The sequence below is a fragment of the Papaver somniferum genome, unplaced genomic scaffold (genome assembly GCF_003573695.1).
Source record: "Papaver somniferum cultivar HN1 unplaced genomic scaffold, ASM357369v1 unplaced-scaffold_150, whole genome shotgun sequence".
In the NCBI taxonomy this organism is placed as follows: Eukaryota; Viridiplantae; Streptophyta; class Magnoliopsida; order Ranunculales; family Papaveraceae; genus Papaver; species Papaver somniferum.
In genome coordinates, this window is record NW_020624377.1 from 2,546,555 (window position 1) to 2,618,643 (window position 72,089).

Consider the following 72,089-nt stretch of genomic DNA (forward strand, 5'->3'; position numbering starts at 1 on the left):
TTGTTTTACTTGAGGACAAGTAAAATTCAGGTTTGGGGGTATTTGATGAGTGCTAAAAAGTGCATATTTCTATATCTTTTTGTTGGCATTTAACTCATCTTTTGTGCATTAATTCTACATTTTATCCCATATTCTGTATTTTCTTTGTTTTCAAGAATAAATATTTTTATTAACTAATTTTGCATTTTTAGGTAATAAATAAAGTTTGGATGAATAGCGGAGCGAAAAGAGCAGAAAAGTAGTGAAAAGCCGGGAGGAATTACACAAGGAAGCCGCGAAGAATGTTGTGCACAAGACCAAAAGGCTAGAAGTGGGCTTGAAGAGGAAGAATTGTTCTTAAAGAAGATATGGGCTTGGCATACCCAATGCCCAAAACCCTCACCCAAGTCCATTTCCTATATCCATACCCGTTTCTCATGTAGCCGTCAGATTGGATCCATATCATCATCCAACGGTCGCCTCCTCTTCGTGCATCAAAGTCTGAAATTCCTGACCAACACTACAGCACCTAACTCCATCTCACGCCGTTAGTTTCGTTGTATCTCTTCATCCGACGGTCGCTGAAGGCTATGTTCCATCTTATCGTTGGATGCATTTCAGATGTATCGATCCAACGCCTATCACTCGCCTAACATCGAAATCTGATGAGCCCGCCTCACACTCGAACAACCTAACCCTATACCCTTCAGACAAACACACCCCTAATCCCATCGACCTTCTCTTTCTTCTTCCCCCTTCTTCTCTTCTGCAACTCGATGTCCAGCGCCACCAACTCCACTGCCCCGCTCAACCACCACCTCAACCACCACCATCTCCTCTCAAATCAACCAAACCCCAACACCCATCACTCCCCCTATTCCTCTAGCTATCTATTTTATAGTTTTCTCAACTCTCTGAAACCCTAGATGAGAAAACAATAAGATAGGTCGAGCTAGAGCAACAGCACAGACCAGCATAGCAGAAGAGGAAGGACGAGCATGGGTCGAAGCAGAAATCACAGTTGGTGTGGGGAGCAGGAGAATACGAATAGGAAGCATGGGTGAAGAGTTATAATTGCTATCAGTGATTAGGTAAAACCTAATTTTAATTTTCACCAAACCCTAATTTCACTGTTTTGGGGTTTTTGATTGTTTGTATAAATAGATGATATGGGTGTGTGTTAGAACTCGTTCTTGGGATAGCCAAGTTAACCCCCAATTTGGGTCTGAGTAGGTTTAATTTTAATTTCAGTTTCAATTTCTATTTCAATTTCAATTACTCTTTCTGTTTACCATGTTTTAGTTCATCACTAGGAAGCAGATGAAGCCTCTATGCCACAGTGAAGTAAATGATTTAGTTTTGTTCTTGATGAGCTTGAATTAGAACCATGGAGAATTGATTACTCAGTGATGATAGTAACCTGTGATTGGTGGTGCTGTAAGAAGACCACCAATGCTAGGGGTGAACAGGATTAACTAGGTGAGCAATTTTCTTTAGATATAGGATAGTTAGTCAATTAGTGATCAAGTCCATCTGTGATTGATGGTGCTGTAAGAAGACCATCAATTCTAGGGATGCATTAGTGAACTAGGTGAATAGCTTATCCTAGATGAAAGCCCAGAACACAAGGCAGGCCTGAACCTTCACCTTGTTTACTAAGGCCAAAAACAAGACTTGCACTGGACATGATATAGCTGAGGATTTAGGTGGATTCAATATCCTAGTTTTCCCCAATTCCCTGTTTAGGTTAGATTTTACTTAGAAAACAACAATAGCTCCCTCCAAGTCCCTGTGGACAAACCCTTTCTTCCCATCACTAGCTACAACTGACCCTGTGCACTTGCAGGTCAATTTGTAGGTTGTTTATAAAACCCACCAAGTTTTTGGCGCCGTTGCCGGGGACTTGGTGTCGTGTAGTTGGAGTTTTTGCATTTAGTGTAATCATCTTAGTGTAAGCATTTTGCATTTAGTGTATTCCTTTCATCTTACTCTTTTTTTTCTGTTGTTCAGTGCTCCCAGCTTGGGTTGTGCTTATCTTTTTTTTCTTTGCTTTTCTTCCTTGCTGTCTGCTGCTGCTGCTGCCAAGGCAAGTGCTGGTGAAGCTGCTGCTGTGCCTGAGAGCCTCTTGCTGCTGAGGCTGCCCCTGAGTTGCTGCTGAACTGCCCCTCCTGAGACCTGCTAGCCTGAACTGCTGCTGTGGAGCTGGTGCTGCACTATTGTTGCTAGAACTTGTGCTCCTGCTGGTGCTCCTGCTGGTGCCAGGCCAAGTCTGCTGCAACCCCTGCTGCCTGGTGCTAAATTGAGCCATCAAAGCCCAACAGGGCTGATTCCAAGCAGCTGAAAAAGAACAAAGCCCAACTGGGCTTTGCAACTGAAATATCCAACTGGGTTTCAACAAAATCTTAGGATGATCCAAAGCCCAACTGGGCTTTTGCAACCAAACTGAGCAGCTGGGCTGTGCTTAAGCAAGTAAGCCTAAACCCATTAAGAGAACCCAACCTGTGGGCTTCCATTTTTAATTTGTGGGCTTGTAATAATTTTTTCCATTTTTCTGTTGGGTTTGTAATTAATTTCTTGTGCGCTTGTTTGTTTAATTGCTTGTGGGCTTGTGGTGTTACATTGATTTGGGTCTGTAGTTTTAAATTAGAAAAACTGAACTTTTAAAAGCCCAACTGGGCCGCAGACCAAACAAGCAACAATTGGGCTATCTCAAAAGCTACATTGGGCTTCAGTTTGCATACACATTGTGGGCTTGTTCACCTTCCCTTGGCAAAGCAATTTCTCCCACCAATGTGGGCTTGCTCCCAATACTAAAACCAAAATTTTTGCTCCCAATTAAAAAAACCAAATTTTTCCCAAAAATCCAAACCCATTAAAAACCAAATTTTGGGCTTTGTAACATAGTTACTTAGCTTTTGAGCCGAATCATGTCTAGATCTTGGTCTACAGTTGGGGAATACAACAAATCCCTTAGAGAACTTGCGTATGGACATACTCCACGTTATGAACCTCCCATAGACCATGATGTCAATAGTTATAGGAATTATTATGGACATTTTCAAAGTCCCGAGCCTCAATACATGAACCCTAATAACTATTCATACATGCATCATTCACCACAACGTGAAAATGAACATTTTGCTAGTGCCTCACTCACACAATCATCACTGATCGATCAATTAGAAGCTCGAATCGCAGCTTTAGAAATGCAATCACATGAGGAATCTGTCACATCTAATTTTCTTAGGCAACCTGAAATCTATGCATGTCCCGCATGTGGTAGTTTAGACCACCCTGTTGAGAATTGTCATAGTTTGCATAATTTTAGGCAATCTAGAGAAAATCCAAGGTATGAAATGCCCATAAATTGTGAGAATGGTAGTCATTGGGACCATAATCAACCTTTCGAAGGTTGTGATCAATATTTTGTAAACCCTAATGACCATGCACACATGTACCATTCACCACAATTTGAACATGAAGAATTTTGTACTCCCATGAATTTAGACTCCACCGTAGAAGCTCTCAGACTCGGTGAGCAAAATTCTGATAGAACTATGTCACGCATTCAGGCGAAGTTAGATCAGATTTTGCTTCAACTACAAAAGGAGGAAATTCATGAGAAAATGCATGTTGTCCCTAATAAAGTGTCCAGTCCCATTCATCTAAATGATATTGAATATGAACCTGATTTAGAGGAACATGAATCGACTAAGGACACCACCACTTTTAATGAGGATCAATATGCATGTTACCATGATGATGATTATGATGATAATGATATGTTAGAAGAACATGTTTTTGCTGAAAATATTGTGGAACCTTTTGGTTCAATAACATATGGCTTCTCAGCCTCAACCTTCATGAATGTTGTTTCTTCTGATACTCATTGTAATTCATATGATTTTGATTCTAATATGGGGCTTGTACAATTCTTCTGTGAAGATGAACATGACATAGGAATAGTTGAATCTTCTGTAGACACTAATTTTATTATGCATAAGGACGAATTTGATGTGTCTGATTCCTTGCCTAAGTCACAAAATGTTATTTCTTCCGGTGATGATTTGAGTACTTCGAACAATCATGATACTGATTTAGGTCTTGATGTTTTGTTCGATGAATGTGAGCATGTTTTACCTGTTTCTGATTTAGGAAAAGTATGTGTTGGTACTATTGATCGTACCCATGAAAATAATTTAGATGTACCCACTTTCTTACCTAAATCTCAAATCGAGATTATTCCACCCAACCTAGATTTGGTTTGCAACAAAAATTTTAAACCAACTTTTCTGAAAATTCCCAATCTAGGATTGGAACTGTGTGCCTCCCAAGTCCTCTTGGACTATTTTGCTTCAAAATATAACACTTTTAAAGAGCCACAGTTGGAATGCATTTCTTTGTCCATCCCGAAAACAGTCCATTATGAGTTAGACCTTTTGAATCCTGAACCCCTAAAATTAAAAGATTTTGTGCTTAAAAGTAAATCTGTTGAACAATTTAGGTTTAGGGGTGATTCATTCGGTTTTTCACTCTCACTCCCATTTAAGTCCAATTTTAGTGTTTTGAAACTTTCTTTGTTTCTACACTTCGTCTTTTGGGTTGATCCTCAACTCTTTAGATTGTTAGTGTATGGTGAATTTTTTGTATATAATCCAGTAGATAAAATTTCTTAAAAACCTTTTTGTTCCTTTTGTATATATTTTGCTAATCCAATATGATCTCGGCTGACATATGTTGGATTCTTGCCTTGAATAACGGAGTTCTAATATTGCTTTCGCCGAAATCGGGTATTCTCTTTCCTTTTTCTCTACTCAACATGATCCTCTTCATATGTTGTATTATAATTTTGTTCATATTTTGAAACATTGAGGACAATGTTTAGTTTAGGTTTGGGGGTGAAAAGTAGATACTTTGATAATATGCCATAATTGAAAACAAGAACTCCTTCTTTTTGAAAAAAATGAAAAATGAAAATAAAAAATGAAAAATTGAAAAAACAAAACATAAAAATCGAGCTCATTTACCTTGAAATGTTGACTCTTGTGCAAATATGTAATTATTAGGAGTCTTAGTCTAGATATTTAGGCACCCCTGATTCTAGCACAATTCACATAGTGATAAGAAATTTGCACGCGCACGATCTACCAATACATGTATAGCCTCGATCTTCAAGGTGTTTGATAGGAAGTCACGATTGCCAATCACTTTAGAATACTGAACGAAACTTGACTAGCTTGTTCTTTGGTTGGTTGGGATAGAAGGTGGAGGTTACATTAAGAAAGACAACCATCGAATTTAACTGGGTGCATCAAAAAGGGCTACCTCTTGCAAAGTGTCATGTAATCTTTTGTTTCCTTTTGTATATGTATCAAAAGTGTTTCTTCTTCAAAAAAAAAAAAAAAATGAAAAAATCAATCAAGTATTTGTCAATTCCATCCTCTCTTGTTCCAAAAATAAAAGAGAGTAGTCAATGTAAATAAGAGTCATGTAAAGAGTCATCTTTTGTGTTTTATTGTAATAAGCAAGGAAGGGTGTATGCCATTGATGTACAACGCGAGTAATTGTGAAATACCTCCAACTCATTCACAATTCTCGTAAAGTCCGGACAGCTAGCTAGATTTCGACCTTGGTTCTTAGCCTGAGAAACTATCTCTTGGTGATTAGTAGTCATAACATCCGATCTTTCTTTACACATGTGTAGATACACTTTACACTCTTATCACATGTCTTTATTTGTTATCAGTGCTAGGATTGTGCCTTTGATAGCTAGATTGACATCTCCATTTTGCTGTGAGCTTAAACTGTCTTGCACATGTCACATTTGATGGAATATGAGCTTATATTTTGACCTAGAACTTTGTAGGTACGTTCTAAGCAAACCTTCACGAGACTTCACTCGTCCACTAGGGACACTTAGTGGTTTAAAAGGCTTAGTGCATACGCTAAATGCATTCGAGAGACCAGCGACAGTGGTATAGGTAGGATTTCCTTAGTTTTGTTTTACTTGAGGATAAGTAAAATTCAGGTTTGGGGGTATTTGATGAGTCCTAAAAAGTACATATTTCTATATCTTTTTGTTGGCATTTAACTCATCTTTTGTGCATTAATTCTACATTTTATCCCATATTCTGTATTTTCTTTGTTTCCAAGAATAAATATTTTTATTAACTAATTTTGCATTTTTAGGTAATAAATAAAGTTTGGATGAATTGCGGAGCGAAAAGAGCAGAAAAGTAGTGAAAAGCCGGAAGAAATTACGCAAGGAAGCCGCGAAGAATGGTGCGCATAAACCCAAAAGACTAGAAATGGGCTCAAGAAGGAAGATTTGTTCTTAAAGAAGAAGTGGGCTCAAGATTTCCCAAGCCCAAACTCATTTCTTAAACCCATATTCTATACCCAAAAGCCTAAAACCCAAATCCATATCCGCTTGCGTTTTCAGCCGTCAAAACAGTTCTCAGAAGCATCCTACGGTCGCTCCCTTGCTATGCATCAAAGTTTGATATCTCCGCTTTACACTACAGTACCTAACTCCACCAAGTGCCGTTCGTTTCGTTGTATCCCTTCATCCGACGGTCGCTCATCGCTTGCCTCCGCATCGCCGTCAGATCTACCTACCATCTTCTCATCCTACGGCGCAGATCGCATAACATCTTCCCTCGCTGAAACCGCTCAACACCATAACATCCGAGCCATATACCCCTACCAAACATCCCCTTCCCCTTCTTCCATCGACCTCTCCTCCTCCATACCCTGTGCAGAACCACCTCCATCTTCTCCACCTGCTCTGACCTCGCCACCACCACTCCCTACGCCACCAAACCAACCCTAAACCTAAACCCATCACTACCATCATCACCCCCTCTTTCTAGCCCCCTATTTGATTGATATTTCTTCTCACCTTTCTCTGAAACCCTAGAAGAAAAATCAATCGATTAGGCGAGTCTAGAGTAGCAATTGACACATGGGAATGGAGCAGGAGAGTCAGAGGAAGAATGGGTCGACGCATGGGGGAGAGATTGTGCCATCAAATTAGGTAAAGTCGAACCCTAATCTCAACTGCCAATTTGGGGGAAAATTGTAAACCCTAAAAATTTGGGTATAAATAGGATGTATGTTGTGTTGTAGAGGGCATGCTGGACTAGCCAGTGTCAAAATTGGGAGAATTGGACTAGCCAGTTCCCCAACTGTGTAGTTTTTTTATGTTCAGTTCTTTGTTTCACTTTAAATTCCAAGTTCAATTACTGCCTAATTCAATCTATTGCTATCTTCAAATGTTATTTATGTTCTAAATCCACCACTAGGGTGAGAGGACCCTTGAACCATGATGGTTAGCCATTAGGATAGTTTTTGTTGAACTCAAAATAGCTTAGGCTAGTTAGATTCCTAAAAGCCCAACTGACTTGTGACTAGTGGTGCTGTAAGAAGACCACTAATGCTAGGGGTCAGTGGTGGTTCTAAGGGGTTAATCAGCTATATTAGTTAGTAATCCACTGCCTAGTTGACCTGTGATTGCCTGTGCCTTAAACAGACAGCCAATACTAGGGGTTAGCTAAGGCTGTAAGGTTAGTTAACTAGCCATATGACAAAAACTTAACCTAGGTGAACTAGCTAGGTGAAGGGGAAATCTTAACCCTAGAATCACACCTTCATTCCCACTGTCACTTAGTTTAGGAAATTAGTTAGGAAATTTAGGAAAACAACAATAGCTCCCTCCAAGTCCCTGTGGACAAACCCCTGCTTATTCACTTTCTACTTTAGATCCTGTGCACTTGCAGGTTAGGATAAAACGTAGTTTTAGGACATATTCCTTTTGCTATCAATAGCACAACTGCCCATAGAGTCAGATCGCTACAACACATAATTGTAAGGTCTTGAACGTGTTTTCCTGCTCTGATACCAATTGAAAAAGCGGGGGTTTAACAAAACCATCCAATATTTCTCTTAGCAATCTGTATGGACTAACTCCGAAATGCTTTCTAGAGAATCAACTAGACAGTCAGACTCAATCTAGGTAAAAGTATCTCAAGGAGTTAATATCTCTCTCTTGTTTTGATTTCCTCAAGATAATAGAAATTAACGAGTCCTAATCAAATACAAGGAATAACTCGGATGGTACCAAAACCAATATTCGAGGATCAATCAATGACAATCAACAATCAAAGGTTGGATTACTCTAATTGATGATCTAACACACAACCTGTATTGTTTCAATTATAAAGATAAAACAATATAATGCGGAAACTGAAATAACGCACACACCAGAAATTTTGTTAACGAGGAAACCGCAAATGCAAAAAAATCCCGGGACCTAGTCCAGATTGAACACACACTTTATTAAGCCGCTACAGACACTAGCCTACTCCAAGCTAACTTCGGATTGGACTGTAGTTGAACCCCAATCGGTCTCCCACTGATCCAAGGTACAATTGTACTCCCTACGCCTCTGATCCCAGCAGGATACTGCGCACTTGATTCCCTTACCTGATATCACCCACAACTAAGAGTTTCTACAACCCAAAGTCGAAGACTTGATGACAAACAAATATGTCTCACACAGACAAGTCTATCGAAGGATTAATCTGTCTCCCACAGATAAACCCTAAAAGGTTTTGTTCCGTCTTTTGATAGTAATCAAGGTGAACAGGAATCAATTGATAATCCGGTCTTATATTCACGAAGAACATCCTAGAGTTATCAATCACCTCACAACAATCTTAATCGTATGGTAGCGAAAAAAGATGGTGTGGAATCACAAACGATAAGACGAAGATGTTTGTGATTACTTTTTATATCCTTCCAATCGGAGATATCAATCTCAAGCCAATCAACATGATTGTACTCGTACGATAGAAGATGCAAGATCAGATCACACAACTACGATAAAATAGTATCGGTATGGCTTCACAATCCCAATGAAGTCTTTAAGTCGTTAACCTGGTTTTAGAAGAAGAAAACCAAAGGTTAAAGGAGAACCGACTCTAGCACGCAAACTAGTATCACGCGTAAGGTGTGGGGATTAGTTTTGCATTGATGCTAGATGTCCCCTTATATATTCTTTCAAATCAGGGTTTTCCATTAAGTTACCTTGGTAACAAAGCAATCAATATTCATCGTTAGATGAAAACCTGGTTTAGATTCAAGATAATATTTCTCAATCGTTAGATAAAAAACTTAGATTGTTACACACAATTGAAATACACGCTTCTAGGTTTGTTAACCGTACCCAAACGTATGCACTTGTTGGTTCAATAATAGTTAACCAAAAGGTTATCCATATGAGCATTTCATATAAACCATGTTCTTCTTCACCATAACTAGTTCATATGACTGAAATAAACTAGTTAGAGAGTTGTTCAATTGTAACGAATTCTTGTGTAACTACACAAGACACAATTGAAGCAAAGATGATTTGATTCACTCGAATCGGTTCATGAACTTTTATAGCCACGGTTTGCAAACTACATTCCTTAGTCTTTTTAAGTTTATGTTCAGAAATCATCTTCAGATATATAACCTTCTTAAGTTCGCAGACTTGGTTCGCGGACTTAAGTTACCGGGCAGAGTTTAAAAACTCCAACAGAAATTCTCGGGATGAGAACTTCTCCGGTTCGCGGACTGGGTTCGCATACTTAGATTCACGCACTATTTTGTCAACTAGAAATTCTCGGGTTTGAGAACTTCGGCAGTTCGCAGACTTAGCTCAACGCCATTCTTTCGGTTCTTTTGATCAACAAAGTTCGCAAACTTTGGTTCAAGGAATAGGACTTATACATAAATGTGTTTCCACAACAATGCTTATGTCCACCATTGGTTATGTAATCCAGACTCTCATTCCAATCATTGAAACATTCTTTGTCAAAGAAATTTTCAAAGTGATTGAAACATATCATGACTTTCGTCACTAGGTAAAGATAAACTTGGCCGAAGCGAAAAGCTTACCAACACATATTTCGAGATATAGATAGGCGAGGTATACTCGGATCGAAATACCAACCGTGTATAATCAAAGTCTATATATAGCATACGACTTTTTGTCTCAAGAAGTAGGAGATAGAATAAATAAACTTTTGAGTGATAGATAAGTTCAAGTCTTCACATACCTTTTTGTCGAGAAGTTCCACCGGTTCCTTGAGTAGTTCTTCTTTTTGTATGATGAATCGCCAGTCCGAGACTTAGCTATAGTAGACTAGAAATCAAGACTTACAATTTGGATCACTAACATTGACAAACATGATTGAGATAGCAACGCATGCGAGTTCGACCGAGCAATGCTCTAATAGGGTTAAGGTTAGGGTTGATGTGAAGGGTATCTTAGTATTTTCTATTCGTTTTGGTAGCCCCCGATACTCAATCAAGGTGGGAAAAAATTATAGTAGGATTCAAGTTCGCCAAGTGAGTTTTGTCTGAGAGAACAAACATGAAAAATGAACATAGTCATAAAATTTAAATAACAATGGACCATAAAAAAACTAGCATATTTACCAATAATTACTCGGTCTCATAGTTTCCCAAAATAAAAGATGGTTGTTGCAGTGGCGGATTTTAAAAAGACATTTAAATTACATTTGAATACCGTCAAGAGTAGAAAGAATTAGATAATCCATTCCATCTGGTCCGAAGTCTCAACCTTGTTGTGGGTCCCAAATCCAATGCACAAAAAAATATAAAATCCCACATTATCCCGCATCAACCGATAGGCAGATTTATATAGCATGTTCAAATTTCAGAAGCAAAAGTCAGATGCAAAAGTCATAAGAAAAACTATTTTTCTTCACAAAAAGTTAACTATTCGATTTATAAAAGCCATTTTGAAATCTGATCCCTAAACTGACTTCTGGATTTTCTACTTCTAGAAGTCAAACAAAAAATTCTCATGTGCTATCCAAAAGGGAAATTAGTATTGGCATTTGACAAAGTGGGGGTACAACAACCACACCCAATATTTCGCTTAGCAATCTGTATGGACAAACTCCAATATACTTTCTAGATAATCAACTAGACAGATTCAATTTAGATAAAACTTATATCAAAGAGTTTATATCTCAATCTTTCGATTTGATATATACTCAAGCAAATAGAAATCTGCGAGTCTTTATCAAATATTAGAGAGATAACTTGGATGGTACCAAACACCAATATCCAAGTGTCAATCAATTTAAATCAACAACCAAAAGGTCGGATATTCTAATTGATTGAACAACGCACAACCTGTGATATTTCAATTATATAACAATATATAATGCGGAAAACAAATAACACAGACACCAGAATTTTGTTAACGAGGAAACCGCAAATGCAAAAAACCCCCGGGACCTAGTCCAGATTGAACACACACTGTATTAAGCCGCTACAGACACTAGCCTACTCCAAATTAAGTTCAGTATGGACTGTAGTTCAACCCCAACCAATCTCACACTGATCCAAGGTACAGTTATGCTCCTACGTCTCTGATCCCAGCAGGATACTACGCACTTGATTCCCTTAGCTGATCTCACCCACAACTAAGAGTTGCTACGACCCAAAGTCGAAGACTTTAATAAACAAATCTGTATCACACAGAAAAGACTTCGGTAATAGATAAATACGTCTCCCACGAATATACCTACGAGTTTTGTTCCGTCTTGTGATAAATCAAGGTGAACAGGAACCAATTGATAAACCAGACTTATATTCCCGAAGAACAGCCTAGTATTATCAATTACCTCACAATTATCTTAATCGACGCAGCGAAAAAAATATTGCGGAATCACAAACGATGAGACGAAGTGTTTGTGATTTCTTTTATATCTTGCCTATCAGAGATATCAATCTCAAGCCAATTATTACAATTGTACTCGTATAATAGAAACAGCAAAATCAGATCACACAACTACAAGAAAGTAGTATCGGCCTGGCTTCACAATCCCAATGAAGTCTTTAAGTCGTTAACCTAGTTTAGAACAAGAAACCAAAGGTTAAAGGAGAATCGACTCTAGCTTAGCACAACTAGTATCACACAGAAGGTGTGGGGATTAGGTTTGCCAGTTGCTAGAGTTCTCCCTTATATAGTCTTTCAAATCAGGCTTTGCAATCAATGTTAGCTTGGTAACAAAGCATTCAATATTCACCGTTAGATGAAAATTCGATTAGATTCAAGCTAATATATTTCAACCGTTAGATCGAAAACTAGCTTGTTACACACAAATGAAAAGCACGTTTCTAGGCCTGTGTAACCGTACCCAAACTTGTACATTTGTTGGTTCAACAATAGTCAACCAAATAGTTAGCCATATGATCACTTTCATATCAACCATATTCTTCTTCACCATAACTAGTTCAAGTGACTCAAATGAACTAGTTAGAGAGTTGTTCAATTGCAAGGAAATCTTATGTAACTACACAAGATACAATTGAAGCAAAAACGATTTGATTCACTCGAATCGGTTCATAAACTATATAGCCACGGTTTGCAATTTGCATTCCTTAGTTTATATAAGGATAAGTTCACAAACATCGTTTTCAGATATAACCTACTCAAGTTCGCAGACTGGATTAGCGGACTTAAGTTCCCGGACGGAGTTCACAAACTCCAAAATAATTTCTCGGGATGAGAACTTCCACTAGTTCGCGGAATGAGTTCGCGGACTTGGCTCACACCACCATTCCGGTTCTCTTGATCAACAAAGTTCGCAAACTTTGGTTCAAGGAATAAGGACTTATACATATATGTGTTTCCACAACAATGCTTATATCCTCCAATGGTTATATAATCTAAACTCTCATTTCAATCATTGAAACATTCTTAGAGGACGTTGATATTCTATAGTTGTTATTCACAAACTATTTTTCGTCAAAGTAAACAATTTTCAAAGTGATTGAAACTTGTCATGACTTTCATCACTAGGTAAAGATGAACTTGGCTAAAGCGAAAGCTTACCAACACATATTTCAAGAAATAGATAGGCGAGATAAACTCAGCTCGAAATAGCAAATGTGTATAATCTAAGTCTATATATCAAAACGACTTTTGTCTCAAGATAGGAGATAAATAGACTTTTGAGTGATAGATAAGTTCAAGTCTCCACATACCTTTTAGTCGATGAAGATCCACCGGTTCCTTGAGTAGTCCTTCGTCTTGTATGATGATTTCTATGGAGTTCTTGAGCCCAACTACACTTTCTATCCTAGTCCGAGACCTTAGCTATAGTAGACTAGAAATCAAGACTTATAGTTTTGATCACTAACATTGACAAACATGCTTGAGATAGCAACCCATGCGAGTTCGACCGAGCAATGCTCTAACAACATTAAAATGTATACCAGAATGGAACCCACTCTTATTAACGATCCAATTAGTAGAAACAACAAAAGGATCATCAATTCGTTGAATACAGAATACCTATATATTAAGATAAAATCTTTTTCAGAGCAAAACATTAAATATCTCATACCAAGATTGCAAAGTCGCATATAAAAGTGCACACAAGGGTAGAGACCTAGTATAACGCTCTTAGACATTGAACAGACCTTGCGAAAATCACCTTCAATATTAAGATTTATTATAAAAATTATAGATTAACCCAATAGAGTAATCTGCATAGATTGAGAGAAGGTGTAATTTCACAAACTTTTAGCACAAATCTTCAATCTTTTGTAGAATATCAAATTTTGGCAAAACCGATCTACCTTTAAGCATTCAAATTCTTTTAGCCTTCTTCTATAGAAGCTTTAATGGATGTACTTGAAATTTCTGATACGAGGTTTAGCAGTTAAAAAAATAAAACCTCAACATGAATCGCCATCGTCACCGACTGATTATTTTGGATCACATCAGTTACACATATTGATGAAAGGCTGAATTTGTGATCAAATAAGAAAAAAAATCCCTTCCAACTTTTCAAAATGCAATGAGGAAACTTCAAATCTATAAATTGGCTATCTTGAAAAAGTAGAACTACCATGTAAACCTGTTAACAAGAAAACTTAAGGATCTCTACCAACGTAAGACACTTTTCAACAAGTAAAATGAACTTGTCATTACTTTATTTATTTCCTTAAAGAGGGAGGATCCCCCTACAAGTTTATTCTCACATTATCTCACACATTATATATCATTTTTGTGAATAAATTAAATAATAACGGTTAGAAACTAATACTTTTGGATATATTCCTCTGGCGATTCTCTATGTTCCTACATAAAATGAGCGTATTCCGAAACACTAAACCTCACCATCTACCAATCGTAATTTCAATGGTTAAAAAGTTGTTGATTTTCAATGACTCATTTTCAAAGTAGTAAATGGTGGTGTTATACTTCTCGGAAAGCACTCATTTTTGGAATATATATAGAGCTTTGGAAGAGGAATATATTCCAGAATATTACCTTCAAATTCGATACCATTTGATTTTTATTCACAAAAAACAAGTCTAAAATGTGAGAATAAAAGTGTGAAGAGATCCTCCCTCTTCCTTAAATACGCATTTTTCTCTCCTTGTTCGATAAGATGATGTACTTGGGAACGATGATGTTGATCCAACTGTAAGTATACTTCATTAGCCGAGTTCGAAAGTATTTATAAGGTCCAAATACAAAAGTCAATTCTGAAGCTCATAATTTCAGAGGAAATTTGGAAACTGTTGGTGCTGAGGGTACGTAATTCAGAAGGTGATGTTCAAGATGATGGTATTGATCTGGCTCAACATACTTCATTAATCGATTTTATAAATAGCTTGCAATGTGTTCTTATGGTAATCAAGAAAAGACGGAAGCATGCAAATATGAGTACGTAGGATTATAGGTCATGGAACATGTATCATTTCATTTAACTTTAAAAATTCAATATCATACCATGGAGGATCAGGATCTTAGTAAAATTTTATTCCACCTTCTGTAGTTTTTTTTCAAATCGAGGATCTTACTAATATTAATATTTTCATTACTTTTTATTTTATTTTGAAAAAAATTGATCAATCTAACCTCGAATAAACACACGTTACGACGTTTTCACGCGTTAAATAAGTATTAGTTAAATTTTTACACTTCTAAAAATCCAGCACTTGTAAAAATGGTACATTAGTAAGTTTCACGCGCTTAAAAAAATACTAGTTAAGTCTACCATGACATAAGGTAAACTCCTATGATATGTACGTATAAACATCAACATCTCAAAGATAATCCCTGTAGGGAGGATCAAAGACTTGTAGATATTTTTTCCACTTTGGAAAATCTAGATAGATATCCACAAATCCGGACAAATATTTTTTTTCTCTATTTTTATTATACTAATATCAAATTACTTTTAAAAAACCATACAAAGCTTTTGGTTGGTAACCTAGCTACAAACTGGGCTCCAACTCCTTTTTGAATAGCAATGCTTAATTTATGAAAATTATTAAAAAAAAGTAAAAAAAAATTTCATTGTTAGGGAATAACCGAATATTTTTTTAATTTTTTTTTAAAAGGTTGTTACATTTGGACATCGAGTGACCGGACAAAGAATAAAACAAATAAAAAAGAAATTCATCCGAACACTATATGACCTTATATCTTATCTGACCATTCGATATTCCGAATGGATACTCCATATTGTACTCTTCAAATATGTGGAGTACCTATTGGACCTTATTGGTCTGTGGATTGTTTTTCTTTCCATAGTAGCATTTTTTTTTCCATATCATATGGACCATCACGGACTTGTGGATGAAATTTTGTTCTATAAGAGTTGCCCTGATAACAAGTATGAATTGAACCTAGTCATAAATTTTTCAAAACAATGGACCATAAGATAACATATGTACATCCAATGACTTGGTTCCGTAGCTACCATCCAATGATACCTACAATATAACTTCTGTAAACTAATACTTGATAATATAATATTTTCGTTAAAATAATAAAATTTCATGTTTCTGGCTCGGGCCCTTAGTGCTAATATAATAAATTCGATAAAATCATAAAATAATACATTTAAAAAGTTCCCGTTAAGCATTAATAGGTCCCAAATAATGTATAAAATAATAATGCTATTAAATTTTCTCGAATTATGATTCAATATTGGTTTGTTTTTCTTTAAAATTAAAATCAAGTTGTATTTGATTTCTAGTAATTCTTAATGCTCTTAAAAGACCCGAAGTCATGTCGTTATATTGCAACAAGATGCGTTTAAATGTGATAGATATTTGGAGTGTTTGTATTTGTATTGTAATTAGTCAATAATATAATAATTTCTATAAAGTTAGTCGATATTGTACTTATAATCGATAACTATTATCGAACCTCTAAACTAGGAATCACTCTTTAAACCAACAATATATTACTCGCACATATTGTTTTCTTGCCTCCCAGAGTTAGACTACTTCGGTTAGTAAGGTGATACTTGGCAGCTCATTCTCATCAGATAATGGTTCAACTTATTAGATGGCTCTTTAGAACTTCATTCATGTATGTAGTTTTCCTTCCATTTATTGCGTCGATGATACCCCCCCCCCCCCTCTTCTATGCACTCCATGGCAGTCACTTATTTTGATGCAGTTAAGAAGCAAATCCCTGTCCAATTTTCATTGTCTGCGAGAGATTACATTCCGTGACAATGTAACCGGGTCAAACACGCTCAGGATTACCTTTTGGTTGTTCCCATTAGTGGGATGAATCAATGCCTTGGTCCCAGACAGTTCAAAGCCGTTGTTTGCTATCGCTTGGGTATCCCCTTGTTTGCTGAAGAAGGTCTATGCTCGTGTTGCAATAAACCTATGGATATTTTTGGTGACCATGCACTTCATTGTGCTAAGGATGTTGGACTTAAATTCCGTCACGACTTGGTTCGTGATGTAACTGCGGATATTTGTTACAAGGCTGGTGTACCCGTGCGCAAGGAAGTTGCTCTAGGATTTTCGTCAAATAATAACAAGGATTGACGTCCAGCCGATATCCTCGTTCTCAACTGGGAAAATGGTCAGGACGTGTGTATGGATGTCACAGGTGTCTCACCATTCACTGGAGAGGGGAGTTCGTTCTTTTATTTCAGGACAAGCCATTTCGAAGGCAATTTTGCGTAAACGTACTAAATACTTGGATGAGTGTGTTTCGCATGGTTATGGTTTGGGTGTTTTAGCTTTTACTACTTTGGGAGAGCTTAGTGAAGATTTTACATGCTTTTTCAAGCGTTTGAAGAATTGTTTGGTAAGTAATGATGTTGGTAGCGGTTTATGCAGCTTTATTTTTCATAGGCTAGGTGTTGCTATTCAAAAAGGGGTTGGCGTCCAACTTGTCGCTCGGTTGCCAACTTAAATTCTGTATGACTCTCTTGAATAATTCATATAAACAATAATATATGACTTATCAGGCGTCACTTCAGAACTTCATCCAGATATGTGGTTTAGCTTCTAACTATTGCGTTGATGATACTGCCCCCACATCTATGCACTCCCTGTCAGTCACTTATTTCGACGCAGTTAAGAAGCAAATCCCAAACCAATTTTCTATGTCTGCTAGAGATTCCATTTATTGGCAGTCAACCGTGTTAAGCATGCTCAAGATTACCTTTTGGCCATACCCATTAGTGGTCTGAATCAATGTCTTGGACCAACACAGTTTAGAGCTGTAGTTTGCTACCTCCTTGGTATCCCCTTGTTTGTCGACGAAAGTCTATGCTCATGCTGCAATAGACACATGGATATTTTCGGTGATCATGCTCTTTATTGTGCTAAGGATGTTGGGATCAAGTTTCGACATGACCTGGTGCTTGACGTAATCGTTGATATCTGTTGCAAAGCTGGCGTGCCCATACGTAAGGAAGCTTCCCTTGGTCTTCTTTTTGATGATAATAGAGATTTGCGCCCTGCTGATATCCTTGTTCTTTACCGGGAAAATGGTCAGGATGTTTGGATGGATGTTACCGGAGTCTCACCTTTCACAGGTGAAGGTATTCGCGCTTTTGTCCCATGCCAAGCTATTTCCAACGCTGTATTACGTAAACGTAACAAATATTTAGATCAACGTGTTTCACATGGATATGGTTTGGGTGTCCTAGCCTTTACCACGTTGGGGGAATTAGGTGATGATACTTTGTGTTTTTTTAAGAGATTGAAGAATTGTCTAGTTTGTAATGACGTTAGTAGTAGTGTAGGTAAATTTCTTTTGTATATGTTAGGTGTTGCTCTTCAAAAAGGTGTTGGTGCCCAACTTGTTGCTAGGTTACCATCCAAGGTTTTATACGAGTCAATTGATTGATTTTAATCTCTGATGACCAAAAAAAAAAATCAATAATATAATATCTCTTTAAAATAATAAATTTTCTTGGTCCCAAATCTATTATTTTATAGAAATTGTACTGTATTATTTGCAGGAGACCAAAATTTTACATCCAAAAGATTAAATAGTTCCCCAAATGACGTTTGGATATCACAAACAAAAGTACTTTTGCTTCTCCAGAAGCCGAAGTCAATGCCAGAAGTTAGCAACAAGAATAATTTGCTTCACATAAAGTAATAACATGTTTCGACATCAGAAGTAGAAGCGCTTTTGTTTCTCTAAAAGCAGAACTCAATCCCAGAAATCAGAAAAAAAAGTACTTTGCTTTCAAAAAATTAACTTCTAAAAGCCGTTCTGAAATTCCATACCGATTTTTGACTTTTTCGACTTTCAGAAATCAAGAAATAATTTCTATACTATTCAAACAAATTCGTAAACTTTTTTCCTTCAAAAAAAAAAAATCATTATGAAATTGTGGTCCCAAAACCAATACATATACCCAAAAGATCACATCACCGTGATGGCAGATCATAGTAAACACCAAAATGGAACCCACCCACCTCAACGGTTCAGTTAACACCACACCAAACCGACCATCAGAATAACAATACAACAAAACAAAATCGTATCCTTCATTAACACGCGTCAGCCTACAGAGCGTGCTGATTGGTCTTTCCTTTCTGTCTCCTCAGTAGTCTCTTCCTATTCCTAGCTATAGTCTCTGAACCCTGAACCAAAAAAGAAAAAGAGAAGACTTACACAAAAATAGAAATCATTATTCCCCCAAATTCAAAACATCACTCAGACCTAACTTCGACCTACTTCGTCGTCTCTCATCCTCTCTGATCTCATCCACATTTCTTCCTTTTCATCTTCTTTCTCCGAATCACTGAATCTCATTTTCTAGCTTTGATTTTTGAGAGATTTCTGGTTAAAAATGGAGAGTAACAGTAGTGGAAGGAAAAGAAGATATGAAGAAGTAGAAGATGGAGAGGAAGAAGTTCGCAAGGTTTATAAGTTCAGAGTGTTATTACCGAATGGACTTAGTGTTGGACTAACACTGGAACAATTGAATGATCAGATGACTGTGGAGAAGTTTCTGGAACATGTTAGGATAGAGTACGTGAGGAATCTGACGGATAGTAGGGATGAAACTGTGAAGAAGAAATCGAAGAGGAAGATTGATTGGATGTATGAGAGGTTGTATTTACAAGATGTTGTTGATGATTATAAGTGGAGAGATAGGATCTTTTTCGGACGGTATGAGCAGAAACAATGGATTCTGTTGAGACTCAATGTAAGTGTGTTTTTTAGGGTTCGTTTTTGATTTGTTTGATTTTTATGTGAGATTTGTTGATTAGGCTTTTTGATGATGATTTTGGGTTGATTTTGGTGTGGTGTAGGATGGAACAGAGAATCCGGCAAACAAATTTGAGGTAAGAAATTGTCAATGTACATTCAATTGTCAAATTAACAAATTGAATTTGAGGCAAGAATGTTGAATTTTGAGGTAACAAATTGGTTATCTTGGCGATAGTCAATTGAAGCATGTCAATTTGAGAGAAGAGATTGAATTAACAAGATTGGGATTCTAACTCATTTTTGCAACAACTTTGGTGTTTCAAGGAACTGAGATAGCTAGCCTTTTCTCTTTGATTCTAAGAAATCTAGCATATAAAATTAGGGGCTTTGCTTACCTGCATTATTTTTACTGTTGCAGAACATGTGGGATGTTACTCCAAATACATCAAAGCTTCCAGATTCCTATACGTTCTTGACTGCTCTTGCCGACTTAATTGTAAGTTCCCAAAGTTCTGTACGAAACGGATGTGTTTAATTGGTATCTAGTTGTTGTTGGTCAGGTTGCATGGTTGTACTTCTAATTTAATCCATAATGTGGTTGATTTACCAGGATAATTCCCTGCAAGCAGTATGGTCGAATAACGGTAATGAGAGGCGAATGATTAGGTAATGCGGTTATGATATTTTGCTTTTATTGTTTAGAAGCAGTGAACTTTCTGCACTTTTAATTGACGAAAAATCAGTTATGGATAAATGTAACAGTATCAATTTTGAAAACTTATAAACATAAAGATCATCCCCACTTTATGTGCAGCGTGGTTGTAAAAGATGATGCGATTTTAATAGCTGATACCGGGCCGGGGATGGATGGTGTTGGTGAAAATTCTATAGCCAAGTGGTATGTTCGACCACATTTTCATGTGTCTTAAGACTCAATTCTTGTTGCATAATTATAGCTTCTTTTGTTAGTTACTTATTTGCAGAGATTTTGAATATATTCTAGAACATATTCGTTAAGGGTGACACACTATGAGTCCAAACTGATGGAATTGTATCCTATGACAGCAAAAGGAAAATGTTTGGTGTACTGATCACTAAGCACAATGGAGGTTCACACTTCTGAAATGTCAAGTATTGTCTACTTTTATTCCATTTTTTTATGCTAACTTTGTTCTTGACATGCAACATTTTATTTAGGGGTAAAACGGGTTTGGCGCTTCATAGCTCATCTAGAAGACAAGCTATAGGTGGGAAGCCTCCATATTTGAAGGTAAAGCTTCGTGCACATAACTGTTGTCTGTTCTATTATTCTGATACAAACAAAGTTTATTGGGACTAGATAACAGGAACATGGATACTTCCATAAGAGATTCATCGGTCGATCCTTTTTATTTTTCGCCTGGTTTGGGAATCTACAATTGCTTGCTCTTGCTCCAGATTAAGCGGTCTTTTTATTAAATTCATCTATAATAATCTATCTTGTGGATTTAAGCATGCTTTCTAAACAATGCAGCCCTTTTTTGGTATGTTTGGCTATGGAGGACCTGTTGCATCAATGCGTTTAGGGAGGTATGGCTTTCTACATAGTTCTTCACTTCATTATCTTCCGTTCAATTAAAACATCAACATCACTTATGTCATCTTTTTTTCATAACAGGCACACTATAGTTTCGTCAAAGATGAAGAACTCCAATAAAGTTTACGTGTTGCATATAAAGAGGGAGGCTTTGCTGCATAGCTCTAGTGGAAAGAGTTGGAAGGTATTCCTATTCTCTAGTATGAATAATGCTCTGCCCGAATGGTATGTTAACATGTATAATTTATCTGTTGAGGGTATTATAACCATTCATTGGTAACCTCCCAAACGACTAGCTAGCTACTAATGCCCAACTCAGCAAAAGCCAGTCTTTGATTCCTTATATATTTGAGAATGTTCTTGTCACCAAGGATAGCATGTTAACCTTTTCTGTTTGTTTTTGGCTTAGATTTCTGGGGGATTAAGGGACCCCTTAGACGATGAATTAAGTTCTTCACCTCATGGGAGCTTTACCAAGGTATCAGTTACTGCCATATGGTTATGTTTGTGCACATTTTATGATAGCGGCTTATGGGTGAAAGACATGTTATTTTGCTTTTACGGTACAATTAACTTCTGAAAACTTCTTTTTTGTATGCTTGGAAGGTAGAAATTCTTCAACCGGAACGAACTCCAATAAATGTCTTTCGGCTCCAATGCAGATTAAAAGACATATATTTTCCATACATTCAGGTCTGTTTATCCCTCTTGAGTCCTACCAAGAGATTGATCATCATTGTTGTTGATCTTTTTCTGCCATAAGCATCTGCAGTTTCTGTATCAGCGGTTCCTAGCACCATTTATTCCCTAATTTTGTTTGATCAAATACCAGTATATGTACTATAGATGAATGAGTGAGATTTGTTCAGGTTTGAGATGCTTCTATCATATATCTCATAACTGACGCGTTACATTTGATGCCATCTCTTTGGCTTCTCCAAATAGAAATCTTAACCTAAAGCACATGACTTGAATTGGATATAGTAGTAAAGCATGTGATGCTTCTATCATATATCTCATGACTGATGCGTTACATTTGATGCCATCTCTTTGGCTTCTCCAAATAGAATTCTTAACCTGAAGCACATGACTTGAATTGGATATAGTAGTAATGCATGTGCCGCAGTTTTAGTGACTGCTAGTTTGTTCTAAATGTGAGTGTACTATGTACGTACTGCTTGCATTTTTGGAGGCATAATTGTTTGTTGGGTAAAGTCATTCATTTTCTCCATCATTCTTGTGTTATTCTGGCACATTTTATCGATTTTCGCGGTCCTCTTTCCTGCTAAGTAAAGTAAACATGTCTCTTGGGAGATCTTTCCTCCTATCTTCATAACCAAAATATAACCGAGTGAATCTTTGCTTAACAAAGTCCTCGTTGATTTCTTATTATCTCTTTTTTGCATCGCAGTATGATGAGCTTATGACGGGCAAAACCCGCAGGCCAGTGGAGTTTCAGGTTTGATTTCTGTGGCTTAGTTGGAATGTTCTTGTTCTCAGTGAGACCATCTGGTTTGTTTTAGGCTTCCTATCAGCCTCAAACATCCCCACAAATTACTGACCTTTATGCATATTTTCGTCTTCCCATCCTTATTTCTAAATTTTATCTAATTCATAAGGAAACTGAAAGGGATCTGTTGCTAATGATTTAGGTTAATGGTGAAGATTTAGCTGAAATCGAGGGGGGAGAAGTGGCCATTACAAACTTGCATTCATGTAATGGTCCTGAGTTTGTTCTCCAGCTTCATTTTTCATATGAGAGTGGTGGGACATCAAGAAGCCCAGGTAAAGTTTGCATATATGATAGCTCTAAAAATGTATTAGCAATAAAGTCTTTAAAAGAATCAACAAAAACAAAACAGCTGAAGAACTAAAGACGGTTAACCAGCTTTACATCAGTCAACAGTACCTGATCAGTATTCTTAACAGCACAGTTTTCTCCCACTCCACTTTTCTTCCTCAAAAGCACATCAATTGTCTGCAATTTCATATGCTCAATTTCCAAATATTGTTCTATCTATCTGAGTATCTGACATGTTCTTTTATTCATGAATGACCAATACTATCCTTATGGGGCAAAACATGCGTCCCTGAAATATTTCTAATTAGTAGTTATGAAGGTTCTGAAAGAGATGAGCAAACAGTAACTTTTTTTTTTGAATTTTATGGGGTATAATTTCCTGGGACAGATGAATGTATTTCGTAGACAACTTTCACGGGCTTGCTTAGGTTGATATGGTATATAAAATGCCGATTTGGTACTTTATACTCTCATCTGTCTCTGTCTAAATGGTATCACCTTATCTCTTCAGGTTCAAGGTTAGTCGAAGCTAATGCCAGACTGAAATTCGTCTACTTTCCTGTTCGTGAGGTAGGTCAAGATTGGTACTGTTATGACCAGCAACCGTAACTGGTTATTATTGTAGCATTTCAATATTCTTAATTGTTTGTAAATCTGTTATTTAGGGTAAAGAAAGCATTGATAGGATTTTGGAGAAGCTAGAAGCTGATAAATGTGGCATTTCTGAAAATTTTGACACTTTCTGTCGCGTATCCATTCGTCGGCTAGGTCGTCTTCTTCCAGATGCTCGTTGGGTGAGGCCCAAATTTGTTCTTTATATTCATTTTGTTTATCATCTTTTCTTTTGTTGTTCTTATCATTTTTTTCTGTATAAGGCAGATGCATTACCTTTTTTCCTTTAGTTGAGTATGCTGAGGCAAAGGATATCCATTATGCCTATTAATGAAGGAATTTTAAAATCTGTTGGCTTTTAGATTTATTAGTATACGAGGCAGTTTCTTAAGATGGACCTATATTTGCTTCTTCTATTTGTCGTCACTATATTATTACATGATTGTTACACCATTGGTGAGTGTATGGAATTGTTACATGGAAGGGGACATCAGACATGCATATCAATATCAAAACACTGATAGTGATATTATGTATTTGCTTTTCCACAGCCAAGGCTTCCTTTCATGGACCTTGAACACAGAACGGGAGATAAGGCAGAATTGTTGAGGAGATGTAGCTTGAGAGTGAAATGCTTAGTAGGTAACTGACTGCCTTACCCCTTTACTTGTCACTTATTAGTAACATTAAGCACACTGAGGTCTTCTCTATTTTTAGATCATGTATACCATCCAGTAAGTTTCTTCAGTGAATTTCTTCTGATTTTGCAGATACAGACGCTGGCTTCAATCCTACTCCTCCTAAGGTATTGAATACACTCTACAAAGACATATTTCTTGCTACATCACTTTCAGTCACCTCCAAATTCGTTGCAGAAAGTACCTATGTGCTTTTTGTCATTTCTTCTGTGAAATCATGTGTACTCTTGTAATAAGTTATACATTGTCAACTGTAGAATGATTTAGCGCCACAACATCGATTTACTACTGCTTTGAAGAACGTGGGTTGCAAACTGCTTGAGAAGGATGGTAATATTTTGCTTTTCATTGCCTTCTAAGGAACATGTCAAGTTATGTATCTTCTATTGTAATATCAACACCGACATCATGGTGAAGTCTGGTGATTTCTATAGCTAGATTTCTCTAAAATATAAAGACCTTCCAACATATTTGAACTTCAGTTTTCTATTTGCAGGAATTAAGCTTGAAATACACAGAGATCAAAAGGCTTTGAGTCTATTACAACTCGAGGAGGAGTATGAAAAATGGGTACTGCAAATGCATGACGCATATGACCAGGAACTTGGTTGTGGTCAAGATCATCCTGTTCTTGTGGTGAATCCAGCCAATAAAAAGGGGCTTGGTATCTCTTCCGATGGTAAGGAAGTCTATATACTTGACTCATACTCTGTTTTTCTTCTATTGTTGTTTCTTGAGAATTCGGTCTAGTTCTCTGATGTACTTCTTTAGTTTGTACTGAAAGTCTCTTGACCATAAACTGCTTACCTAGTTTTCTTTATAACATGCAGTTATAAGAGTGCACAAGTTTATAAAAAGGAAAGGTCAATCCTGGAAAGCTGGTAATTTTATCAAAATTATTCCCCGGGACAAGCAAGAAAAAATCTACGCAACCTTAGAGTTCATCTTGTTAGAAGGGTTTGAAGGGGATGCTGGTGGTAAGTACTCTTTAGAAACCAATAAATACAAATGCAGTGTTTGATTGTCTGCCATTATACTCAGTTTAATTATCATTCTTAGAGATAAAAGTTTATGTTTAAAGATAACGGGAACATGTGAGCATATCCAAAATATTTAGTAATGTAATCAAGACAGTTTAAGATTGATAAACTACTGTTTTAGAATAATACGCGGTCAAGATTTTGTCCCTAGTTTTATGTTTACCATATAGTATATTCAGTTTATATTCTAACATGGAGAATATCTCAAATAGCACACTCCTCTCGTTTCTCTGAATAACCAACATTCCTAGTAGCTTCAGCTGTAGTTAGCATGATATGTGTTCTGAGAGTTTCTGATGATTAACAAATGACATATGTTAGAGATCTTCTTGGCTTATTACTGTACCTGTCCTTCTGTATTTTAAGGTAACAATATATTTTTCTTTTATGGAAATGCTTTGGAACATGGAAATTTCACCCCCACACGAACAACTAACATATTGATCATACTACTAGTACATGGAACCTACACTAGGGCTTGTGGGATGTGTAGTGTTTTAGATAGATGCAGTCAAGATACTAAATGTCTTACTCTTGTGGTATTGTTTTACTCAAGAATGGTTATCAACATCAAATTTCTTTCTTTCTTGTTTGTTACAGGAGAGGCGCGCCTTATATGCAGGTAGATCTTATTATTTTAGATTCTTAAGTTAATCATTGTATTCCCAAGCCGAGATAATCCTTCCTGACGGTTTTTATGTTATTTGTTGAAAGACCAATTGAAGTTCCAGCTGAGAAAGGCTGCTTGCTCAAAGTTGATGATAAAAGTTCCTATTTGGATGTAAAACGCTCATTATCGTTCCCAGTCAATGTGATTGATTCTGGAGAGGTTGTTCATTTCCTTTACTTACTTAGAAGTGTTATTGTTTCCAGAAATTACTTCTTTAAGTAATTAATGTATAAATAAATTTCATTTAATAGTGTTCCAAGATGGATCCTGCTGAGTGGAACCACCAACTTGGGAGGTTGCAGCTAAAAGCTCCTTCAAAGATTGACCTACATAGTCCCCAACATCGCCAGCAGCCGAAGATTGATGGAGTTAGTTTATGTCCTTTTAAGTTCTTATGATCTTTTAAATTCTTGACTTTGGTCATAGTGTTCAACCATACGTCCTGATCAATTGTATCACTATCTTTGGGTTCGTTTATTTAGATCTGTACAGACTCCAGCGAGATAAAATGTCAGAAAACATCACTTGTCAAGTCGCGTAATAATGCCTCACAATGGAGACTAAGTGATGAAATTAGTCTTTCATCATGTAATCTAAGGTAAGGGACAAGTCATACATTTGTTATCTAAAAGCTACAAGTTTTCCTTCATGGATCATGTTGTTTTTATTTTGGTAATTCAGTCTGAATTTTCATGTTTTCCAATAATATCTTATTTTCATGCTTTCTTAGTTTGTTTTTTTGCTCGAGTTGTTGTACACCATGAAGTTAACCATCAGTATATCTAGAGCCTCAATTATGCATTTGGCAGTCTTGAAACCACAAATTACTGCAACACTTGTGAGTTAAGAAGGTTAGACTGCTTACAGAACATGATATGAGCGAGTTAGTTAACAAGTTAGAATAAATATTCATTGCTGCAAGTAGGAGTCTTACCTTAAGTATTGTTTGACATATTTGATTGGCGTTCATTTCTATTTGTATTTGATTGGCAATAATTTTGATACTCTATGCAACAGGGTTGGCTCATATTTTCCACCACTGTTCATTGAGTGCTACGATGAACACGATAACCACATACAATTCCCGTCTATTCCTGAATTAGAAGTTGCAGTCACATCCCGCTCATGCCGCCAAGGGACTATGATCATCCATGTTGACAATCCGAAGGTCAAATTTATAAACAAGAGAATGGTTCTCCAAGTTTCGGTATGATTATTTGTACCCCCCTTAAAACATCTTCCATAATATTATTTATTTGAATAGCATTTGTGATATTTCCATGACTGCCGTATCTTGTAGGATATTTTAATTGAAGGAGGAGACCTGGACAAGATTCGACCCGAGTACGAAGCATCTTTGGGGATAAGTTGCTCACATGATAAGCTGTTATCTGTGACCATTCCATTTACTGGTAAATCTCTGTACTCAACCAAATTCGAATACTTTACGTGTACTTTAAAACTCTCGTCGAAAACATTTCTTATATTTAACTTGGTTGTTATTTGTATCAGTTCACCCTGGATCCTTGCATCATGTCGAGGCATTTATCCCAGATCTAGGGAAAGAGTTGCTTCCTGGAGATGTAATTGAGAAAGTGCTGTTAGAGGTAATGCCTGTAACTAAACATTTGTCTTGTTTTTGTTGCTGAAGCATTACCTGTACAAATATCAAAGTTGTTGTTTGTTTATATGCAAGCATTCATATCTTTAGCCATCAAAAGCTATTGGATATGAATAACCCATGGATTGGCTTTTCCCTAGTCATTTTCTTTTTCTTTTTTGACATAGAACAAAGCATCTTGCTTTTTTTTTTTCCTTTAAAAATATGGTTTAACTTTATGGATCCCAGCTCTAGAACTATGAAATTTGGTGGCTGATGATTATTGTTCTATTCCATTTTGTGTCTTATATCTCCTTTTCCCATTAAAAGCATATGTAAAAATGTTCTGAACCCTTTTGCTTGTTGAATCCATGTTCCAACACTCATTTGCTATTGATTTTTCCCTAGATGTACGATAGTTATGGTAATCATGTTCAAGAAGGGATTGAAGTTATATTAAATGTGAAGGGATTTTGCTTTCAAGATAATGCTGGTCCTAAGCGGAAGGTGAGGATCCTTTCAACAATTTTTCTTTTGCTATTTCATCTGCACCTTTCCTTGATATACAACACGATTACATAGTAACATTTAGTTCCAGTGCCAATAAAAACACCTCTAGCAGATCTGTCAATTCATGAAATTGGCTTAATTCCAGGCCATTATATATCCTCGGTATGCACAGTTGGAAGTCATAAGGATTAAGGACATTTATGTCTCGGATTCTGCTAAGATCCTGATGCTGTAGCTTTTTTGCTGGCTACTTTCTCTACTTAGCCAAATTATGTCAATCGTAGCATCCATTTACGAACTAACATTTGATCAGTGTGCATGTGGTATATATTTCTTGGTCATGTCATACAATTTGAATGATGGTGTCAGGTGGATGCTGAAGGATCTATCATTCTTAATGGAATCCTGAAGGTCACCGGGAGCTATGGAGAAACTGGTACATTATTCCCTTCCTATATTTTTGATTTAACCTCTGCCTTAACATGTATCCCTCCTTTCAGAAAAGATTTACAATATTTCAAGTTATAAATGAAGGAATATAGAGCAAGGGACATGGCACTATTTCCGTGCAGTTTTCTAGTATACTGCATTTTCACTTCCGAATCAGTTGTGACCTTCCTGGCTTCCAGTTGCAACTTTTGTTAACATGAGTTCCCTTCTATAGTTTGAAAAAACTAGCTATGGTGGTGAGAGTTGTCTAGTATGACTTCTCTCACACCAACTTTCCAGCTCTGTTCTTCGGTTTATGTATATTTCCCTTTCAAAAAGAAATAGAAAGAAACTAGCTCGACTATTGTGATCTTTATAAAAAGTTAAAAAATTTCTTCTAATTTACACGTTGAACAGCTTTGTTTTCTGTTGAACACGAGGAACAATTGCTTTTTGAGAAAGAAGTCCAAATTGGCAGAAGAGAGCTGAGATTACTGTCCACGGTTAGTGCATTTTATGAGTGTTTTTTGTGAATCTTGTTGGAGATATATATGTATTTTCTCAGAAATTTCTACTGATTTTCTTTCAGTTACCTGGTAATTGTGTTGCTGGTTCACGACTAGACAGTCTCATGTTTGGAGTTGTTCGTTCAGATGGAACTGTTGATGAAACAATACATGATGATTTTCTATCTAACCGTTCACATACCCTGATACTAAGATCAGCATCCTCAGTATTAGATGATATTGAGTACACATTTCAGCAAGGGATGTGTCTTGTGGCTTCCATATTTGTTCCTCTAGAACCAGGGATTTTCAGTTTTGAGGCTGCTCATTCTTGCAACCCTGAACTTGTCGTGCTTGTTAAGGTATACAACAAAATTTCTGGTTATTAAGACATTAAGACTACAACTGTCTTTTATTATTTTTTGCACAACCATTGATTTGAATTTAAGATTATGGAAACTGATGCCTAGGTGAATGTTGTCCAAACTCCAACTATGGAGGTCAATTTGGCTGAGCATGAGGATGTGCCATTCGAAAGTCCCAATGGAAGGATGGTACACTCTCAGGAGGAATTTGTCTCTGCTTCATTAACGGCTGAGCATGAGGATGTGCCATTCCAAAGTCCCAATGGAAGGATGGTACACTCTCAGGAGGAATCTGCCTCTGCTTCGTTAATGGCTGAGCACAAGGATGTGCAATTCCAAAGTCCCAATGGAAGGATGGTACCCTCTCAGGAGGAATCTGCCTCTGCTTTGTTAATGGCTGAGCACAAGGACGTGCAATTCCAAAGTCCCAATGGAAGGATGGTACCCTCTCAGGAGGAATCTGCCTCTGTTTTGTTAAACTACAATCTCAGTGACGTGAAGGTATAATCATAATGTAGATGTTTCTTAAGAGTTTCGTGTTCTTAAAGTTGAAAGAGCTCAATATCACTGGTCTCGAAGTTCTGGGTTGGTTCCCAACTTGCTTAAGAGAGTTTCAAATCAATTAGGCTAAAAAAGAGAAGTTACATGCAAAACTGTGGTGTAAGGGATTAGATTTAGGATTTAGGAGAAAGAAATCCTTGTTGAACTTGGTGAAGTGGGAGCTGTGGCCACTCCTTGCCTCTGCTATTTGGTGGTCTAAAAGCTACTTAAAGTATAAAAATGATTTATTACCAGAATGAAGATGATTGTCCTGTATAATCCTCTGTCTAAAATGCTAAAATAAGCATTGGTACAGACCACATGAAAAGCCTGTTCCATAACTTAAAATAAGACATCAATATAGTCTTTCCAAGTGAGCAAATTATTCCCATGAATCTTCTGATTTGCTGATTCATTTTACATTGCAGGAACTTCGCTCTGATGTTGAAAGGATTAGAACATTTATTGGAGAGCAAGGAAAGAATCTGGAAGCGCTCAAAGAAAAGAAGACATGTATTGTACAAGAAATATCTGAACTGCAAGGTCAGATCTGTTTCTTTGATCTTTAATTGTTTTCTTGCTAAATTTCTTCTAACAGTAAATATTTTGGAATAACATGTCTTCATGAATAGTTGCTTCCTTCGGTATTTACTCGATAGAGATGCCTTACAATTTTCTTAGTTTGAACTGATCAAAATTTGACCCCAAAAATATTTTTTAATATTGATGCATCTCCAGATTTATTTGAGCATGAAACAACTAGCCAGTCGGGCAACTTTGTGACCGACAAAGAGGTTATTATCAGTCAAATCAAAAAGAACAATACAGCTGCTTCAGTTTTGTGCACACTTCCACCTCGCTTACAGTCTATGCTGCCAGGGATAGTAGGCATTGTTGCTCTGCTAGGATCAGTTAACACGGATAGCCTAAGCAGGTATTTTGACAGTACATTTTTATTTTCAAGAACTTGACTATGGATCGGGAACTATAACTAGCTAATTTTTGTGTTATTCTAATGCCTGATGTTGCAGGATGTTGGCGGAGTATTTGGGTGAAGACCTCATGCTTGCAGTGGTGTGCAAGTCCTCTGCTAATGCACGTCGTCTCGAAAATTATAAAAAAAGTGGAGAAATAGATCCTGCTGGTGGTTTGCATCTATTGGCAGCTGAGCTCGGAAGCACGATAGATTGTGGGTTTCTTGCTATATGTCTGGAGGACCTCTGGTAATATCGTAACTGTTAAGAACTATGCAATTTCAGAGGTTTTTATTTTGTTTGTATATGGTAGATGTGCTTCCTGAGAAACATTTTTTCACCTGATTAGTTTTTGTTTTTCGGCAGTCCATACAGTGGAGAGTCTAAAAGCAATGATCCACAGAAAAAGCTTGACTTGATAGATCCACCGGGAGAGACTCCATCAGGGTTTTTAGGGTACGCTGTCAACATGGTCAATATAGACATCCAGCATTTGCATACAAAAACAAGTAAAGGATATGATCTTCGACAGACCTTGTTCTATAATCTATTTGGAGAGGTCCAAGTTTATGGAACAAGGAAGCAAATGTACCAGGCACATGGATATATAAAGGAGGGAGCAATATCTTTGGATGGTGGCATTATAAAAGGCAGGGGCGTCGTGGCTCTCGGACCACAGAAGTAAGTATCTTTAACCTTCTCTTACTTGAATCGCTGATTCACTAATTTCATTGGAAGTGGGCTTCTCAATGTGCATGTGTCATTTGTGTCCAAATCCAGGGAGCCTAATGTCAGATTTCCGGTAGTGAACTTTGAAAGTCATCAACAACAGATAGATCCTGGCATTGCTAAGAAGTTGGAAGAGAAAAAGCTGGAGTTGGGTGAAATGTCAGTTGAATTGGCCAAGGTGTCTAAAGAACTTGACAAGGCAAAGAAACAGGTTGGAAAAAAGATGAAACGCCTAACGAGGCGTTGCGAAGAGTTGGAACCGTTTACAGAACTTCTCCCAGGTGATGAAGCTAAAAAGTTGGCCCGACAGCTGTTCTAAACAAATCAAAACTTTCTAGATACACAAAGATTTAATAATTTTGTAAATGTTGCAAGAAAAATGTAAATATTTTTTTGTGGGTAAAAACATCTAATGCCCGCTCTCAAAGCTGTAAATGTAAAACTGACTGAGAGATTACATACCTCGATCTGACTGAGATGCAATAGTACGTACGTAGTTTTTAGCTTTTTGTTTCACTCTATTACGAGTCAGACTTGAGTCAGACTGGCAAAATTGGAACACTGTATACAGCTCGATCTGACTAAAACACTGTACACAGCTCGATCTGACTTGAGATTCATGAGTAGTTTCTAGCTTTTTGTTTGTCAGTGGAACACTGTATACAGCTCGATCTGACTAAAACACTGTATACAGCTCGATCTGACTGAGATTCAAGAGTAGTTTCTAGCTTTTTGTTTGTCAGACTCGTATTATGAGTCAGACTTGCTAAATTAAAACACTGGATACAGGTAACCTGGCTGGGAATGAGTAAAAAGAGTAAATCGATATTCCACCGACTGCTATTTTTCATCGGTTTCTAAAAATAAAGCCTTTCCATTCTAGAAAAACGCAATTTCCAGGAATCCGTGCAACGCTATAACTTGGTTTTCTTCTATCTCTTTATAAATAATAATCCATTGCATAAGAATTCCACTAATTCAACCATAAGAGGTGTGCGGGTCGGGGTCATTTTACTGACAAAGCTTCAGAGTCTTGGACTTAATTTTTTGTTGTTGTTGTTTGTTTTGGTTTAAAACTGAAATCAATACTAATGGCAATTCTTCCAATACTTGAATTGGAAGACAAGATTTTAGAAACAGTAGAACAAAATTCGATAGTAGTTATAATTGGAGAGACAGGTTCAGGTAAAAGTACACAGCTCCCTCAAATATTACACCGTAAAAGATACACAAATTCTGGAATAATTGCGGTAACTCAACCTCGTAGAGTCGCTGCTTCTCAGTTGCCAGACGAGTAACGCAAGAGCTGAATGTGCAGTTAGGTGAGGAAGTAGGGTACGCTATTAGGTTCGAAGACAGAAGAACAAAGAAGAAGACTAAGATCAAGTATCTTACTGATGGAGTTCTACTTCGTGAAAGTCTATCAGATCCAAAGCTTAAACAATATTCAGTCATCATATTGGATGAGGCACATGAGAGGAGTCTAAACACAGACATATTGCTAGGATTGGTGAAGCGATTGGTAAAAATGCGGTCAGATAATCTAAAGGTTTTGATCACTTCAGCAACATTGGATGGTGCCACGGTATCAGAGTTCTTCTGGAATTGTCCTGTTTTGACTGTCCCTTGTAAGTTGTTTCCTGTGGATATAATGTATAGTAGTGAGCGTCCAACGAGTTATCTCGATGCTTGCTTGAATAAAGCTCTCGATATACACATCCATTAACCACCAGGAGATGTTTTAATATTCATGACCGGGCAGGATGATATAGACAAAAGCGTAAAGAAGTTGGAAGAGAGAATTCAAAGTCTGGAAGAAGGATGTTGTATGGATGCTGTGATCCTTCCACTTCATGGTTCTTTACCACCCGAAATGCAGATGCGTGTGTTCAGTCCACCCCCGCAAAGCTGTAAGCGCTTCATTGTTGCAACAAACATTGCTGAGACATCTTTGATAGTAGATGACATGGTGTACGTTATCGATTCTGGTTGTAGGAGTTAAATATCGCACACGTAAATAACTACGCGAAGTGAGGAATATAACATACGCGAGGAGCATCACACACAACAAATTGAGATGACATGCCAGATGATGTCATCAAAGTCACGAGTAATTTGTGAAGAATTATACGAAGTTGTAAGTTGTGCGAAGATGAGCGAATGTGTCGCATAAAGATCCCGAAAATAAAGGGATTATTAGCTATCATCCACTATGTAAAATCCTATATAAAGGAAATAGTCATTATTTCTGGGGGATTCTAAGGTAAGTTTTGGTTTAGAAATAGAGAGAGAGAAAGTGAATTTAGGTTTACAAGTAGAATTGTTGTAATACTTGTATCCATTTTGTAAATCGACTTGAGTCTTGATAATCAATAAAGAATTCAGGATGATTACTTAGTATTGGTTATAATGGGATGTGGGATGTGGTTGTAGGAAAACCTGTAACTACATTTTCGGCGCTAGAAATCAGGGCTGGATGTTAATTCCTGTTAATAGATCTGAAATTCACAAGGGATCTATGAAGATAACAAGAGTCAACACAATTCAAGAAAGAGGCAGAGATATACAGTGTAACAACATTACTAAAGTATCAATCTCTGAGGCAGATTTTCATACGACGGTAACCGGGAGAATTCATAAAAGAAATTACGAAGGAAAGAAGATGGAAACAGTAGAGAATGAATTACCACTACAAGATTGGGAAAAGGTGAAGATTTCCTTTGCGGCAGATGAAATTCCAGAAGAAAACTTATAGCGAGCAGATCCATTGGTAATTACGGTCACATTCGAGCGAGAAAAAACTATTGCAAAACAGAGGACATTTGAAGGATGGGCGATTGATAAGAAATTGATAGATACAGGAAGTGGAGTTGATATATTATTCTATCGCACATTCAAAGCAATGGGATATGAAGATGCTGAAATGACACCTACACCCTATAACATTCATGGATTCAATAGAGCGGTTACAAAGCCAAAGGGAGAAATCATAATGAGAATATTACTGGGAGAAGTTGAAACATAACATTGTGTGTGATTGACATTGATTCACCATACAACATGCTATTGGGAAGACCACGGATACATGGATTAAAGGCGGTAGCGTCAACGTTACATCAATGCACCAGGTTTCCAATTCCAAGCAATATAGGTGAAATCAGAGGAGACATTAAGGCTGCGAATATTTGTAATCAAATAGATGTGCGAAATTATGAAGGACGAGCCAAAAAAACGAAAGGATCGATGGATAAAAGCCAAAGAACAAAGGAAAGAAGAGGAATTTCGAATATACATGATAAGAGCGAAAGAAGGAAAAGGAATACTAGGCGAAGATCCAGCGGAGGAAGGTGGACGAAGTAAAGAAATTAAGGAACCAACACCTATGGGAGAACCAAAAGCAAATTTTACCGCAGCAGAACCAACAAAAGAGATAAATATAGGAACTGAAGAAGAACCAAAAATATTAAGAATATGAACTAAAATGGATAAAGAAGAAGAGGAAAAAACAATAAGCATTCTGCGAGAGTATAATGATATTTTCGCATGGAATATGGAAGAAATGCCTGGAATAGATCCGTCTGTCGCATGTCATAAATTAGACATTAAGAACAATGTAAAGCCATTCAAGCAAAGGATAAGGAAAATTGCAACTGATTATCATCCTAAAATAGAAGCAAAACTACAAAAGATGTTAAATGCAGGAATTATAAGGGAGGAAAAATATCCAGAATGGATAGCAAATATGGTGATGGTACCTAAAAAGAACAAATGAATTAGGGTTTGCATAGATTTTACAGATTTAAACAAAGCATGCCCTAAAGACAGTTTCCCGTTACCCGACATACCTCAAATGGTGGAATCGACATCAGGGAATGATAGAGTCACAATGTTAGATGGGTACAAAGGCTACAATCAAATTCATTTGGTAGGAGAAGATCAAGAACTCACCGCTTTCTTCGCACCAGGAGGTTTATATTTTTACAAGAAAATGCCGTTTGGGTTGAAGAATGCTGGTGCGACTTATCAAAGAATGGTGCATGACGTATTCGAAAAATGGATACATAAAACATTTGAGGTCTATGTAGATGACATGCTAATTAAAAGCAAAGAGGCGAAAGATCATGTTCATGATTTGCGAGAATATTTGAACAGATGCGAACATTCAATATTAAAGTAAACCCAAAAAAATGTATAATTGGTGTATCATCAGGAAAATTCTTAGGCTATATTATATCCAAGGAGGGAATACAAGTTGATCCGGAGAAGGTACAGGCGATTAGAGATATGCCACCACCTGCGACAGTCAAAGATGTTCAAAAGTTAAATGGGTTGATAGCATCATTGGGAAGATTCATTGCAAGATATTTGGACAAATGCAAACACTTTTTCAATATATTAAAAAAGGGAACCAAATTCGAATGGACAATGGAGTGCGACAAAGCATACAAGATTATTTGGTAAACTTATCCACTATGCAAAAGGCAAAGCAAGGAGAAGAATTGTTATTGTATCTAGCATCAACATCTCATGCATTAAGTGCACTACTATTATGATCAGAGGAAGGTGTAGAAAAACCGATATATTACATAAGCAAAACATATAACTCCGCATAAAAAATTATTCAAAAATCGAAAAGCTGATTCTCGCACTGGTATATGCATCATTCAAGATTCGCCTCTATTTTCAAGCTCACAAAATTAAAGTATTAACAAGAGTACCAATTAAAAATGCAATGAAGAATTCGAAGAGGTCAGGAAGAATAGAGAGGTGGAATGCACAATTAGAAAATTATGAGATTGGCTATGGAATCTTATCTTCACCAAAATCTCAAGTTATCACCGAGTTTCTTGCAGAATTTCCAATAGAAGAAGATGAATATGTAGAAGAAATGATGGAGGTGGATGAAGAACATGGAAATCCTAATGATTTATTAACTGAGCGAAATCCAAACACATGGGAGATTTTGGTGGATGGATCCTCCAATAGAGAAGGAAATGAGATTGGTATTGTATTCATTAATTTCACCAACGGGAGCGAGAACGGCTTACTCATTCAGATTGGACTTCGCATCCACAAATAATGAAACTGAATATGAAGCAGTCGTCCACGCACTAAGATTAGCAATTGAAATGAAGATTGAGGATGCGCGAATAACAAGTGATTCCCAATTGGTAATTCATCAGATAGAAGGCACATATAGTACTAATGAACCATTTTTGCAAAAATATAGGAGATTGGTTATGGATTTAGTAATGCAAATACCAAAAATAAGTTGGAGACATATAGGGAGAAAAGATAATAAACTTGCAGATGCATTGGTTTTCATACCATCAATGTTAGTATATCCGGTCGCAAGGAATATAAAGATACAAACACTATTACTACCATCTATAGAAAAGGATGAAGAAATGAAAATAGATGTGATGATCATAGACGATGCACAAGCAGAAAATGTGAGCGAAGAGAAGGATTGGAGAACTGAGATAAATTCTTATCTAGAGAAGGGGGAATCGCCGAAAAAAAGATTAGAAGCACACAAATTAAAGAGTCGTGCGAAAAATTATGAATTAAGGGATGGTGTTCTTTATAGAAGATCATTCCTTGGACCTTCGCTCAGATGTCTTACGCGAAAGGAAGGAATCGAAATTCTAAAAGCATTACACTATGGAGATACTAGTAATCATAGTGGAGGAAGATCACTGGGATACAGAGCAAAAATACAGGGCTATTACTTTCCATACATGCATGAGGATGCAAAACAAGTTTCGAGATGCGAAGAATGTCAACGTCATGGAAAGAAGATACATGCACCTGGAGCTATGCTTAATACAACAACAAATGTGCGGCCCTTTGGAAAGTGGGGAATAGATATTGTTGGACCATTTATATCAGGAACATGACAAAAAAGATTCTTAATTGTCGCAACAGACTATTTCACTAAATGGGTGGAAGTAAAATCAGTTCAACATGTCCGCGATAAAGACATCTTCACATTCATTTTTGAAGATATCATATGCAGATTTGGCATCCCTGCACAATTGGTGTCTGATAATGGGAAGCAGTTTGAAGGCGAGAATATAACAATGCTGCTTAATACGTTCAAAATTCAAAGTGGAAAATCTACTCCTTTATATCATCAGAGCAATGGACAAGTAGAAGCTACAAATAAAACAATCGCAGACAACCTGAAGAAAAAGTTATAAGGGCACAATAAAGGATGGTGCGAACAAGTACATAATGTGGTGTGGGCTTACAGAACTACAAGAAGAGAAGAAACCAGAATGTCGCCCTTTTGTCTGACATATGGAGTAGAGGCAGTGCTACCAACAGAAGTGATCATCCCTACCACAAAAAGAGAAGCTTGGGAAAAGAATTTAAGTGCGGACTTGATCTTAACAAAGCTAGATTATTTGGAAGAAGTAAGAGAATTCGCTTTGCAGCACATGGAAAATTATCAAAAAAGACTAGATCGGGAATATAACAAGTGGGTTAAAGTAAGAGAATTCCAACCAGGCGAATTAGTTTTGCGCGAGATTCCAATATATCAAAAAGAGAAAGATGGAAAATTGGAGAAAAGCTGGGACAGACCTTACATAATAAAAAGAATAGTTGGAGAGGGAGCCTATGAATTAATGGATCCTGAAGGACGAAATATAGGCCGTAAACTAGATCGCCCTTGGAATATCCAATTCTTGAAAAAATATTATCCATAGCCACCTGCGAATCAATTCGCATGAATAAAAAGATAATATCCTGAAAGTTCATTTTTTGAAACAAGTTTGTAATGCGAATATTTCGCTTGAAAGTTAAGAAATTCTATAAAAGAAAAATAAAATCTTATAAGAAAAGGCAACAAAAATGATATTTATTATCATATTGGCTAGGAATCCGAATGTGGCGTGCACCCTAATTCGCTTATATGCAAGAGGCAATATAGTAAGACCTATCGCGCGTCATGGTCGGAAAGACCTAGAAGGCATGACTCAAGGGAAGGCTACAACGACCCCGGAACTTGAGTTGTGGAGATAATTTGGGGTGAGAAAAAAACGATGATGCCCATCCGGAAGAAACACCTTAAACTTTCATTCTAAGATAACAATCTTAGATTGAGAAACTAAGGTGAGAAAGGCTCTCCTAAGGAGTGCAGAAACTCGATCATGGCGCCGAGGTACACGGTTGAGTCAAGAGTGCCCGGGGCATCTGGAGCGTACCTTTCCACTCTTGACAAGTCCTGACTATGATGCACTAGGTCCGAAGATACCCCACCTAGGGTGCAATCTTGCTGCCATAACCCTATAGGTAGTGTATGCGAGATTGCGAAATCAACTGGTTGTTGAAAAGCCGGATGGGAAGAGCCATAATCTTAACCAGATAGAGGTAAGGTTCTTTGAAGGGGAAATCATAGGGGAAGATAAGGACGACACCCTCCATTAGGGAGCTGAATTGTGTCAAAAGACGTAAATATCATAAGGCTTTTACTCATGTGAGTATTAAGACTTCTGATATTTATGCGACAAACCTGAAGAGAAAATAATACAAGCGAAAAAGTTAAGACGAGATAAATGGGTCGATGTACTAAAATACAAAGACCTCCTGCGATCTCGTCGCACAAAAATGAGGCAAGATAAGACCTTTACATAGGAAGGCAAAATAAGACCTCCTAAGTAAATTAAATAAACCACTGATAAATTCGCACGAGTGTTTCTTATAAGAAAAATAATAAGAGGCAAGTATGGGAATTAAAACAACAATGTATTATCTTCCTTGTGATAAACAAGCTTGCAAAGATTCAAAATATGACAAAATAAAGAAGGGAAATTAAGAAAGCTTAACAGTAGCATCTTATTTAAGATAATTTTCAGACTTTAGCACTGGATTCAGGATTTTCAATCTCAGTACCGGCTTCATTAGCAGATTTCTCTGCTTGCTGAATTTCTTCATCATCTAGATCTTTTTCATCATCGCTTAAAAAGTCAAAATCACTATCGGGCTCAGGATATTCTTCATCCGCACTCACATTGCATACGGGGAGTTTTACTGCTGGAAGAGAGTTACTTGAGAGAATTTCGTCAATAATAGATTGGGAACTAGAGTGGCCTTTGCGAATAGCTGCTCTTTCGATATTTCTAGCATTTATCTCTAGAAAATTCTTATGAAATGCAAATCTTCTTCGTGCTCTGCTTCGAGACGCAGAGAGAGAGAGAGAGAGAGAGCTCAAGGTTCCCACGAGATAATTCCATATTTGCATATTCTTTGCGAACCTTGGATAATTCAGAATTCAATTGAGCAACAACAGACTGGTGCGATTTTTCAGAATCTACAAAGAATAATAAATAACCATAAATAGAAATAAAGAATTAATATTGTACGGAAAAATGCTAAGAAATCATAATAAGGCAGTCAACCCTAGCGGACTACCTTGGAAGAATTGGGAAAAAGAAAGGGTATTGTCCTTCATACTTTCCATAGCCTTATGAAATCCATCACCAACTGAACAACTGAGACGAGAGCGAATTTTCTTTTCTTCGGAGGAAAGAGTTTTATTATTCTTCTTCTTCAGAATGTCATAAGAATTCTTTAATTGACTATACTGTTGTTGAAAATGATTTTTCTTCATAGAAAGACTTATATTATTCTGAATTAGTTTCTCATTCCGGGAATTTAAATCCTTAAGCGAAGTTTCGTGCTGCTCCTTCTGTACGCGAAGAGTTCGCGTGTGGTTTTCATTTATTTCATGAAGAATTGAGTACTGATGTGAAAACATTGCTTCTTTCTTCAAGAAAGATAATTTCTCCCTAGAAAGAGTATGGATTTCTTCTGATAAAGTTTGATGAAGAAAGTCAGCATCGCGTGAGAATTTATAAAAATAAGATATTTGATCACTAAGAAAATCAATTTTTTGAGTGAGATGGTCATTTTCATGGGAAAGATTGTCAATCTGATCAAGTGAATATGAATATTGATTATTTAATTGATTTAGTTGAGACTGCAACTTCGCGTTATTCGCTTGGGTATCTTCAGCAAGGAATTGAAATTCATATCTCTCATTCGTTCGCTTATGGTTTAAATCTTAACAAATGCACGATGAAATTTACAAAAATGAACATATGCGAAGGAATACAGAATACGATAAGTGACTCGAAGATAAAAATAAATACCTCTAAGCTTTTGATTTTCGCTGCGAAGATTTTCAGCCTCAAAATTTGAAATCTGGAGTTCCCCTCTTAGCCTTTGTATTTCCTTTTCCAAAGAAACATTTTTCTGCGAAAGTTCCAATTGAGAACAACTAAATTCAAAATGCTTTTCAGCAAGCATTACGCGACGATGAGATTCCTAAAAAAGGAAAAGATGAGGATTAGTACTTGGAAATGTCATTAAAGAAGATAAAAGTTAAGGTGCGAAGGATAATTACCAGAACATCTAGAGCGACGTGGAAACTCGAGTCAATTTGAGAAAGGACCTCATCCCGTGAAGCTTTGTCAACGGGAAATTCACGAAGAAGCTTGCTCGAGGCAGAACAAGAGAGAAGCTTGCAAGGATCATCAGTTAAAGATTGGGCAGAATTGTAACGTCGAATAAAGTTTGAGTATCCAGTTTTACACTATCCAAAGCTTTTTTATTCAAAGGAAAAGAATTTAGTAAGGAAAGAGGAGGAGTAATAGAATCTGTTGGGATGACGGATTTATTTTGAGAAAGGTTCGGATGAGAGCGAGAACTAATGGGTGAAGGGAAAGTTTGATTTGCATACGATGGCGTCGCAAAGGCAACAAGAGGAGTACTTTTCATTATTTTGCTAAGAGAAAACTCCTTATTCACAGGGGATTCTTTAAAAATTTCGTCATATGTAACATAGGCATTCTCATCCATAAGAGGATTTGTTGGTGAAGGAGTAGCAAGAACATTCTTCTCAGGAGCCTGGGGAGATATATGGGTAACAAAAATATCTTTTTCAAGAGCTTGACTTATTGTTGGAATGATAGGAGGATTAATATGCGAAGACTGAACTGTGGATACAGGGACAACATCTGTAGAGCTAAACTCTAAAATAGAAAGATTTGAAGAGAGTGGTATGGGTTTGCGAGACCTTTTAACTTTTTGCTTCTTACTATCAACCATCTCAGCATCGGAAGCCTGTGAAAATAAAGTAGATAAGAAATAGAGGCAACAATATTGTTTTAAGATAATTGGATATTTCTTACTTCTTTACTGTGCGAAGTCTTCCTCTTGTGAGATTCCTTATTTGGAGATTCACTATCAAAGCTTGGTTTCTTCTTTTGCGATTCTTTATTTTCACTTGAAGAAGAGTTGGGTCTTTGCATGATTCGAAGAACGCTACTGGAAGAGCTTTTTCTGCGAAAGTATGGGAATTAGACCATATAAAAAAAACTAATGGTTAAAATAAATAATCATCATGAAGAAAAGAAACGAACCTTGATTTAGAGTTCATGGTAGAAGAACAATAGCAGAAGAAATCAATAGCAGCAACAGAAATGGGTAGTGGCAGATGAAGATGGATAGAAACAAGAGAGAGAAGATGAATGATGAAAAAGGAAGAAATTCTTGTGGACAAAACTTTAAACAGGTGAAAAGAAGTGACCAGTTGAAGACGGTTCAAGCCGTAAAAAGGAAGAAAATGGACACGTGTAGAGGAGAGCTTGAAACCCGAATAACTGTCGACAAAATAAAATGGAAAAAGATAGGCATTTGCGATTTATAAAAGGAGAATTTATCATATCGCTCACTCTGAAGAATAAGCAATATGAGAAGAGGCAAATGTAGGAGTTAAATATCGCACACGTAAATAACTATGCGAAGTGAGGAATATAACATACGCAAGGAGCATTGCACACAACAAATTGAGATGACATGCCAGATGATGGCATCAAAGTCACGAGTAATGTGTGAAGAATTATACGAAGTTGTAAGTTATGCGAAGATGAGCGATTGTATATGAGCGAATGTGTCGCATAAAGATCCCGAAAATAAAGGGATTATAAGCTGTCATCCACTATGTAAAATCCTATATAAAGGAAAGAGTCATTATTTCTTGGGGGATTCTAAGGTAAGTCTTGGTTTAGAAATAGAGAGAGAGGAAGTGAATTTAGGTTTACAAGTAGAATTGTTGTAATACTTGTATCCATCTTGTAAATCGACTTGAGTCTTGATAATCAATAAAGAATTCAGGATAATTACTTAGTATTGATTATAGTTATAGTGGGATGTGGTTGTAGGAAAACCTGTAACTACACTGGTTATGTAAAGCAAAGGCAATACAACCCATCGACGGGCATGTACTCTCTTGACATCGTCCAGATTAGCGAAGTGCAAGCTAATCAGCGTGCAGGGAGAGCAGGAAGAACACGTCCAGGAAAGTGTTACCGGTTGTACACGTCAGATATTTACCATGAGGATTTTCGCGGAGTTACAATCCCTGAAATACAGCGTTCTTCTCTTGCTGGGTGTGTGCTTTATTTGAAGTCACTTGGCCTCCCAGGTATGGATGTCCTCAAATTAGATTTCCTCGATCCACCCTCGCGTGATTCTTTAGAAGACGCTCTGAAGCAATTATATCTCATTGGTGCTGTTGATGAAAGTGGAGCAATTACACAAGTTGGAAGAACAATGTCTGAGTTGCCACTAGAACCTTCACTTTCAAGAACCTTGATCGAGGCAAACGAGTGTGGTTGCTTGTCACAGGCACTGACTGTTGTTGCTACGATATCAGCAGAAACATCCTTTCCACTGTAAGGTTATCGACAAGAAGAGGAAACATGCTCATTCAGTTTTACCGGACGCTTCTGGATGGGGTGATCACATCCAGTTGCTGCAAGTGTATGAAGATTGGGATCAAGCCAGCTATGATCCGCGTTGGTGCGCAGACAATGACTTGCAGGTACGAGGAATGATTTTCACCAAGGATGTCAGGAAACAATTGTCTCAAGTAATGCAGAAAATAGCAAAAGGGCCATTGGATGTGCAAACAAAACAAGAAAGCCAGCAAGATTATAAGAACTTGAGGAGGGCACTGTCCGTAGGTTACGCAAGCCAATAGGCCGAGCTTGTTAAGGTACACCCATCATCAGTGTTGAAGCCAGAGGAGGACGGAATGCTACCCAACTATGTCGTGTACCATGAACTCATTGCTACATCTCGTCCTTTCATGCGCAGTGTTTGTGCAGTGGAGGTGTCATGGGTGGAGCCAATCTTACAGAAACTTAAGAAAGTAGATGTAAACAAGCTTAGTGGTGGACTTGCAACTCCAGAAGACACTTCACGGGGACATTGTGTCTCAGATCTTCCAAAGAAAGAAGCGGACGACTGCAACAGTAAAATTCTAGCAGCCCGAGAACGTTATCTTGTTCGACAGTTGAAGAAAAAGGTTGGTGCTCCAAGAAAAGTTCTTATGTAGTTCCTTCAACACGCCCCCTAACGTGTAGCTTCGTTGGGTCTAACACGTGGACCTACATTGTGTGGTGACCGTCGGACCTACTCACACACGGGCCTAGCTTTGATACCAAATTAAAGTATACGGGCATCCAATTCAAAACCAATTGGCAATGAGTGGAGAGGCCCTTCCATATTATATTTTAAGTTATTAAGGAGACATTAATAGTGTGGGACTATTATCCTCAACACTTCAAGAGAGGGTTTGTAGTCCTGTAGTTTACAGAGATAAGATGTTATAGTATTTTTGCAAGTGTAGTATCCTGCTTAGAATATAACAGAAAAATTTAAGATTTTGCTCTAAACATTTAGTTGGCTTACAAGCTGTTTCAGCCACTTAATTAACTCTTAAAATAAACATCCAGACTCACAAACTTCAATAGAAAAGAACATAGTAAATTACAATTAGGAGAAGCAAGGAAAACCTAGTGAGTTAAGAAAGATCTGACAGAACAATGCGATCTAACTTTTCAATGGCATGACTTTTCCTACTGCATCATGTGCAAAGTCCTATACCATAACTTCAAATCCCTTTCATTCTGCTGAGCTCTTGGGTTTTCAATTCCAGTTGCCTCTTCAGATAATCGCGTTCGTGGCGTAGTTCTTGGTTCTGAAGCTCTATACATAAGATTTTCACTCTAATCCTGCAAATCTTTTTCAATAAGTGCATAAACTTGGTTCTTTTTTTCAGATGGATCTCCATAATAATTCAAATGGAGAGACAAGGAAAAATGAAAACAAAATGAAGAATGCAACCACTGTCCGCGACTCTCTGCATCCATATTTTTATACGTGCATTGGAGTGGATACGGACATATTAGTATTATTTTTCATCCGTAAGTTATTTATTTCAAAAGTTGAGATTATATTTCATTAAACAACAATCTCTTAGTTATTGCGTTTCTATAACTGACAATATTAGGCCGCTGCTGGCTTTTAGTTGAGAACTGTATTCCTTTTTTCATCAAAAAACTGAAGAGGAAGCATCACCTCCTTTATGCATATATAGGAGGAGTAGGGGCAGGGTAGGGTCTCGTCCAATAATGCGAACTGTAATCCAGCAAATCTTTTTCGATAAACTTGGTTCTTTTATGAAAAAAGGAAAAATGAAAATACAACCACTGAACCACTGTCTATGACTCTTGCATCCATATAAAGATTAAAGATCAGTAGGTAGATAATTCACCCTCATTATGGAATTAATGTGGGACTAAGTTATTGAATTTCTGAGGCAGATAAAAAAGAATAGAACAAAGGCTTCTATGATTATTTTCTAGTAGTAAATACAAAAAAAAAACTGATAATTCTATAAGGCTTTAATGGTCATTAGCCCCCACCACCGACCTAACTATTAATTCGATGATGTCTTTATCTTCTTAAGTGCTAGTACTAAATTAGTTTAGATGCATTGTATTAGGATGAAAAATATTATCATGTGAGGTTAAATTATGATTTGATTCCATATTACCCCAAAACTTAAACCATCGGCATGAGGGAATTCAATTTTCCCGCTACTTAGTGTCAACTGTCAATTATGAATGACCATGCAAAACTGAAAATTTCTTGAAAGCTAGCCGCGCATTAGAATCCTCATTTTGAAAGCTAGCAGCATTGTAAGCATGATAGTTATGTCAATTACTTGGATGAGTGCTTGAGGTCTATGTTCAATTAATTAGAGCAGGAGATTTATCATTCTAGATCAACTGATGAAATCAAAAGATATATTTTATTCCCAAAAGAAACACTAATCTGATCTCAGTATTAGATAGACATACTACATAATAACAATTTTTTCCTTACTAGTACTACTAGCCTACTAGGGTATATCTTTGATTGTCTTAATAATATACGTCGCAGAAACAGCTCCAAATATAATTAGTGCCAAATTCATTGTACGATTTGTATTATAGGACGACTCCACACTTTTTCCAAGCCATCTTTCAAGGTCCTGCGTGAAAGAGCTTGGATTCTGAGCAAAAGCGCAAATTCGAATAACGCTGAGCATCAATCCAAATCGCTCTACAATTGCTCATAGAAGGAGATAGCTTTAGTTGCCGAATCACTTGCATTGACAGCAACAAGGCTTTCCTTATAGATAGTAGCCTTAGCAGAATTCAAATCAAAATTTATTCCTTCTCCGAAACCAAGATCCTCAAACTCACTGGTAATAGAGTTGTAACATAGCACAGTTTTGTTGTTCAATAAACCAAACTTGTTGGAAAAATACAGTTTTATGTGAATAAAAATTAATAATAAAACGGTTTTTCCAAAAATAAAAAACACCTTCCAAATTTATCTCTTAATTTTTTACGAGATAAGTTTATCTTATATATTTTGGATTTGGGTTAGGGTTTTATATAAGAAGAACCTCTTTTTTATTGTTGTTATAAACAAAGAACTTCTTCTTCGTCTTCCATGTTTTTTGATACTGAGGGTTTAAGTTCTTTTCATGTGTTTTCCGCTGCTAAGTTCTAGATAGAATAAGGTTTGAGTATGCTCTTCAAACTTTATTGAGATTGTTGTATCTTGGAGGCAGATGTCCAGTAGGGCTATAGCATCATCCTTTTTGGAGTGTAGCAGGGCATTCTTGTCTTAAGGACAATATGTTGAACATGCGCCTTAATCCACCATTACTTGTTAATTTCTTCTTTCTATGGTGTTTGGCAGGATGTTCAAGACATCAACAGTTGACTAAGGAGAAGACACAAAAAATCAGATAAGTGCCTCTTATATTATTTAGTTGTTTGATCAATTATTAATTGTTATTCTCCATCAATCTTAAGACAAGAATTTTTTTTTGATAATAACAATTAAAAACTGAACTGGGTAATTAGGACCAGTAAAGCTGAGTGTCGACCTTGTTTTTTATAAATCTAAAGATTTTTTTTTAACCCTAAGAAGAAGATATCCTTGTCACGTATCTGTATACAGTGGGTGGTTATCATCTCATTATTGATGGAAGTTTGATAGAGATCGAGTATCTTTTGCATCCTTGTTTGGACAATATTATCAAACATGTTAGTATGTGATAAGAACGCACCAAACACTTTGCGTCTAGTAGTTGTTCGATCCCTTTCCTGTCAGAAATTGTTCTCATACATATTTGAAATCATAAAATTTATTTTTATATCTCTTGATTGATATGTCACAAGTAAATTTTCTGATCGGTTTCATGATAATATTTGGTAGGCGGGTCAATCTGATAATGCTTGTAATAAAGCAAGTAAAGCTGTTGGAGCATGTGTTTATTGTCGGTGTTGAAGCGTCCTCGGCTTACAGAATCATTTGATGGTCCAGGGACTGTCATAGATGCAACCTTAAACACCGACTTGTATGAGAGTGATATACTGCCTTTTGGTGGAATGGATACAGATCAGATGCTCTTACCTTTTATGGGTTTTCTTATTTTGATAATGTTAATCCACCTACACCATCAGCTACAGAAGAGTTTGCTGTCCAATTTCAAAATTTTGAATTAGTGGTAAATTTGAGCATCTGTCAAAAGCCGAAGCCATGTTGACATTATCTTCAGAATTAGAGCCGTTGAAACAGCTTCAAGAGAAAAAGATGACAATAGTAAGCTATCAACATAGCTAGCACCTACACGAAGGCGTCGGTATTCCGAAATCCGACATGATACGCATGCTAAAGAGATGACAAGTGAATGCGGGAAAAATTGGCATTTGCGCTAGGAGTAGGTCCTTGTGTTCCTTCCATTAGAACGACTTCACCTCAGGTACAAAACCAAGGGTCGTGCCATAACGGAATAGCTAGAGTATTCCGTACTCTACTTTACTGTGCTAGGTGTCACACAGGAAAGCATATAATAACCGTGTTACGTCCAAGGCTAAGACGTATGATTAAGACCTCCATTTAAATTAGCTACGACTCTGGAAGCATTAATGGAAAAAATGTGTTGTGGGGTTATATGATATTAAGTTTTTTTTTTTTGGAAATGACTTGGTGAACTGCCACTAGAATTGGGGTTCCATACCAAGCTTCAGTATCGGTTACCGGAAAGTTTCCACAGAAGTTTATTGCTTTTATTGTAGTTGTCGTTGTAGTAGTGATACTTCTTGCAGTCATCTTGGTATTGGTTTCCATAAGAAGTATATATAAGTGGAAAGAAGACGAGGAAGAATATTCTGTAACATGGAAGGTGATACAGCAATTAAGAGATTAGTTGACTTTCTGAATCAAAAAATTTTGTCCGTTTTGATTCGGAGTGGTGACTGTGGAGAAGTATACAAGGTTTCCATTGATCATCCAGATAAGTCTAATATGGTTAAGAAGTTGTTAAGAAAGGAAATAATTTCTATATCTAAGTCAAGAGATGTGCATAGAAGGTCCAGGACTATATTTTGCTGGTTGATTTTAGTTTAATTGGTAAGTCATTTCCAAGCTAGATCCCTAGTTGAAATTTGAAGAGCTGTGTTAGATGACAGGCAGGAATGCACTTTAGAACCGTGTAAGGTCTGAGGCTAAGACGCAGACAATGAACTCCTATTGGATTACCGGGGCTCTAGGAGCATGATCTACTAACGAATGTGCTGTGGACTATACTACTGAGTTTGATATACGTCCAGTTGTCATATTAATGGTTTGTGGAGCTTGCATATTTTTAATTTCATATCCAGTTTCCGCAGCATACAGGTAGTGAACGATTGAACTGTTATTGTTCAAGTTCTACCTTAAAGTGTGAGATTATTTCTGAAATTGGACCATATTTTTTGATTAAATAATCTTTATCACTAACCTTGGTTATGAGTTTAAGTTAATCAGGAAAATAAGTTTTTGTGCAAAAAATGAGGGGATGGATATGGGAACTGAAACACCATATTGTGCGAATCAAAAATTGCATTCTTCCTCAACAGTATCTTGCAAAGGTACCGCGGAGCTCGACGGTATGAGTAAGTTAACATGCAAATGTACTGTGGAACTCGTTTCAGGTACCAACCTAATCTAAAGAGATGTCTTTGATTGCATTTTTATTTTGAGACTATTGGAATCTTTTCTTGAAATAAAAATTGATAACGTAGGGTTAACAGTCCTAATGCAAGTCTTGTATGTGACCTTTATAATGATACTCCTTAGAACAATAACATTCTAAATTGTGCCGAGATTTTCAACTGGACAAGGGATGAGCGTCATCTTTCCATGATTAGTTAATGTAGTTGCTGGGAATCTGCACTTATTCAAAGCAAGCGCTAAGCTTTACATAGTTTTTAAGACATGTTTTCAAATGTGGGGATAAGATCTATGATGGGAGGTTTTGAAGTTAGCAAAATTCTGTTGTCAATAGATTTTGAAACCATGATCTCTAGGGTGTCTATCTTACTACAGAAACCTAGATGTTTTCCCAGGAAAATCCTGTTTTAGCTCTCTTTGTATTTTTTAAGAAGAGAGGAAGTCAGTATTGAGACTCGACTTAGAGAGTATCGTTGAAGTCGAACTTTAGACTAATATTGAGACTTCATAAACTCATGTAGAGTGAGTTCTGGACAGTAGAGCACGTTACCATAATTCATTAAAATCACATTAATTTAATTATGTATAACTGTGTAATGATACCTAACTAGATGTTGAGAAAGTATTCTTGAAAGGCTAATCATATGCGGGACAAACTACAAGGTTTGGAGAAAATGAAGTCTACCTGATGCGACCTGATTTTACACATATAGTTTGTATGAGCTTAGATACTAATCTTATTGATTGCATCTATTATGATATATCTTGTGGTATGATAAACATGTTTTACATCTACTAATAAAACCGTGTTGTTTAAGATTTGACAGGAAACTAATGTGCGCTTGACGTGGTCTAAAGGATCAGTACGTAATCAAAAGAAATTTTGAGGATATTGTTTCCGTCTAAAGTGTTTAGTATGTGTTTTAAAACATATGTGCATATCGGCGTTTATCTTGGGAAATCGCAGGGATGCTCTGACTAGAGGTCCAAATATTGGAATGCATGAGGTACATATTTGATTACAAATATGTGATATATATTGCACTAACCTTAATTTTGAGGTAGCTATAAAGAATGTACTGGTGAATAGTATATGTATTTTTTATATGATTTACAACCACCTGTGAAATATGTGATATTTATGATTTGACTGAAAGACCAAGTTAGTTGATATGATCTAGAGGATCGAAGAGAACCAGAAGATATTCTGAAGGAAATGGTCTTTTTCAAACTTCATGCATTTAATGTCTGTTGTAAATGTGCAGTATATCAGGTGTATAAAATTACCCTTGTATCTCAAGAGAATTACAAGAGAACAACTTGGATGATCTGATTAGAGACTTGTCATACTTGAGGTACATCTTAAATTGTGTATGTAATACATATTGTACTGACCTTAAGAGATGTTGTTGTTTCAGGCTATGGAAAAATCTTAGCCTATGTGTGTATCCTCTTAAGGAGTGTCTGTCTAAGGAAGTCCTTAGAACAGACAAGATGAACTTGTATTTTGAAGAAATCAAAGTTCGTGTACTTTAATTCAAGCATAAGAGGAAGACGAATGATTACTAAGATGCTTTTTAGAAGATATTCCTCTGTGACCGAAGCCTATGGCCATCATTGCATAAAATAAGGATTACCTGATATTTAGAATGATTTTACCGAGATGCTTTTTAGACGAATGATTACGAATGATTACCTGATATTTAGAATATAAACATAGTCGTTCGAATAGATCCTCCACCACCTTGAGGCCTTCATCAGAAAGCAAATAAAACTCAAGTTTTCGCACGTGTTGGCAGATGAAGGTGCTTCCTAGCTTGGAGTTGTTGTCGTCCACCGTAGTAGTAGTGGTGCCATGACAATGTGTGAAGTGAGATGATCGAATGAGGGCATGCCATGATCTACACACATATTTGAATCGCAACAGAGATCGTACAGGGAGCCATATCAAAATTTGAAAAATTACATCTTCCGGCAGAACGAGAGTAGCCATGGATCGTACGTCCTAAAACCACAACAACGAACCACAGACGTTAGTTAAAACCAATGAATGGATGGTTAGTCCTTAAACACTTAATAATAACATTGGTTGATTATGTATTTATATATAATAGAATATATATTATCTTCATTACGTTATTTGGAATAAGGAGAATTATCTCCAACATAATTCCAGTATTCTCATGATATATTATGTATTTTATATAAATAATATTCCTGGAGAACATTATTCTCCAAGGACATTATCATCGGATGGTATCAGCCACCCATCGATTCCTTTTCTAAAAACTTTAAACAATGGCAGGAGAAAAGAAATCTCTTCACCCGGCTTTTGCCGTCACAAACATCAAAAATCTAATCCCTATTATCCTTGATATCAAACAAGATGAATATTCATCTTGAGTTTTTCTTTTTGAGCTCCATCTCCAAGCACACGGATTGCTTTTTCTCATTGATGGTTCAAAAAAACCTGCAGATATTGATGCCGTCATCGAAAAACAATTAGATGCTCTCTGTCGTCAATGGATGTTCGCAACCATGGCCAAGGATTTTCTGCTTACCGTACTCAAGAAAGGAAAAACTGCAAAGGAACTTTGGGATCACCTTAAGACTCTCTTTCAAGACAACAAAGGAAGCGGTGCTGCACATCTCGAAAGTAAGTTTGTCAATCTCAAATTTTCTGATTGTGCTAGTGTTGATGATTATTGTGACAAACTAAAATCACTGTCCGATCGCTTGAGTGATCTTAATTTTCCAATGAACGACAAACAACTTGTTATTCAATTGGTTAATGGTCTTCCGGAGGAGTACAACACCATAGCCCTGTTTATACAGCAGTCCATGCCTACCTTTGATGCTGCAAGATCTCAACTCCGCACTGAAGAGATCCGTCGAACACAGATTTCAATCGCCGCATCTCTAACTGCCCTAGCTGCTACTTCTCCTCCAATGAACAGATCACGTTCTCATCAACACTCTCACAAACGCGGTCAAAAATCCCATTCTGGAGACAGACGTACTGGACCAAGCCCAACTACGTCCTCTACTGCAAGCCCATCACTGTTGCCAACCCCAACTGGACTGCGTCCCTCTATGCCTAGATACCCACCATAATGGCCACCTTATTGGGCCGTCCCACCCTGCCCCTATCTTACCCAGTCTCCTTGGCAACCATTTGAGCATAACCGCAGACCACCCAACAACAATTCTCGCAACAGCAAACGTGGTATTTCTCCTAGAAGCGGCCGTGGACAGGCATACCTCATTCCTACAACTGAATCATTGCAACCAACGGACATTGCTGAGGCATATAGCTCCATGCATCTCCAACAACCTGATGATGTTTTTTACATGGACATCGGTGCTACTTCGCATCTTACTGCTAATTCAGGTACTTTACATATCGTTTTCAATTCTATTAATGTACGGTCCATCCTAGTTGGCAATGGCAATAGTATTCCAGTTACGGCTAGTGGTACCAAGCTTATAACTCTTCCTTCTCACACCCTTCAACTCAAAAATACTCTTGTTGTTCCCGATATCATTAAAAACTTAGGTTTTGTTCGTAAGTTCACTACTAATAATCGTGTTTCTGTTGAGTTTGATCCTTCTGGATTTTCTGTGAAGGATCTGAGTTCGAGGAAGATTATCCTTCGATGTGATAGTTCCGGGGAGCTCTACCCTATCACCAACTCTGCCATGACACCTACAAAATCGTTCCAGTCTTCACCCATTTCCCTTGCTGTTTTCTCGCCAGATATTTGGCACAGTCGCCTTGGCAAGGCCATTTTAGATGTCTTACGCAAAAATAATTTTATTCATTGTAATAAGAATAATTCTTCTCAACTTTGTCACTCATGTCAAGTTAGTAAACATGTTCGATTTCTATTTTATGAATCTAATTCCATTACTTTTGCACCTTTTGATATCATACATAGCGATTTATGGACCTCTCCATTACATGTCGATACCGGTTTTCGATATTACCTTATATTGCTTGATGATTTTACCAACTACATATGGGTCTACCCTTTGAAATTCAAGTCCCAAGTTTATAGCAAATTTTTGGAATTTCGTTCTTTCGTTCAAACTCAATTTGAACGCAAAATAAAATGTTTTCAATGTGACATGGGCCGTGAATTTGACAACTCTTCCTTCCATAGCTTTGCTCGTGACAGTGGTCTTGTTTTTCGTTTCTCTTGCCCCCAAACTTCATCCCAAAATGGCAAGGCCGAACGCATGATACGACGTGTCAATGATATTACCCGTAGTATTATGTCTCACGTTTCCGTTCCCCCCAAATATTGGGTCTACTCTCTTCTTAAGGCAGTTTATTTACATAATCTTCTACCCACCAAAGTCCTTAATTTTCACTCTCCAGTGTCTATTCTTTATCAACGACAACCAACGTATGACCATCTCCGTACTTTTGGTTGCCTTTGTTATCCCAATCTCTCATCCACAATTCCTCACAAACTTGCCCCCCGTTCCACTAAATGTGTCTTTCTTGGTTTTCCTCTCAACCACCGTGGGTACCGCTGCCTTGATCTTACCACAAACAAAATAATTATTCCTCGTCATGTAACTTTTGATGAAAATGTTTTTCCCTTCACAAATATCCATCCAAATGCTTCTCCTAATGACGAGTCTCCCCCTTCCCATCTTATTCATCCTTCTTATAATCTATCTTACCCATCTACTGTGACTCCCGCACAACAACCAACTTTCACTTCCACTGGCCCGTACACTCCTCCTCACCGTCAGTCCAGCTTATCTTTTGAAACAACAATTCAGGCCCCCCAATAAACTCCTGTACATCATTCACCACATATTTCCAACTCTGCGTAACCTACCCCACGACCTTTCACCTTCTCTTCTCTGCGTCAGTTACACATCCTTGCTGGCCCACGTCTGTCAGCATACACTCCTCCTCCACGTCGTTCCCAACTTCTGTCCCACTCTGTGTCAGCTACAGACTCTGTTCAACTTCCCTCCTCACGTCAACCAACTACCCCCTATCTGTCCTCTCCTAATCAGCTGCAGACAGAACTCCACCTCCTACTGTCCCCCTGACACCACAACCTGCCCCCTCCACTGTTACTGCAAACCCACCCACTACCGTCCCTACACCCAATACTATATCCACATCTCCACCTCCCACCACTTCTCGCCCAGTAACTAGAGCTTCCCGTGGCATTTACAAACCAATCCACCGACTCAATCTTCATGTCCAAACTTTACGCCATATCTCTCCAATTCCTCGCTCTCACTTATATGCTCTTAGGGATATAAATTGGAATGCCACCATGAAAGATGAGTACAATGCTATGTTGAAAACTAATACGTAGGAGATTGTACCAAGACCACGTGATGCTCATGTTATTCGTTCCATGTGGCTTTTTCGCCACAAATTTAATGCCGATGGTTCTTTGCAGCGACACAAGGCTCGTCTTATTGCTAATGGTAAATCTCAGCAGGTTGGGGTTGATTGTTTTGAAACGTTTAGTCCGGTTGTAAAACCTGCTACTATTCGTACTGTTCTTACTATTGCTACTTCGCGTTCTTGGACAATTCATCAGCTGGATGTCAAGAATGCTTTTCTCCATGGTGATCTGACCGAGACAGTTTATATACATCAGCCTCCGGGATTTGTTGACCCTGATCACCCTGATTACGTATGTCGACTACGCAGATCCCTATATGGTCTCAAGCAGGCTCCTCGGGCGTGGTTTCAGAGGTTTGCCAAGTTTATTACTAGTTGTGGTTTTCGTGGTAGTGTGTGTGACCCATCTCTCTTTGTTTATCAATCCGGTTCAGATACGGTATATTTACTGCTATATGTTGATGATATTGTTTTGACTGCCTCTAACAATACTCTCCTACACCGCTTCATTGATTTGATGAAGCGGGAATTTTCCATGTCTGACCTTGGACCACTGCATCATTTTCTGGGTATTACTGCCACTCGATCATCTTCAGGGTTATATTTGTCACAGTCTTTATATTCTCAAGACATCATTGCTCGTGCCTTATTGACACAATGTAACCCAGTGGCTACTCCGGTCGATACCAACTCCAAGCTCAGTGCTACTTCAGGTCCTGCGATTAAGGATCCTACTCTATACAGAAGCCTAGCTGGAGCTTTACAATATCTCACATTCACCAGGACGGACATCTCATACGCAGTTCAACAGGTATGCTTATTCATGCATGACCCTCGAAAGCCTCACATGCAGGCCCTCAAGAGGATTATTCGCTACCTTCAGGGCACAATTCATCACGGTTTGTTTATCTCGGTCTCCACTACTTCTGGTTTAACAGCATACTCTGATGCTGATTGGGCGGGATGTCCTGATTCTCTCCGTTCTACTTCGGGTTACTGTGTCTTTCTTGGTGACAACCTCGTCTCCTGGTCATCCAAACGTCAGGCTACAGTTTCTCGTTCCAGTGCTGAAGCTGAATATCGAGGGTAGAAAATGCTGTCGCTGAAACTACATGGCTTCACAACCTCCTTTTAGAGCTTCATCTTCCTCTACAACGTGCTACTATCATATATTGTGATAATGTGACTGCGATTTATATGTTTGGAGACCCTGTTCAGCATCAACACACCAAACATGTGGAAATCCATATACACTTTGTATGTGAACGCGTTCGTATTAGTGACATCCATGTTCTTCACGTCCCCTTTGAAAACCAGTATGCTAACATCTTCACCAAGGGTCTTCCTCGTTAGCTATTTGTTCGTTTTCGGTCTAGTCTTAGCGTTTGCTCTTCTCCCGCTCAGACTAAGGGGGTGTAATAGAATATATATTATCTTCATTACCTTATTTGGAATAAGGAGAATTATCTCCAACATAACTCTTGTATTCTCATGAGATATTATGTATTTTATATAAATAATATTCCTGGAGAACATTATTCTCCAAGGACATTATCATCGAATCCAAGAATATAGAACGTACATAAAAATAGAGTTCTAAGTTGATGAGCAAACCTACCTAGTCCTAAAGAAAAACTAAATCGTTCCTACTAAACACAACTCCCCTAGGCCATGCAACTAAAACCCTACGTACGCTCCTACCCGACGTGTTTTTGATTTGTTTTTTTATCGATCAAGCTTACGAGTTTCGATCTCACCAAAATAAAGCATTACTACGTACAAACGATTTTTTGGGGACCATGGTTTTTTTGGGGGGACCATGGTTCTATTTTGGGTAAATACATTAGAAGTAATTCTAGGTCACCCCATACTAGTTATTTATTTAATACCTAATCTACCCTCTTAATTAATTTAGGTTATGATTAGTGAATGATTTAGTTAAAAACAATTAGTGAGATTAAATTAAAAGATGGGTTTATTATTAGTTGAGTAGAATTATTGTGAGAGTAGAGTTAGAGAAGATGAAGGAGAAAAACATGGAAAATAAAAAAAAATTCCAATTCACCCCCTTTGAGTATTCAAGTGATGAAAACTCATCTGATTCTTCATCTCCATCCTCTCCTAGAATATTTGTTAATCTTCAAAATGATCCGGATTTGGCTCATTTCTTAGATGGTGATTGTATTCTTCCCCAAAATGAAACTCAAGATGAAAATGATGGATTTTATCAACCACAACCGGAGGAAGAGTATTTGGGTGAACAGGTATGCTCCAAACTTAGATAATGTATGTTGAATTGGTAAAAACTTCCCCAAAAATGTAAATTCTTGAACTGGATTTTGCACAGTTCGGTTACATTATATGAAGAACATGTAACCGAACTGTTCTGAAGGTGTAGTTCGGTTGCCTTGTGAGATGAATAAGTAACCGAACTCATTTGAAGATGTAGTTCGGTTACTTTATCCAAACACGCAGGTTACCGAACTCCACATTAATGGAAGTTCTGAGATGCAGTGTTATGTTCGGTTGGTTCGCAACTAACCGAACTTTACGTAAAAATAAATTTTAACTAAGTGTATACAGTTCGGTTGGTTCGCAAACGGCATGTACCAACTATCTAACCGAACTATGTTTAATAAGTTCGGTTGTTTCGCAAACTTGAACCTAACATCATAACCAATCGAACTTAACAAACAAAAAAAATCTGAAGTTCCGGTGTCTAGTTCGGTTATCTACATAAAATACAAAGTAACCGAACTCTGTTCCTTTTATTAGTTCGGTTGTTGCGATAAAATTCACATGTTACCGAACTCGGTTCCTTTTATTTGTTCGGTTTCTTTGCAACTTGCTTAACCAACCGAACAATGAGTTCGGTTTCCCCGATAAAATTATTATGTGACCGAACTTATTTGTGATTGCATTGATGTTGTTACATTTCTTGTAGATGGAATCACAAACTATACCAATGCATGATCAATCTTCTCCGATTGGTATGTTGTTCGAAGATACATCTACTCACTATGCGAATGAGTTGGTATTTGACTTATCTATTGATACGAAGAATTGGTCTAGAGAACATGCCAAGAGAGTCAATTGCGTCTTGGTTTTGAATGGAAAAGAAAGCAACACTCGTTTTGAAATGGTTTGTGAGAGAAGTGGAGATCCCGATGTTAGTCACAAGAGGAAGGGTTATGAGTATAAAGGAAAGACGGCGAGGAAGAACACAACGTGCTCAAAGAAAATCAAATGTCCAATCAAGCTAGTATTTAGCAAGAGCAAATTAACGACGAAATGGTTTCTAGCTATGGATAAGGTGGTAGGTCGTGATAACCACCCTCTTCCAGATGATCTTGAAGGGCATGGAATGGCCGCAAGGCTCACTCCTCGAGAAATGGAAAAAATAGCCGAGTATAGGAAATTGTGTATTCCACCTTCCACAATGCTTCGCTTATTAAAGCAAGATAACCCGAGTAACGTATCATCTTTGTACACCATTTACAATGGAATTGAGACGATTAAAAGGAATGAATGGAATGATAGAAAAGTAATGCAACAATTATTTTTTTGGCTCAAGAGAAAGGCTACGCGGTTCAAAAGAAGGTAGGTCCGGAAGAAGAAATAACTCATCTCTTCATTTCCCATCCGAAGAGTGTTCAATTGGCTCAATCATTCCATGATGTTCTTATAATGGATTGCACTTACAAGACAAACAAATACGATATGCCATTGTTGAACATTGTTGGTCGTACGTCGACGAAGTCACCGTTTACCGTTGCTTTTTGTTTTCTAAAGGACGAGCAAGAACCAAGTTACACTTGGGCGCTACAACAAGTGAAGGCGATCTACCGAGATGATGAGATTCCCGGGGTTATCGCGACGTACAATGACGTAGCATTGATGAACGCAATAGAGAAAGTCTTCCCATTAGCACATAATATGTTTTGTACATTTCATATATGGTGCAATGTGATGAATAGGTGCAAGCCTCAACTTTGTCCACCTAAGAGGAAAGGATTGGAAGAGATTAGTAATCTACCGGAAGATGAACAAGCGGATGCAAAAGAGGAATTCGATAAACAATACGCCATAAATCATGCTAAATGGGTTGCCTTCTTCGGGGAATGGGAGGCATTGACTTGGTCTCTCACCGAAGAATAATATTATCTAAATCTTGCCAAATTTAGAGAACATTGGTCTAGCCCCGAATATCCGGAGGATATAATAACATATGTGGTGGAGCAATGGTTGGAACCGCACAAAGAGCGCTTCGTTTATGCTTTTACCAACAACTATAAACACTTTGGGAATCAAGAGACAAGTTTGGTAGAATCGGCTCACCACCGGTTGAAGAAAAATCTCTTCGGTGAGCTGACGTTTTTTCCTAGTTAACTGAACCTGCATCTGGATGTTTTGGCATGTTTTCGTTTTTGTTCAACCCCTGAGTTCGGTTACACTGCACATCTGCGATATAACCGAATGCTGAGTTCGATTACACCGTATTTTTTTGTAGGTCACCGAACTGTTCAGTTCGGTGACATGCCGTTTTTTCCTTGTTAAACGAACCTGACTATGGATGTTTTGTCATGTTTTCGTTTTTGTTCAACCCTTGAGTTCGGTTGTAGAGGTCTGTTTGTTCTCGAGTTTCCATCGGCTCTCCACTACGGATTTTTGCCATCAATTTCTTCAACAATTTAGAACTTGCCTTCACCTTTTCTCATCAAAAACATAAGTCACTATTATTTTTCAATATTTTATAACGTTTTGAAAAACAAAAATAAGAGTAAATATCTTACCGCCGAATTCCACAAGATCAAGGCCTCATCACCACACATAGGGGTAGGCTTCATAATCTTCTGAGCCTCTTTCTCCATTGCCGTCGCTTTTGCTTTATCAGCACGGGCTTGTTGGACATTGTTTATTACACGAGGATGAGAAAAATGTTCATACCATTCCATATATCCATCGTCAGCGGCATTTGGCTCATCAAACGAATCTTGTAACTCTTCGACTGGAACAAGATAATCCCCAAAGTTCTTCCAGTGGTCCACTGATGGAGCAGGATCGTATTTGGGGATGAAATTCTTCTCGTTGTTCTTAGTTCCGGCCTTCTTTACCTTGAAGTTTTCCACTTGTGGGAGACTTTGGACACAAGAAAGTTGTCTAAGTACTCTTCGAGGATTATACACTGTACAACCCCCAGGATAAAACAACGGTCCATTATAACCCGCAGCAGGTGAGAAATCAATAACATCAACATCCTCCTCGTCTTCATCTGATGCAATGCTGTAAGGATGGAAAACCACATCTTCCACTGTTAACTTATCCAATGTCTCCCTCAACTCCAACACCTTTTTTTTCTTATTCTTTTCCTGCGAGTTCAAAAATTCATATTTACCAGCTGTAGGCTTCCCATAAGGCCAAGGAGTGCCAGCATTAGACAATTGCAGTTTAGGGAAGTGGTTGTACACCCAAACCTATAAGAAGAGGCAAAAAATAATACATTCGCAATATGATTAGTAACAATACACATTCATTCACTTATATATTGAAATACACAAACGATAATTTAACGGGGTACCTGAACAAGGGTGTATAAGCCTCCAAAATATAGACTCCTAAGCCTCGAAGATTTTCTGAGTTCCACTTGAACGAATGAAAGAACCGCAATGCCCCAAGAGTAGTTGTTCACCTCATCCAAGGGGTCCAATAGCTGGAGGTAATGAGCATTTACCACGTGGCCTGAAGTGTCAGGGAAGAAGATGGTTCCAAGTTGATATACAAAATAAGCAGTCACATGGTGCTTAGTCTTCTCCTCTGTCATCACCAACTTTCCTTGAGCAACCAAATCTTTCGTCCTTGAAAACTCATCAAACAAGGTTTTGAGCTTGATCTTTTTCAATTTCTTCTTGTACGTGCGGTCTTCCTCAAACTCATTATACTCATCACCTTCCTTAAGCTCTTTGTTAGCTCGCCTAAACTCACATTGTTCCTTTTTATCGCTCCATCCTAGACACCTTTCGACTAGTTTTTCAAGAACTTCATAACTCATCGAGGGATCGTAGCCATCTCGAACACTTGTTCCTGTAATTGGTAGGGCTGTGATTCTAAAACAATCATCCGGAGTTATTGCCATCTCACCAAAAGGTAGATGAAAGGTATCCGTTTCTGGATAAGCCCTCTCGACAAATGCAGTAACAATGACAGCATCAAATTTTTAGTGCGCATGTTGTATCCCGTTCCATAGTACACAATCAAATACCTCCAGGCGGACCTCATCACACTCATTTTCTATATTCCATACATTGTTCTTTTGACATTTCAAAACACGAATAACATTTTTATGATCCTAAAAAAACAACATCATATCATATATACTAATATATAGAAAAGAACAATATATGTCAAAATATAATAAAATGACTGAGAAATCTAAATCTTGATGGTTAAGATTGAACCATACCTTTGTTGCAAAGATCTTGGCAGCCCATGATTTTTTGTAGCCCATCAATACCTCCCCGCCATCTCTTGGAGTACCATATGTTGGATTCTTTGGCGGCAAACACAAATCCTTATGAGGAATGTACGAATATCTAGCACAAGGCTTTTTAGGCGTCTTTCTAGGTCTCTTTTTACCACTATGTCTGCTTGTTCCTATTATTCTTCCTCTTCATCAGAGCCCTCCTATGATCCATCATCATCCTTATCTCCATCCTTGTCTCTGCCTTCCTCATCTTTTTCACCCTCATCATCGCCACCGTCATTTCCTCCTCCTTGAGCTAGTTCATCTTCTCCACCTTGATTATGTTCTTGACTGCTCATCTCTTCCACGATCTCTTCATTAACTTGTTGGATTACGTTGTCAACATTATCTCTATTGACACCATCTTGGATGACAACACCCGGTAATGACCCACCTTCATACTTAGCATTTTTGGTTCCACGCTTATCGGCACCTAAGTGTTTTGGGCCTCTAGGCGTGGGAGTTCTCAAATCTTCCGGTAATGGTTGGTTAGATTTCTTACCTTTGCCACTAAACAAAAAAAACAAAAGAAATAAGGAATAATTCACAAAAAAAAAACCAACTCAAGAAAAAAAATCGTGTTCCAGGGTAGAGTTCGGTTACTCAATTATTTTTTCGAGAAAACCGAACTCCACATATATATGTAAATAGCCAAGAGTTCGGTTTGTCAAAGTTTTTTGCGAACAAACCGAACATATTGGAACAAGTTCGGTTATATAGGTACTAAACATATAGGGAAAAAAAGAACAGTTCGGTTACATGCCCAATTTTTTATTTTATTTTTGTAATAAGGGTACAGTTCGGTTACATGGCAGTTTTAAACATTTATGCGAAACAACCGAACAAAGGTGCTAGAGTTCGGTAGTGTGGGTACTAAAAATTTTGGGAAAAATCAAACAGTTCGGTTACATGGATTTTTTTCCATTTTTGGTAGTATGGCTATAGTTCGGTTACATGGCAGTTCAACAATTTTTTTTGCGAAACAACCGAACTCACGAGTTCGGTAACATAGTTTTCAATCCTATAAAACCGAACTGTTCTTCGTGTTCTTCGTTTCATGGAGTTCGGTTAAGAACCTAGGGAAACAATAAAATACGCTCTAACCGAACTAAACACTGTAACTTCAATTTGAACCCTATTTTGATGATTTCTAATCAATTGAATCGATGAAAATCAAATTAAAAGAAATGGGTTTCTCGGGAAATACCTGCGAATCGATCCCATGGAAGAATCAGGCTTCTTACTGCGTCTATTATACTGGATTATGGATGCACTTGGCTCTTCCACTTCTTTATGAATCTAAAAATCACTTGGCTAATTTGCTAGATGTCCTAATGGGGGACCTGTTCCTGGGAGTCTTTTGGTTTTCTTTCGAAGAACCATTCTTATAGTCGGTTGATTAATCGACGATGAAAATTTTATGAATCGACGATTAATCGATTAAGATGACGTTGAAATGGGGAAGAAGAGAAGAACAAGAGGGAGAATAGTTTTCTCCTCAAAACTGTTTTCTTTTTTTCCTTTTTTTGGGTGCGGCTAGGTTTAGTTTAGGTTTTGAATTAGGTTTAGTTTAGGTTTTGTTTTAGATTAAATTAGAAACAGTTATTAAGTTAGGGTTAATTTTAATTAGAGTAAGGACCAAATTAGTAATCTCATGATTTTAGAACATCCCTTAAAATTATAGGGTAGGTGGCCTAATAGGACCATGATCCCCAAAAAATCATGGTCCCTAAAAAATCGTTCCTACGTACCACCCAGGTGTGACAGACAGTTTTATACATACTTTGTGGACCCGAACCTCACCCAAAATACTAGTGTGGGCGTGGTTAAACTTTAGCCGGTATTGGTCAAAAATAAAAAACTTCAGCCCGAGGCTACTAGCCAATAAAGAATATTTTGTAGTGAGTTTTTGTCAAAATTTAGCGTAGCGATGCTCACCTGGTTTCCATTTTTTTCCTTTTTTCTCTTAATGCAGCTGGTTACCGAGTCCTATTTTGTTAAGTTTATTTTATCCTCTTTACAACTGCACTCGTGTCAATGGGCTCTCAAACACACATATACTTTTTTCGGTAGCTAGCGTACCAACTTTGATACGAGTATAATTTTTATTTTTATTTTCAGGTAATTGAACCTATGCTAGTTGGCTCCCCAATCTTATTCATTGAATTTTTTATTTTTTTTTATTTTTTTTCCTAAATCACAATTTTTATTAATGAGAATAATAAAAGTTCATACAAATTTTTTAAAGAACACTAAAAGAGACCAGCAAAAACAAGACAGAAAAGATACAAGCAACTACAAATGGCTAGCTGAATCTGTAATATTTCTTATTTGGCATTTCCACATGTATAAGAGAAGCAGGCATTCCTTCGTGATATATTACTTGTCCCAAATTCAGTCTCGTTCCTTTCTTAGCAAATGCATCTACAGAGAAATTTATTTCCCTATAACAATGAGTGTATCTAATTTCAGTGATTGACAGACAAGCTCTCACCCATCTAGCATGTAAAAACCATGGAATTTTCCCTCTTTTAAAATCTTCCATCACTGCCTTGGAATCAGAGCATATGATAATTTTCCTGCAAGACATTCTCACTGCCTATTCTATTGCCCATACAACTGCAATTACCTCTGCAATGTAGTTAGTGGCAATGCCAATACCTCCAGATATTGTTCCCATAACTTGACATAAGTGATCTCTTGCTATGATTCCAAAACCAGCATTGCCTGGGTTGCCAAAAGATGCATCATCACAACAAAAATTAAAAAATCCCTCATCTGGAGCATTCCACACACACTCAATAATGGAGTTAAATTTAGTGCTTCTGTTTTGAATATTGAAAAACTGTAGAATATATGCATCATAATTTTGACTCCATCTTGTACCCTTCATTTTATAACTTCCTTCATATACCAGGTTCAGGATTCTGCTTTTAAATTGATTTTCATTAGGCTGAATGTTTTCAAAGAATGCTTTATTTTTCTGAAACCAAAGCTCTCTAGTTGTTGAACAAGCTGCTGTTAACCAGATTTCTTAAATGATAGAGCTTTTATGCTTTGCTAGAGAGAAAACTTCATGAAAAGAGATAGGATTTTTGAATTGAAAAACATTACATAGCCATTGCCAGATGTTGCAACTAAATTTGCAGAACCACAGTAAATGCTCCATGCTATCCTAATTCTCCTTGCAGATGCAGCATCTTGAAGCCAGAGAGAATCCTTGATTTACTTTCTTCACATCATCCACATATACATTATGTTTGATTTTCCATGTATTACTTTAAATTCATGGATGTAAGAATGATTTCCAAATCTTTGCAGGCCATTGAAGATGAGGCTCTCTGTGTCTAATTTTATTGACTGCATCTGAAGTAGAGAATTTTCCTTTAAGGTCACCACTCCACACCATTTTATCAGTTCCACTACTAACAACTGGTAATGAAGAAGTTAGGTTGCACTGTATAACATCTAAGATATTCCAGTTATGATGAATTAGTAATTCATTGACTGTCATATGAAAATGATCTTTGACATACTCTGTATAACCCATTATGCCAATCAAAGCTTGCTCACCTATCCATATGTCAAATCAAACTGAAATTTTTTCACCATTGCCAATACACCATCTTATGTCAGTCTTCAATTGCTGCCATGCCCATCTTAATCCAGTCCAAACATATGAGTATTTCCATTTATTATACCAGTACCCATATTTATCCCTGTATTTTGCTGCAAAGAATTTGGACCATTCATCCTCAGAAGCATGCATTCTCCACATCATTTTCATTAGCAATGCCTTATTTACCACTTCAATCCTTCTAATGCCTAATCCTCCTTCACTTATGGGAGTACACACTTTCTTCCAAGACAAGGTATCATATTTTCTTATATCATAATCACCTGACCACAGAAAGTTCCTCATGATCTTCTCACAAACTTTAATGATAGAACTTGTCCATTTATAAATATCCATTGAATATAAAGGAAAGCTAGAAATGACAGACTTGATTAAAACCAATCTGTCATGAAAAGACAGTAACTTGCCCTTCCATGTAGCTAAAGTGGATTGCAACATTTCCACAATTGACCACAATGAAGACGATTTCACTCTACCAGGCATTAACATTACACCCAAGTACCTGTCTAGAAAGGCTGTAAGGTCCATATGTAAAAAATTTGAAATTTGCAATTTTCTGTCTTTAAAGCAACCATCAACAAAGCATTTACTTTTAGTTCTGTTAATGATTTGACCATAACAGTCTTGATATTGCTTAAGAAGCTTGAGTAAACTATCCAGACTCTTTTTGGAACCATTACTGAAAATGAAAACATCATCAGCAGACACTAAGTGAGTAGGATTAATACCTTTTCTATTTACCATTGGTTGCATTTTTCCTGATTGCACTAATTGAGTGATTCCTCTACTCATCACCTACTCCATTAGAATGAAAAATATAGGAGATAATGGATCTCCTTGTTTCAATCATCTGCCCATAGAAAAGAAACCTTGTGGAACTCCATTCACCATTGCAGATATTCTTGCAGATTCAAATAGGATTTGTAGCCACTGACACCAAGAGGAAGAGAAACCAAATTGTTGAAGAACTTTAAATAAGAATGACCATTTAACTGAATCATAGGCTTGAGATTTCTTTTATATGTCTAATTTTAAGCCAACATTGCCTCCTCTTCTTTTGGTTTTCATTTCATTTACAAGTTATGATGCCATTAGTATTTGCTCATGAATGCTTATGCCTTTAATATAGGCCACCTGATGAGGAGATACAAGTTTTGAGATAAAAGTTCCCATTCTGGTTGTAATGATCTTAGTAAATACTTTGAAGCCCACATTACTTAACCATATATGTCTAACTTGACTAGGCTTTTTAGATCCTTGAACTTTTAGTAGATGAACCAAAAAATTGGAATTAAGACCTTTGGGAATAAATTTCCTTCCCTAACAAAATTGAACAGCTTCAACAAAGTCTTGTTTAATAATGTTCTAGCATTTCCTATAAAACATACCTGAGAATCCATCAGGTCCGGGAGCACTTTCTTCATCAATATCAAGGATTGCTTGATGGATTTCTTCAGCTGTTGGAATAGCTTCAAGCATCTGCTGATCATCCTCAGTGATATTTTTTGGAATTTCAGAAAGTAATGAATCATCAATAATAACTTCTTGATACTGAAATTTTCTTTCAAAGAAATTAACCAAAAGATCTGCAATCTGTTTTTGACAGATACCAGATTTCCATTTTCATCCTCAAGTTCAGTAATTAGATTTTTGGAGTGTCTCACTTTGATATTAGAATGAAAGAATTGAGTATTTGCTGAACCTTCCTTCACCAATTTAATTCTTGATTTCTGCCTCATTATAGTATTATATTGAGTTTCTCTTGAGTTAAACTCATTTTGAGCCTGAACTAAATCTTTTAATGCATTTATATTGTGAGGATCTCTATCTGATATAATCATTTTGGCTCTGACATTCTCCTCAGCTTCTTTGATTTTTGTTTGTACGTTTCCAAATACACTCCAGTTCCATTCTTTTAAAATTTTCTTAAGTCTTTTGAGTTTTTGCATAAACACAAAAGCAGGATCACCTGACAACTGTGCATTCCATCTGTCTTCTACTAACTTCATAAACCCTGGATGTTCAAGCCACATTTTTTTGAAATCTCATAGGAACATTCTTTGTCTTAGGTATATTGACACAACCTCCAAGTAAAGGAGAGTTATCAGATACTACTCTGAGCCCAACTTTATACCCCCAATCCTGATAAATTTGCATCCATTCCATATTAAAAAAAAGCTCTATCAAGATGACATAAAATTCTTTTATCACCATGTTGACAATTTGACCAAGAAAATTCCAGACCAGTCTTGGGAGCTTGAATTAACTGACATTGATCCACACATTCACTAAAGTATAACATTGATCTTCTAGAAGGAGCTCGACCACCCACTTTTTCTTCAATTGAAAGAACTGCATTAAAGTCTCCCAACACAATCCAAGTCTTTTTAAACTCACTTATCATCTGCATTTCAGACAACACAAATCTTCTTTTCACCATGTTAGCACTAGCATGAACACCCGAGACCATAACATCTCCAATTGCTATTGTAATCATCTGACTTGTAATAGAAACTACTGAAGGTGTAGAGATGGAGTTGCTCCAAAATAACCAAATCTTACCTTTGTGATTAGTAGAAGAATTATGAATTGCCATGGATTGCATTCATGGAAAATTCAATTTACTTCAAAAAGAAGGAGTACAATGTACATGTGGCTCTGCAATCCAAACTAAAGTTGAAGAAGATCGATTAACTAAAGATTTTAACTTCTGCTGGGCCTTAGCTCTTCTAAGGCCCCTTATGTTCCAAAAAAATATATTTATTGAAGGTCGAAGGTTTCTTGGACCTCCTTTCCCAACATTTTTTCTAAAATTATATTGGGTTACCTTTTGAATGTTTCCCATGATATGCTTATCTGGTGGAGCAGCAACATTTGTGATACCAGGAATATGCTTTTCAGGAGTAGAAGTTTCTTTTGACTTACTTTTTCCAGCATACTTGGAAGTTACTCTAATACCAGGAATATACTTGTCAGGTGTAGCAGGTGCAGTTGAATTATTTTTTTTCCAGCTGAACTAGAAGCTATTGAAGACCAAGAAGTAAAGGCAACTGGCTCTGAAGTAACTTTTCCTGAAACAGAGTCAACAAATTTAACAACACTATTTTCTAACTAAGTAGAGTTTGCTATGTGAATCAATTTTTGAGGCTCTAATTCAGCGATAATCTCCTCTTCATTACATTCATCACACTCATCTTGTGTTTCATTAGTAGACAAGGTATTAAATCTTCAACCCACTGTCAAGGATGACTCGGGAGAAACAACTCTTTATTGACTTGGAGGAATAATACTGCTCACAATTGAATCTACTTCCATTGGCTTAATAAAACTTGCTTGAACTAATTCATTATTATCAACCTGCTTCTGCACTTCAGATCTATCACAAATATCAAAAGGACTATGAGTAGCAGGAGACAAAGTTTGTCTTATATTATTTTGCTGAGATGGTTTACCCTTTGGTTGGTTCTTATTTTTCTCCAATCTACATTCAGAGAGTAAATGACCAATAATTCTGCAAGTTATACAAAATTTTGGGCAATCTGGAATTGAGATATCATGAAAGAAACCTCCATATTTGGTATTGATCCAAATTTTATTAGGAATGTGATGATAAAAATCTACTTCTACCAGTACATTGGCATAGTAACCTACTTCACATTTTGTTGTTGCTGTATTAATTTTGATTGGTGTACCAATCTCTTAACATATCTTAAACAATATCTTCTCCTTCCAAAATTCTAACCCCAAACCTGGAAAAAGAACCCAAACTTGATCTTTTGAAGTTCTTTGATATTCAGGACGAAAATTAGAAACCCAATTCCTTATTTTGATAATCTGATCAGTTACTTCCCATAATCCATATTTGATCATTTTACGATCAACCACATTACCCAGTTTGATAGTGAAATAACCTTTTCCTAAAGGAATAAGTTTACAATCACCTATCAATTTCCATTGACTCCTCAAAATAATAGCAACATCCACAAATTTAATTTTCTGTAAATTCAATCTACCAATTAACGAAATTTTTTAAGGATTCAAACCCTCTTCAAATAGATCATCAGGTAAATCAATCGATGGAACTTTGTGTGAAACCTCATTAATACTAACATTTAACATATCTGAATTTATTGAAGTATTGACTGAAGTAGAATTAGGACAACTACTCATCGAATCACACCACTTAATCACCAGGAATCATTGAAAAATGATTAAGAATTAAAGAAAAATCACCTGAATTAATGAAGAACGCGTACAGATTTCAAGGGTTGCGAAGAAATTTTTTTCGAGTCAGTCGCCCGATTTGCAGAGAGTGACTCGCCCCCAACAGCTTCAAAAAATAAAATTTCTTTTATTTATTTATTTATTTTCCATTTATCCATTAGTTGTCTTTTCTGCAATTGTACCACACCAAATGGCTCCTACGCTTAAAGATGTTTTTCAATGAGTCTGTGTCAGGAGCTACCATAACAACTATAATATGGTTTTTTTTTTCTTCGGCGGTCTCACTTAGAAGGGTAAAACGTGCTGGCCTGGTACAACCTATCCCACGAAGTTACGTGCTTAGCGTGCTGCGCGCTGGGATGGGCTGTGCCAGAAAAATAAACGTGTTGTGCCGTGCTGTGCTAGGACACTTATTTTATGTTTTCCAAAATAAATATTTTTGAGATATTTTAGTTAGTACCTATATTATTACAGAAATAAATTAGAATAAGGAAAATAAAATGTCAGAAATTTGCTAAAACAATGATTCTTTTGTGAAATATGCATCAAATGTGATGTATTGTGTAATATTTTATGCATGACGTGGCATGCTTTCTTCGCGTGCCGTGTTTTGCCGTGTCGCATGCTATGTTGTGCTGACGTGAGCTGGCTGCTAGGTTTTTTGTTAACTATTTTTATTTTTCTACTTTTATCCATTGGTTACGTTTTTTACGATTGCATCCACGCCTGTGTATCACACCAACCGGTTCCCTAGCATCTCTTTTTATTTTTTTCTTTCTTCCGCTAAGTTTTAATTTTTTCCCCTTTTATCTACACAAAATTGGTTAAAAAGACCAAAATCAACAATTTCTGGATGAAAAAGACATGTAAAATTTGATACTGTTTAAATGGACGAGAATGTAAAAATATCCAGGATGTAAACAGTTTCATCATTCCCATTTTCAAATACTTTTTCTTATTTTTAATTTATATCAGGATGCATCCAGTTTCATCTCTCTCTTTTTTTAAGTTTAAGGCAGGATGATTCCAGTTTCATTCTTGCTATTTTTTTGGTGTCCATTTCACCCATACTAATTTTTACTCGTCCATTAGAACCATGTTTTAAAAATATTTGGATAAATAACTCATTTTCTGTTTTATCTATTGGTTATCAACCTATGAAGCACGGATACTGATACGGATACCGGGATACTGATACGAAGATTCGTCAATTTTTAAAAAATGGGGATACGTGATACGTAGGGATACGTGTATTTATTAAAATCATTTAATTTTATAATAATTCATTTTAGTAAAAAGAATCATATAAAACAAAAAAAGAAGATTTAAATACGTTATGGAATATTAAAATAAAACCGATAAAAGTGGTCTAACATCTGGCTCACCCATCACTCATTAATATTATCTTCATCAAAGAGCACTGCTTCTTGTTGTGGCTCGTCAAGTGAAAGATTTTTAACTTCAAGTTCTCTCACACCGTCACTGATATCCCACATTCCACTTTCTCCTTTCTTATAATTTTCACTTTTTCGTGAAAGGAGATGAATATTACTATAAAAAAACAATAAATCCTCAACACGTTGAGGTACAATTCTGTTTCTCTTTATTGAAGGGATAAAATTATATATGCTCCAATTTCTCTCCACTGATAAAAATTATATATGCTCCAATTGTATTATAGGAAATATCCCCTCTTAAAGTATTCGAGAGGTATTCCCTACCCTTTTCGTAATTAATAAAAAGGGACACGTTAAATGGAATATCTGATACGCATCCCCAAATATCTGACACTGATACGGCGTCCGACACGGATACGTTACCGATTTTGAAGTATCCGTACTTCATAGTTATCAACTCATGCCAGCTGGCTCCCTAATTTTTTCTTACTAAGTTTTCTTAAAATCTTTGTCATTAATCATGGATTTTTTGCTTAAAGTTTTCACCCAAGCCGGCTGGGTTCCAAATCCTATTTTTTTGTTAAGTTTTTTTTTTTCTTTTTCCAAATCTTCTCATTGGTTGTCTCCACAGCCACCAAGGAGTTTAACTAAAAATTATCGCTATCATGACACAAGGTAGATGTGATTTTAAGAAAATAATAAAAGTAGAAATAAAATAACATCTCCCTTTATGTCATACATGATGCGGGAGTTTTATTCTACCCATGTTCTTTTTCTTTACCTATCTATATGCTTGAAGTTGTATGATTTCAACGAACATGTCATTTGAGAACGTATTAAGTTGATAGTATTAGACATTTAGATAATAAATCCTAGAAAATTAACTTTACAAATTCAAAATGTAATTATCGAATTCCGATAGGAATATTTTCGATACCTTTGTTAAAAACCAAAAAAGTACAAGCCTCCATCATCCTACTTATTTTTTGAACTTGATCCACCAACTTATCTGCTCAATAACCCCTAACCTAATATATACTTAACACTTGAAAGTGTATATTCATCCTAAAATCTAAATTTTGTAATGTGAATCTACCACGTGACCTAAAATTTGTACTTTAATTCTAGTATCCGGATCTGAAAGAAAGAAGAAAAAGGGCCGGGCCAAAAAATAGCAAGGACTGAAATGGGTATTTGAAAATAGTTAAGCGGGAGATGTTTCAGCAAAGTTTTCATTGGGCAACTAATTTTTCTCCAAACCTACCCATTACCCAAACCAACAAGAATCTTGAAAATAGCGTATGATTCAGAGATAAAACCTTGGGTTTCACATTTGACCTATAAAGTTAACGATTATATGAAAATAGCGTTTGATTCTGAGGAAAAACCTTGGGTTTCACGATCTTGAAACAAATTAGAGAAAGAAAGCCGTTGAGAGTTCATTAAAGAGGTCCAATCTTGGAATCATCTAACTAGAGGCAAGGAGATAACTGAGAGCGAGAGAGAGAGTGTCTTCATAAAACAATCAGAGAGATTAGGTAAAGGAAATGGGTTCTTGTCACAAGAGAAAAATAGATGAGATGTACTCATCAGCAGAAGAAGATTCAGACATAAGTGAATCTGAGATGGAAGACTATGAAGAAAAAGTATATCAACAGCTTAAAAATGGTAAGTTTACTGTTAAATCGTCTGATCTTAAGTTTAGATGTCCTTTCTGCTTAAATAAAAAGAAAAAAGACTATGAATACAGACATCTAGTTCCACATGCTAAAGGTGCTGGTAAAAAAGGATCTTCACTTAAGAAATATCGAGAAAAGGCTAAACATTTAGCTCTAGCTAGGTATTTGGAGAAGGATTGTGCACCAGTTAGCAGGGATCCTATGGAGGAGGAGGATGAGATAGAAGAGGGGCAAATTGTGGATGATGATGGTTCATCTAATGTGGTGGAGGACG

General features: G+C 37.0%; 2 protein-coding genes and 1 pseudogene across 2 annotated transcripts in view; all 3 read left to right on the forward strand.

Moving 5' to 3' along the window:
- The first annotated feature begins 18,969 nt into the window (after positions 1-18,969).
- LOC113336107 (structural maintenance of chromosomes flexible hinge domain-containing protein GMI1-like) lies at positions 18,970-32,079 on the forward strand. Its single transcript, XM_026582105.1, has 36 exons — positions 18,970-19,508; positions 19,615-19,647; positions 19,932-20,009; positions 20,124-20,179; positions 20,328-20,411; positions 20,711-20,783; positions 21,027-21,082; positions 21,171-21,273; positions 21,499-21,567; positions 21,696-21,782; positions 22,501-22,548; positions 22,742-22,874; positions 23,402-23,460; positions 23,556-23,684; positions 24,054-24,144; positions 24,273-24,307; positions 24,458-24,530; positions 24,697-24,879; positions 25,031-25,177; positions 25,841-25,862; positions 25,955-26,069; positions 26,162-26,278; positions 26,393-26,508; positions 26,928-27,117; positions 27,211-27,322; positions 27,423-27,517; positions 27,919-28,017; positions 28,390-28,456; positions 28,867-28,952; positions 29,039-29,317; positions 29,426-29,821; positions 30,289-30,403; positions 30,599-30,794; positions 30,892-31,083; positions 31,201-31,515; positions 31,615-32,079. Exons 1-36 carry the CDS (start codon positions 19,149-19,151, stop codon positions 31,880-31,882), a joined length of 4,677 nt encoding a protein of 1,558 aa, XP_026437890.1. The 5' UTR covers positions 18,970-19,148; the 3' UTR covers positions 31,883-32,079.
- A 575-nt stretch (positions 32,080-32,654) lies between these two features.
- Positions 32,655-43,972, forward strand: LOC113336026 (annotated as a pseudogene).
- A 27,756-nt stretch (positions 43,973-71,728) lies between these two features.
- Positions 71,729-72,089, forward strand: part of LOC113335921 (factor of DNA methylation 5-like) — a 3,014-nt gene continuing 2,653 nt past the window's right edge. Inside the window, exon 1 of the mRNA XM_026581932.1 lies at positions 71,729-72,089. This exon is cut by the window's right edge and continues 558 nt beyond it. Within this exon, the coding sequence (XP_026437717.1) occupies positions 71,762-72,089 (328 nt within the window). The 5' untranslated portion in view covers positions 71,729-71,761.

Bases quoted from the DNA above. Each gene is read 5' to 3' on its own strand.
- LOC113336107 (XM_026582105.1), top strand. From the start codon at position 19,149: ATGGAGAGTAACAGTAGTGGAAGGAAAAGAAGATATGAAGAAGTAGAA. The intron at 26,070-26,161 runs GTTGTTCATTTC...TTCATTTAATAG, and splicing joins ATGTGATTGATTCTGGAGAG to TGTTCCAAGATGGATCCTGC. The intron at 30,404-30,598 runs GTCAGATCTGTT...ATGCATCTCCAG, and splicing joins AGAAATATCTGAACTGCAAG to ATTTATTTGAGCATGAAACA.